Source organism: Rattus rattus, chromosome 5, assembly GCF_011064425.1.
Source record: "Rattus rattus isolate New Zealand chromosome 5, Rrattus_CSIRO_v1, whole genome shotgun sequence".
Taxonomy (NCBI): Eukaryota; Metazoa; Chordata; class Mammalia; order Rodentia; family Muridae; genus Rattus; species Rattus rattus.
Genome location: NC_046158.1, coordinates 112,051,728 through 112,123,816, shown reverse-complemented (window position 1 = coordinate 112,123,816; position 72,089 = coordinate 112,051,728). Strand labels below are relative to the sequence as shown.

The 72,089-nt window shown below is 43.1% G+C and overlaps 1 protein-coding gene across 2 annotated transcripts; it reads left to right on the top strand.

The window, feature by feature from the left end:
• Positions 1–32,608: 32,608 nt before the first annotated feature.
• On the top strand, positions 32,609–44,585 carry Prokr2 (prokineticin receptor 2). Of its 2 annotated transcripts, XM_032902357.1 has the most exons (4): positions 32,609–32,794; positions 35,669–35,848; positions 36,029–36,607; positions 43,569–44,585. In XM_032902357.1, the coding sequence occupies exons 3-4, from the start codon at positions 36,036–36,038 to the stop codon at positions 44,263–44,265; spliced, it is 1,269 nt and encodes a 422-aa protein (XP_032758248.1). In that variant the 5' UTR covers positions 32,609–32,794; positions 35,669–35,848; positions 36,029–36,035; the 3' UTR covers positions 44,266–44,585. The 2 variants fall into 2 exon arrangements, with proteins under 2 accessions (XP_032758248.1, XP_032758249.1); XM_032902358.1 differs by lacking the exon at positions 35,669–35,848.
• Positions 44,586–72,089: the final 27,504 nt, after the last annotated feature.

Below are 72,089 nucleotides of genomic sequence, written 5' to 3'. Positions count from 1 at the left end.
TACGTAAATTGATAAATTTGCATTGATAAATGTAATCCATCACATAAATAAAAGGTAAAAAATACATGATCATCTCATTAGATGCAGAAAAAAAACCTTTGGCAAAATCTAACATCCCTTCATGATGAAAGCCCATAAGAGACTAAGGATGTATAGAACATACCTCAACATAATTGCCTTAGTTACTTGTTACTTTTCAATTGCTGTGAAGAGACATCATGCCCAGGTTCTTATAAAAGAAAGCATTTAATTGAGGGCTTGTTTACAGCCTCAGAGAATGAGTCCATGCCCATAATGGCAGAGAGGGGAACATGGCAGCAGGCGGGCAAACACAGCACTGGAAGAAGTAGTAGTTAAGAGCTTACATGTTGAGACAACAGCCACAAAGCAGAGAAAGGGGAGAGAGCCAGAGAGAAAAGCTCACTAGGAACGACTCTGGTTCCAGGAAACCTCAAAGTCCACCCCTAGTGACACACCGTCTCCAACAAGGTACACTTCCTGACAAACATTCAAATGCACAAGCCTGCGGGGGTCAGTCTCATTCAGGCCACAATAATAAAGACAATTCACAGCAAACCCACAGCCAGCATCAAGTTAAAAAGAGAAACTCAAAAGCATTTCCATTGAAATCAAGAACAAGACAAGGATGTCCACTCGTGCCATACTTATTTAATACAGCGCTTTAAGGCTTAGCTAGAGCAAAAAGACAACTTGAGGATATGAGAGGGAGAAGCCGAAGTATCTTTATATGCAGATGATATAATTTTATACATAAAATATCCTTAAAACTTCTCCAAGAAACGTTTATAGCTGATAAGCACTTTCAGCAAGGTAGCATGATATAAAGTTGACACGTACAATTGTGTATACAACTCTATACAACTGACGAATGAACTGGGAGAGAATTCAGAGAAGCAATACCTTTCACAATAGCTTCAAAAGTCATATTTGATTTTTTCCCTAGGCCCATGACCTATCTAGCCTCAGATTCTTGACCATTTTAGTAATGTCAGGTGTAAGTCTCGTCTCATAGAATAGACCTTACAGTCAGTCAGAGAGTGGTTGGTTAATCCCATAACATTTGTGTCACTATTGTCCCAGTATATCTTGCAGGCAGGTACTGTAGTAGGTTGAAGGGATTGTACTTGGGAGATGTGGTCTTTCTTCTCCAGAAGCATGCAGAGTACCTTCCAGGGCCACAAATGCTAGTCAGTAGGGATGAAGTTTCTAGTTATATTCCAGCTCTGTACCGTTTTTCATTGGGTTATTTGTTTTCTTGATGCTCAGGTTGCTAAGATTTTGAGTATTTTAGATACTAACCATCTGTCCAATGTAGAATTGGTAGAGATCTTTTCCCCCTCCATAGGCTGTTGCTTTGCCCCAGTGCTGGTGTCCTTTGCTTTGCATACATTTTCAGCGTCGTGAGGTCCCACTTACTGTGGTACTGGTGTCCTGTTCAGAAAGTCGTTTTCTGTGTCAATGAGTTCAAGCACATTCCCCACTTTCTAGTTTATGATGCTTGAGTTATCTGATCTTATGTTGATGTCCTTGGTCTATTTGTAGTTGAGTTTCATGCCGTGATAAATATATATCTATTTTCATTCTTCTACATGCAGATTGGCAGTTTGACCAGCACCTTTTGTTGAGGATTCTGTCTTTTTTGGGGGGGGTTGTATAGTTTTGACTTCCTTGTTAAAAATCAAATGTCCATTGGTGAGGGGAACCTGTGCAGCCTCAACCCTACACAAAGAACTCCCAGTGACCGAGGAATGCTGAGAGTGGGTTAGACAAAATCTAATACGATTGTTCTGCTAAAGGAATAAAGCAATAAAATGGCTCCTAACAGCAGACAGAGACACCTGCGGACCAATGCCTTACTCAGCCCTCATTGGACAAGCTGCTTCCTGCAGTAGATGGAAAAAACAGGGACCCACAACTGGACAGTGTGCAGAGAGTGAGAGGCTTTAGGGCACCCAGTTCTAAACAGGATGTCTTCATCCCCTGGAACCGCAGTTACAACTTGTTATAAGCTATCTTGTCAGAGGCTGGGAATTGAACCCAGGCCCTCGGGGAGAACAGCTAGTACTCTTAACCATTTAGTCATCTCTCCAGTCCCTCCATAATATCTAACTTTTTTTGAGGCAGTCTTCCTATGTAGCTCTGGATGACCAGGAAATCACAGACATCCTTCTGTCTCAGCCTCTTAAGTGCTGGGATTACAGGTATTAGCTATCACACCTGGTTTGTTTTGTTTTGTTTTAACTTAAAGGAATCACAGATAGAACACCTGAAAGGTATAGAATATATATAAAAAGATGATAGAAATCATAGTAGAGTTGATACTTAACAGCAAGTGGCACTGTCATTTTATGTCGTGATTTTCCCTTTAAAGGTCAAATTTTCCATTATTCATGTGTTTGGCAGAGACTGGAACATTTGGATTAAATATGACGATGTAGTTGTTCTCATATATGTATATATTAGTTTCCAAAGCACATCAAATTCCATTTGATATTGACCCACGATTGCTTTAACTTTGGGAAATCAGGAAACCCAAGGCACTGCATATCTCGGAGTCTTTCTTATGAAGGCTAATAATCCCTGCTTTACAGGATAGAGAAGTGTTTGTTCAGAGAAGCACAATAGCAGAGAAATGAATTTCTATTGTGCTCAGAATGGAGGCTGGGAAAGACTGGAAGAAACAACAAAAGGCATCCAAACCACTACAGAAGCATTTCCACCAAAGCAAGGAGAGCAGTGCAGAATTCTGAAGTGCACTGCACCCAGTGGCATTTGGGGGGTTTTGCATTTCCAGCTTTCATGGCTTCACATGCACGGCTACCTCAGTAACAAGTCACTCTGTAGATTTATAGGAAACGGAGAAGTGATGCATGAAGAGATTAATGTCTAGTGACCAAAGACTTATCCAGGGGATCGAGTGCCCTCTTCTGGCCTCTGCAGGTACAGGTAAACACATGACGCACATACACTCATGCAGGCAAAATCACTCACACAGGAAACATAAAATGGAAAAAAGTTAGATATCTATTTATCACGGAAGTAATGAGAGAGACTGTGAGGATAGCTGAGTCTACAGACAATTTGGTAAGTGCTATATTTTATAATTAAATGTGTGGTAAGGAAGGCAGCTTAACCCACCTGTTCCAAAGCCACCACGATGTGTATTCTATGGATTTGGTCCTAAACAGCTTGTACATGGGTCTTGGACAGTTTTATTATAAACTCACTAAAGATTTAAAAAAAAAAACTCTGTATCACTTTGCTTCCATCTAGATGTGTCCTCCAAACTTTATGTCTTGAAATTTTCCCTCAGGTGGGACTAGGTCATACGTATAGCCCATGAGTGAGCTTCGTGCCCTTATGAGGGGGCTCAGGTAGTCCAGTTTGCACATTTTGCCATGAGGATAACAACAGAAAATAGGACTAAGAGAGTGAACACTCACCACACAGAATCTTTAAAAATCTTGGCTTTTAAAAGCTGTTCTTGATGAAATATACAAAAATACCACATAAGAAGTATGTGTGTGTAATAATTATTGCTGTGAGTGAATATGTATAAACTTTTATTGGATATTTTTATTTACATTTCAAATGTAAATAATCCCTTTCCTGGATTCCCAGCCATAAGCTCTCTATCCCCTCCCTCTCCCCTTCTTCTATAAGGGGTTCCCCTCCTCAACTAACCCTCCCCTCCCCAGTTTCCCCTACACTGGGAGGTGCAGCCTTGGCAGGACAAAGGGCTTCTCCCATTGGTGCCCAACAAGGCCATCCTCTGCTACATATGCAACTGGAGCCATGGGTGTGCCCATGTGTAGTTTTTGGGTAGTGGTTTAGTCCCTGGGAGCTCTGGTTGGTTGGCATTGTTGTTCATATGGGGTCTCAAGCCCCTTCAGCTCCTTCAATCCTTTCTCTAATTCCTCCAATGGAGACCCATTCTCAGCTCAATGATTTGCTGCTAGCATTCGCCTCTGTATTTGACATGCTGTGGCTATGCCTCTCATATGTATAAATTTATCTACTCATCATCCAAACCTTATATTTCTAAATGCCTAAAACTAGTAAATTCCCCTTGATTCACATTAAGTAGACACCAATAATCTGTGGCAGGACTTTAGCTGCTTTGTGGATTTTTCTTTTTTCCATCTTTCTTCATCCCTTTTTCTACCTTTTCAAATCCCTAACACTAGAAAAGAGAGAAAAGGGATAGAGAGAAAAGGAAAGAAATCCCTGAATAAAGTCAGGGATTGGAAAGGGGGCAGTGTTATCATTAGACTACTTTCTGCTGATTTGGACATTGACTTTACCTGGGGCAAATTTGATCTTCAAAGTGTCACAATATCTAATATTTATTTTTTCTTCTTGTTTCCTCTTTGCACACGACTACTTAACAAGCCACAAACAACCACAGGCAACAACCCATCCCACCTCTCAGGGCCCTGGCATTTATACACCCTCCGAAAAGTCACCAGAATTCCAAAAGTCACATAATCACAAACGCTATCTGCATCTAGCAAAATCACACCTCCACCAGAGCATGAGGCGAATCACAGTCAGCCGCTGTGGACAACCTGAAGCAGCCCCATATCCCATACCTGGGATTGAAACAAAAACATATTCAAACATAGTCTTAAAATATTTCTGGGCTTTATAAAGAAACCAAAATTCCAAAACTGTCACTACCTCTGTTCACATTGATGGAATCCCTTTGTTTGTGAAGACTTGGACACATTCCTGGACATTTGCTGTTTTGGACATCTACCATTAAAATATTTTGCAATTTTTTGTTTGAATGTCCAGCATTTATTAACCATTTATGGAATTTTCTTTTTAAATATATGTTCTAGACATCAATCCTTTGAAGAACATAAACATTGAAAATATATTTTCATATCTTGCTGGCTGAGTTTTCACTCTTCTGATGCCTTTTTTTCCCATCTTTATTAACTTGGGTATTTCTTATTTACATTTCGATTGTTATTGCCTTTCCCGCTTTCTGGGCCAACATGCCCCTAACCCCTCTCCATCCCCTTCTATATGGGTGTTCCCCTCCCCATCCTCCCCCCATTACCGCCCTCCCCCCAACAATCACATTCACTGGGGGTTCAATCTTGGCAGGACCAAGGACTTCCCCTTCCACTGGTGCTCTTACTAGTCTATTCATTGCTACCTATGCGGTTTGAGCCCAGGGTCAGTCCATGTATAGTCTTTGGGGAGTGGTTTAGTCCCTGGAAGCTCTGGTTGGTTGGCATTGTTGTTCATATGGGGTCTCAAGCCCCTTCAAAGCTCATTCAGTCCTTTCTCTGATTCCTTCAACGGGGGTCCAGTTCACAGATCAGTGGTTTTCTGATGGCATTCACCTATGTATTTGCTGTATTCTGGCTGTGTATCTCAGGAGAGACCTACATCTGGTTCCTGTCAGCCTGCACTTCTTTGCTTCATCCATCTTATCTAGTTTGGTGGCTGTATATGTATGGGCCATATGTGGGGCAGGCTCTGAATGGGTGTTCCTTCTGCCTCTATTCTACACTTTGTCTCCCTATTCCCTCCGAAGAGTATTCTTGTTCCCCTTTTAAAGAAGGAGTGAAGCATCCGCATTTTGGTCATCCTTCTTGAGTTTCATGTGTTCTGTACGTCTAATTCGACCATTTGGGCTAATATCCACTTATCAATGAGTGCATACCATGTGTGTTTTCCTGTCATTGGGTTACCTCACTCAGGATGATATTTTCCAGTTCCATCCATTTGCCTATGAATTTCATGAAGTCATTGTTTTTGATAGCTGAGTAATATACCATTGTGTAGATGTACCACATTTTCTGTATCCACTCCTCTGTTGAAGGGCATCTGGGTTCTTTCCAGCTTCTGGCTATTATAAATAAGGCTGCAATGAACATAGTGGAGCATGTGTCTTTGTTATATGTTGGGGCATCTTTTGGGTATATGCCCAAAGAGGTATAGCTGGATCCTCAGGTAGTTCAATGTCCAATTTCCTGAGGAACCTCCAGACTGATTTCCAGAATGGTTGTACCAATCTGCAATCCCACCAACAATGGAGGAGTGTTCCTCTTTCTCCACATCCTCACCAGCATATGCTGTCACCTGAGTTTTTGATCTTAGCCACTCTCACTGGTGTGAGGTGAAATCTCAGGGTTGTTTTGATTTGCATTTCCCTTATGACTAAAGATGTTGAACATTTCTTTAGGTGTTTCTCAGCCATTCGGCATTCTTCAGCTGTGAATTACTTTTTTTTAGCTCTGAACCCCATTTTTTTTTAATTTTTATTCATTATATATAAGTACACTGTAGCTGTCTTCAGACACACCAGAAGAGGGCATCAGATCTCTTTACAGATGGTTGTGAGCCACCATGTGGTTGCTGGGAATTGAACTCAGGACCTCTGGAAGAGCAGTCAGTGCTCTTAACCGCTGAGCCATCTCTCCAGCCCTGAACCCCATTTTTTAATAGGGTTATTTGTCTCCCTGCAGTCTAACTTCTTGAGTTCTTTGTATATTTTGGATATAAGCCCTCTATCAGTTGTAGGATTGGTAAAGATCTTTTCCCAATCTGTTAGTTGCTGTTTTGTCTTAACTACAGTGTCCTTTGCCTTACAGAAGCTTTGCAGTTTTATGAGATCCCATTTGTCGATTCTTGATCTTACAGCATAAGCCTTTGGTATTTTGTTCAGGAAATTTTCTCCAGTGCCCATGTGTTTGAGATACTTCCCCACTTTTTCTTCTATTAGTTTGAGTGTATCTGGTTTGATGTGGAGGTCCTTGATCCACTTTGATTTAAGCTTGGTACAGGGTGATAAGAATGCATAGATTTGCATTCTTCTACATGCTGACTTCCAGTTGAACCAGCACCATTTGTTGAAAATGCTATCTTTCTTCCATTGGATGGTTTTAGCTCCTTTGTCAAAAATAAGTGATCATAGGTGTATGGGTTCATTTCTGGGTCTTCAAGTCTATTCCACTGGTCTATCTGTCTGTCTCTGTACCAATACCATACAGTTTTTATCACTATTGCTCTGTAATACTGCTTGAGTTCAAGGTTAGTGATTCCCCTAGAAGTCCTTTTATTGTTGAGGATAGTTTTAGATATCCTGGGTTTTTTGTTATTCCAGATGAATTTGCAAATTGTTCTATCTAACTCTCTGAAGAATTGATGGGGATTGCATTGAATCTGTAGCTCGCTTTGGGTAAAATGGCCATTTTTACTATATTAATCCTGCCAATCCATGAGCATGGGAGATCTTTCCATCTTCTGAGGTCTTCTTCAATTTCTTTCTTCAGAGGCTTGAAGTTCTTATCATACAGATCTTTCACTTCCTTGGTTAAAGTCACACCGAGGTATTTTATATTATTTGGGACTCTTATGAAGGGTGTCGTTTCCCAAATTCCTTTCTCGGCTTGTTTCTCTTTTGTGTAGAGGAAGGCTACTGCTTTATTTGAGTTAATTTTATACCCAGCCACTTTGCTGAAGGTGTTTATCAGGTTTAGTAGTTCTCTGGTGGAACTTTTGGGATCACTTAAATGTACTATCATATCATCTGCAAATAGTGATATTTTGACTTCTTCTTTTCTAATCTGTATCCCCTTGACCTTCTTTTGTTGTCTGATTGCTCTGGCTAGAACTTCAAGAACTATATTGAATAAGTAGGGAGAGAGTGGGCAGTCTTGTCTAGTCCCTGATTTTAGTGAGATTGCTTCAAGTTTCTCTCCATTTAGTTTAATGTTAGCTACTGGTTTGCTGTATATGGCTTTTACTATGTTTAGGTATGGTCCTTGAATTCCTATTCTTTCCAGGACTTTTATCATGAAGGGGTGTTGAATTTTGTCAAATGCTTTATCAGCATCTAATGAAATGATCATGTGGTTTTATCTTTCAGTTTGTTTATATAGTGGATTATGTTGCTGGTTTTCCGTATATTAAACCATCCCTGCATGCCTGGGATGAAGCCTACTTGATCATGGTGGATGATTGTTTTGATGTGCTCTTGGATTCGGTTTGCCAGAATTTTATTGAGTATTTTTGCATCAATATTCATAAGGGAAATTGGTCTGAAGTTCTCTTTCTTTGTTGGGTCTTTGTGTGGTTTAAGTAAAGAGTAATTGTGGCTTCATAGAAGGAATTCGGTAGTGCTCCATCTGTTTCAATTTTGTGGAATAGTTTGAATAGTATTGCTATGAGCTCTTCTATGACGGTCTGATAGAATTCTGCTCTGAAACCATATGGACCTGGGCTCTTTTTGGTTGGGAGACTTTTAATGACTGCTTCTATTTCCTTAGGAGTTATGGGGTTGTTTAACTGGTTTATCTGTTCCTGATTTAACTTCGGTACCTGGTATCTGTCTAGGAAATTGTCCATTTCCTGTAGATTTTCAAGTTTTGTTGAATATAGGTTTTTATAGTAAGATCTGATGATTTTTTGAATTTCCTCTGAATCTGTAGTTATGTCTCCCTTTTCATTTCTGATTTTGTTAATTTGGACACACTCTCTGTGTCCTCTCGTTAGTCTGGCTAAGGTTTTATCTATCTTGTTGATTTTCTCAAAGAACCAGCTTTTGGTTCTGTGGATTCTTTGTATAGTCCTTTTTGTTTCTACTTGGTTGATTTCAGCTCTGAGTTTGATTATTTCCTGCCTTCTACTCCTCCTGGGTGTATTTGCTTCTTTTTGTTCTAGAGCTTTTAGGTGTGCTGTCAAGCTGCTGACATATGCTCTTTCCTGTTTCTTTCTGCAGGCACTCAGAACTATGAGTTTTCCTCTTAGCACAGCTTTCATTGTGTCCCATAAGTTTGGGTATGTTGTACCTTCATTTTCATTAAATTCTAAAAAGTTTTTAATTTCTTTCTTTATTTCTTCCTTGACCAGGTTATCGTTGAGTAGAGCATTGTTCAGCTTCCACGTATATGTGGGCATTCTTCCCTTATTGTTATTGAAGACCAGCTTTAGGCCGTGGTGGTCTGATAGCACGCATGGGATTATTTCTATCTTTCTGTATCTGTTGAGGCCTGTTTTTTGACCAATTATATGGTCAATTTTGGAGAAAGTACCATGAGGTGCTGAGAAGAATGTATATCCTTTTGCTTTAGGGTAGAATGTTCTATAAATATCCGTTAAGTCCATTTGGCTCATGACTTCTCTTAGTCTGTCTACGTCTCTGTTTAATTTCTGTTTCCATGATCTGTCCATTGATGAGAGTGGGGTGTTGAAATCTCCCACTATTATTGTGTGAGGTGCAATGTGTGGTTTGAGCTTTAGTAAGGTTTCTTTTATGTATGTAGATGCCCTTGTATTTGGGGCATAGATATTTAGGATTGAGAGTTCATCTTGGTGGATTTTTCCTTTGATGAATATGAAGTGTCCTTCCTTATCTTTTTTGATGACTTTTGGTTGAAAATCGATTTTATTCGATATTAGAATGGCTACTCCAGCTTGCTTCTTCAGACCATTTTCTTGGAAAGTTATTTTCCAACCTTTCACTCTGAGGTAGTGTCTGTCTTTTTCCTGTAAGCAGCAGAATGCAGGGTCCTCATTGCGTACCCAGTTTGTTAATCTGTGTCTTTTTATTGGAGAGTTGAGTCCATTGATGTTGAGAGATATTAAGGAATAGTGATTGTTGCTTCCTGTTGTATTCATATTTGGAATGTGAGGTTATGTTTGTGTGCTTTTCTTCTCTTTGTTTTGTTGCTAAGACAATTAGTTTCTTGCTTTTTCTAGGGTGTAGCTTGCCTCCTTATGTTGGGCTTTACCATTTATTTTCCTTTGTAGGGCTGGATTTGTAGAAAGATATTGTGTAAATTTGGTTTTGTCATGGAATATCTTAGTTTCTCAATCTATGTTAATTGAGAGTTTTGCTGGATACAGTAACCTGGGCTGGCATTTGTGTTCTCTTAGGGTCTGTATGACATCTGTCCAGGATCTTCTGGCTTTCATAGTCTCTGGTGAGAAGTGTGGTGTAATTCTGATAGGTCTGCCTTTATTTGTTACTTGACCTTTTTCCCTTACTGCTTTTAATATTTTTTCTTTGTTTTCTGCATTTGGTATTTTTACTATTATGTGACGGGAGGAGTTTCTTTTCTGGTCCAATCTATTTGGAGTTCTGTAGGCTTCTTGTATGTTTATGGGCATCTCTTTCTTTAGGTTAGGAAAGTTTTCTTCTATGATTTTGTTGAAGATATTTACTGGTCCTTTGAGCTGGGAGTCTTCACTCTCTTCTATACCTATTATCCTTAGGTTTGATCTTCTCATTGAGTCCTGGATTTCCTGTATGTTTTGGGCCAGTAGCTTTTTCCGTTTTACATTATCTTTGACAGTTGTGTCGATGATTTCTATGGAATCTTCTGCTCCTGAGATTCTCTCTTCTATCTCTTGTATTCTGTTGGTGATGCTTGTATCTACGGCTCCTTGTCTCTTCCTTTGGTTTTCTATATCCAGGGTTGCCTCCCTTTGTGCTTTCTTTATTGCTTCTATTTCCATTTTTAATTCCTTCACCTGTTTGATTGTGTTTTCCTGTAATTCTTTCAGGGATTTTTGTGATTCCTCTCTATAGGCTTCTACTTGTTTATTTATGTTTTCCTGCGTTTCTCTAAGGGAGTTCTTTATGTCTTTCTTGAAGTCCTCCATCATCATGATCAAATGTGATTTAAAATCAAGATCTTGCTTTTCTGGTGTGTTTGGATATTCAGTGTTTGCTTTGGTGGGAGAATTGGGCTCCGATGATGCCATGTAGTCTTGGTTTCTGTTGCTTGGGTCCCTGCGCTTGCCTCTGGCCATCAGGTTGTCTCTGGTGTTACCTCGTTCTGCTATTTCTGACAGTGGCTAGACTGTCCTATAGGCCTGTGTGTCAGGAGTGCTGGAGACCTTCTTCCCTGTTCTCTTTCTGCCAGTTATGGGAACAGAGTGGTCTGCTTTCAGGCGTGTAGTCTTTCCTGTCTACTGGTCTTCAGCTGTTCCTGTGGGCATGTGTCCTGAGTCCACCGGCAGGTCTCTTGGAGCAGAAAAGTTGGTCTTACCTCTGGTCCAGGGCCTGAAGTCGCTCCTGGGGAGCTGTGTTTTAGCTCTCGGTGAGGGTGACAACCGGAAGGGCCTGTCCCGCCTTTTCTCTGGCCCCTGTGCACAGGGGTCCCTGATGGTGTTAGGTGTTTTCCTCTAGAGTCAGAAATGTGGGCAGGTGTATGACTTCCCAGGCGTGTCTGCCCCTCTGTAGGCTTAGCTCTCCCTCCCATGGGATTTGGGTGCAGGGATCTGTGACCCTTCAGATCCGGGCGGTGTCTAGTCCACAGGGGACCTGCTGCTTGAGTGCCCCTATCTTCCTGTTCCCAGAGGCCCTATACAGTTTCCTCTTGGGCCAGGGATGTCTTCTGATGCCTTTTGATGTAACTTGATTAAAAGGGTCTTTCTAATCCCAAAAATGTAAAGATATTTTTTGTGTTCTCCTAAAACCTTATTGATTCACCTTTCATATTTAGGTCAACAAATTACCTGAAGCTGATTTTTCATTTGCCATGGGAATCTGAAGTGTATTCACCTTCCATCTCTGTGGGGACAGCCAACCAACACTTCGCTCCTTACTTGCAGTTGACAGCCAGGAAATGGCACAGCACTGAGCTCTTTTGAAGTATGTGTGTTAGTTTCTTCAGAGTCAGAATGAGTCACACACTGTTGGCTTCTTTATGTCTTTCTCGGAGGCTGATGTTTGGATTTTTGTCAGTTCTTAGAAGATAAACAGCATCATGTATAAGGGCAACTGGCTAACGTCAGTCCTTCCTAATGTGTAGGCCTGACTCTGTAGAATATAAGCTTTGCAGTTAATGAGAGCAGTCCACTGTAGAAGACAAATTAATGGCCACCAGCGGCCAGTATAGCAATGGTGACTGAATCTCTACCTGCTATTCATAGGCAGACTGTTAACCTCTCTGAACTTGTCATTTGGACAGTGTCCTCCTTTCTCCTGATGTTGTCTACAGGGTTACACCTCTTGACTACATAGGAGAAACTGTGCACTATATACATTATAACAAGACAAGGGGGCTAATGGAAACATGGAAGCGCTCAGGCTCACAAAGCAAAAGACCCCCAACTCTAGCTCTTCAATCTCCACACAGATCACCAGAGACCATCAGGAGTCCAACTCATATGCAAAAGCAAAGAGTCTTTATTCAAGCTTGAGCTCTGACCCTCCAACTCTTCAGCTCAGTGGAAGGTGTAGAAGGTGCTGAGCTGGCACAAGCCTTGCCTATTTATCATGACTGCAAGGTGAGGGACTTTCCAACTTGGCAGTAACATGATTTGTTGACTTTGGCTTGGCGCACTTCTATTGGCTAGTAATGATTTTAGCTTGGCATGGTTGCTAACTTAATCAATCTACTTTACTCATTAGGTACTTTGCCCTTAAGAACCCATTAATTGTTGTTAGAAGTGGGGTGCCTATTTGCCCAGGGGACTTGTGATTGTTACAGAGAGACATGGCTCCTGGAACATATCGGGTTTTTTCCAGTAGCTGAATTCATTCAAAGGGCAAGTTAATCATAAAATGGAGTCTGAAAGCAAAATGGAGTTTGTAATATTAAGCTGGGCCCTTCATCTGTTACTATCCCAACCTCATTGACTGCCATGGGTCTGTTTGTGTTCTCTATATCATCTCAATTTAACTCTGGTAAGTCATGTGGCCAGGAATTTATCTATTTATTCCATTTTTTCCATTTTTCTAGAATATAGGCTTTTAAATACTCCCAAATGATCCTCTATAGTTCTTTGGAATCCAAGAGAATGTCTATTTGCTCATTTCTAGTTCTATTACTTTGAGTGCTTCTTCCCTTTCTTTTGGGTAGTTTTCTGAGATTGTCAAACTTTAATTTTTCAAAGAAATAACTCTTTCATTGTCTATGTTGTCAGTTTCTGCTCTGAACTTTATCATTTCATGCATCATCTACTGCTGCAGGGTTTGAATTGTTCTTGTTATTCTGGGACTGTAAAGTACAACATTATGGGAGATTGTTCTGTTGTCGAAGTAAGCACTCAGAGCTCTAAAGTTTCCTCTTAGAACTTGCCTTAGTCATGCATTAGTCAGGCATCTCTAAAGGAACAGAAATGATTCTGGAGGTGAGGTGGGTGTGGGTAGGTGGGAGGGCACCCTCTCAGAGGCAAAGAGGAGAGGGGATGAGGTGAAGAACTCTTGAAGGCGGGACCAGGAAGGGGGTCAACATTTGGAATATAAATAAATAAAACATCTTTTATGATTCTATCATTATTTATATGTATATGCTAAAGGGCATTCATTAGTGTAGCTTACAAGTTGTGGTCTGAGTGGTCCAATAATGTCTCTCTCCCAACAGAAAGGCCAAGAACATTGTAGTTGTTCAGTCTGGTCTCAGCAGTCCTGGTCTGTTGCTGGAGTCCCAGGGAATCCCTAGAGAGATGTTGATCTATATGGTGCAATCCCAGAAAAGTAGGTTTTAATACGAGCAAAGAAATGACTCAGTAACATAGTAAAGAAACTTGCCAATGGGAGTGAGGACAAGCAGACAAGAAGAAAAAGCCTCCTTCTATATCCTTCTCTCTCAGCTGCCAGCATGGCAGCCCAGATTTAGGATGGGTTTTCCAATCAAAACTCTCTCACAGGTGTGTGTCCAGCTGCTTGGGTTTCCACTGATTCCAAAAGTTGTTAAGTCAACAACCAAGATCAGCATCACAGCCAAATTCTAAAGCTTCTGGTGAGTTACATTTTCGTTTTCTTTTGAGTCTAGAAACCTTCATCTTTTTTCCCTGATGTTTCAATAACCAAGTGGTCATTCCGGAATGAATTGTTGAGAATCCATGTATCTGTGTAGTTTCTATAATTTTCTTGCTATAGCTTTCTAGTTTTGGAGAGTACAGTCTGATAAGATGCAAGAGACTATTCTGATGGTTTTGTATTTGGTAGGATTTAATTCATAGCCTTGATGGGTTTTAGAGACGATTCCATGGGCTTCTGAGAAGAAGGTGTATTCTATTTCTGTGAGAAGAAATATTCTGTATATATATGTTATATCCATTTGAACTGTGTTTTACCTGAGGTTTCTTTTTTCATTCTTAAGTTGAACAGCCTATCTAGAGATGAGACTGGGATTGTTACTATATTAGGATGTGTTTGGCTTGTATACATAGTCATGTTTGCTTTGTAACATGGAGAATTCCATATTTATTGAATGTATATTTGTAGTTATTAAATATCCTTTGTGACTTACTTTCCCTGTTAATGTGTAGTGGCCTTCTCTATGTTCTCTGACTAGCCTTGGTCTGACATCTAGTCTATCAGATATTAGACTAACAATGACTGCAGTTTTCAGTTGATAGGTTGATCTCTAACCTTTAACTTTCAGTAAATTGGTATCTTTGCCAGTAAAGCATGGTTTTGGGAGAAAATGCATTATTGTATCTATTTTTTAATTCAGCCAGGCAGTTTGTGTCTTCTCATTAGTGAGTTGAAGTCACTTACATTCAAGATTATTATTGAGACATATTTGCTAATTTCTATAATTCTGTCGGTTGTTTTTTTTTGTTTTTTTTTTGTTTTGTTTTGTTTTTTAAGTATCAACCATTTGCTGACCTACTGTGTTGGACATAATGGTTTCCCTTCAGCTTTCTTTGCTTAGCCATTCCTCTTCTGAAACATATTTCTTCCTGAGCCTTTGATACCGCCTTTCTTCTTCCTTGGTGTGTATGATTCCTTTAAGCATCATCTGCAGCACTGGCTTGATAGTCAGGAGCTGCCTTAGCTCAGCTGGAAACACTTCTATTTATTCACCAGCCTTAAAGGCTAATTTTGTTGCATCTGTCACTCTTGTTTGTCAGGGTTCAAAATACAATCACACTCTCCCCAGGTTTTGAGGGTTGCCAATGAGAGATCTATTATTATTCTGTTGTTTCTGTCTTTGTAGGTACATTTGTACTTAATTTCCTTACAGCTTTTTATATTGTTTACACTCTGCATTTTTAGCATTTTGACTGTAATACCATGGAGGCATTCTTCTCTGGTCATACATGTTTGGGATTCTCCTGCATGTATGGCTATTTCTCTCCCTAGATTTGGGACATTATTTTTGCTCTAATTTCATTGAGTATGTTCTCGGCATTTTTGTCATTTACCTCAGCCTCCCTCATACCTTACAGACTTGTGGTCTTTCAGTCATATCTAGAAGTTCTTAGATGCTGTGGCCCTGATCATTTTTTTTCTTTATTGATATTTGAATGCAATGTTGTCAATCTCCTCCTCCAACCCTGACATTGTTCTTTTTGCTTGGTTGCATCTCTGGTGGTACTTTCCACTGTGCTTCTAATTTTTTTTATTCATTGTGTTTTTCATTTCTATTTTGTCTTTATCAAAAATCTCAGTTTCCGTGCTGAATTCTTCTTCTGTGTTGCTGACCTTTTCATCCACACTGATAATTTCCTTGTCCATGTTGCTGACTTTTCTCTCTGTATTGTTGACATTCACCTGCTTGTGTACGTCCTCTTTTGAGTCATTGATCCTTTAGAAAATAACCCTGAAAGCTTCTTCTGGTATCTTACTTGTGTCAACATCTTTGAGTTAAGTTGCTAAGGAGATAAATCTTCTAAAGGAGTGGTGTTGCTTGACCTTTTGGTGTTTCTTAGTTTTTTGTGTGTGGTTTGCACATCTCTTGGTTTAAACATCTCTTCTGGATTTGGAGAGTGGTGTTCTTACTGAGCAGCCTCCAGTCAAAGGCTCAACTCCTAGTACCAGTTAGTGAGGAGGAAACAAACTGCTGTAGCACCATCAGCATCAAACAACACATGACCCAGGCTTATGCATAGATCAGTTACAGCTACCAACACATCATCAATGATATCAAGATTGGAGGTTATGCTATAAATGCAAGTAAAAGACAGAGAAAAAAAGCAGGGAAGAAACAAGGCTTAATAAACAAAAGGCAAGATGATGAATGGATAAGAGCACTTTGAAAGAGAAAGACAAAGAGATTAGGAACAATAAAAAAAGCAAAAACAAAAACCAAAGAAAAATTTCCCAGTGGAGGCGGGCTTTGAGATTTAAAAAACCCCATCCCAAGCCCCTCCCCTCTGACTCTTCCTTCTGCCTGCAGATCCAGATGTAGAGCTCTCAGCTGCTTCTCTAGCAATAGAGCATTAACTAAGACACCAATATTCACACAGGACTGTCAAAGGCCCTGAACAATCAAGACCATCTTTGACAGCAGGAAGGATACTAACAGTATCATAATGCCTGAACTCAAATTGTATTACTCAGCCATGGAAACAAAAACACCATTGTGCTGATACAAAAAACAAAAAAACAAAACAAACGAACAAACAAAAAACAGGTATGTGGACCAAAAATAATTATGAGCACTAAAATGTTTAGCAACCCTTTGAAGATTTTTCTAGTTAGCTTTAACTGTCAACTTGACACAGCCTTAGGGTCACCCCAGTGGAGAGCCTCAAGTTAGGAATGGCCTAGATTGGCTTGTGAGCATATCTGCACAGAACTGTCTTGATTTTAATTGGTGTAGGAAGTAAGAGGACCCTGCCTACCATTGGTGGTACCATGTTTTGGAGAGGTTCCTCTAGGCTGTATAAGAAAGCTAGCTAAGCATGAGCCTGCTCAAGTCATCAACAGCATCCTCCATGATTTCTGATGATGTACTTTCTTGGTTGTGGTTCCTTAGGTACCGTCATGTGGAATAGCAAGCAGGCAGGCCTTTATGTTCCTGCCTTGACTTCCCTCAGTGATGTACTGTTACCTGGAGTTGTAAGCTAGAATAAACCCTTTCTTTCTGTAATGGTCTGAATATGCATGGCCCGGGGATGGCACTATTAGAAGGTGTGGCCTTGTTGGAGGAAGTGTGTCACTATACGGTGGGCTTTGAGATCCTCTTCCTAGTGCTTGGGAGCCAGTCTTCTCCTGTTTTCCTTCAGAATCAGATGCAGAACTCTCAGCTCCATCTCCAGTACCATGCCTGCCTGGACACTGCCAGGCTTCCCACCTTAATGATAACAGATTGAACCTCTGAACCTGTAAGCCAGCCCCAATTAAATAGTATCCTTTATAAGAGTTGCCCTGGTCATGGTAGATCTTCATAGCAATGGAAACCCTAATTAAGACACTTCCCTAAGTTGCTTTTGGTCAGAGTATTTTGTCACAGCAACAGTAGGGAAACAAGAACTTCAGAACCCACTGAAACATCACATATGGTCATTATAAAGGCAATACTGGCTTGAAAAGCCCACTTGGGTGTGCTTGATCCTCTCCCCAAACCCACCTCTATTCACCTGATGTTTAAATCTGTTATGATCCTAAGCTGCTCCAATTCTGCTTTATACTGCGACAGGCAGGGCTTTTCAGAGTCCATGAAGCGATGCCAAGATTCTTTGTGTCTCAAAGGCGCCAAGACACAAATTACTAGACAGTCAGAGTTCTCTTTTGAAGGTTCATAGTACTGTTGATAAAAGAATTTAAAAACAGGCTCAGAAGGAAACTCAAGGACCATTTTAGTTGAGTTTGAGAAAGAAAAAAAAACAACCCTGGGCAGGGCAACCATAAATCCCAGTAGTTGTTGTTTGGAAAAAAGTGAGGGGGAGAGAGTCATGCCTATAAGGTACAGTCATCGATGGAGCTCTGAAAACAACTGTGTAGCCCAAAATAGTTTCAAGCTTGCAATCCTCCTGCCTCAGCTTGAGTACTGGGATTATAGGTTTCGCCACCATCCCTAACTTTTCCATGTGTTCTAAAAGACAACTGGTATGGAGAGTCCCTGAGTGCCAAGGACCAGCCTCAGGGACCTTAGGGGTCCTGAGGAAGGGGCAGATGTTTGGGAGTGATGAAAGAACAACTCAAAGTCAAATCATGGGTACAAGCTGACACCCTTGTGTTCTGCTCCTGCTGGCTCTCCAGACAGCTCTCTGTAGATAGCTCTTGGCTTTGTAGTCTTTTCAAGGTAGCTTTCTGCTCAAGATTGCTCTTTGCTTGAGACAGACCTCTCTGCTTAAGACAACTCTCTCTTGCTGGAAAAAAAATTCTAAAAGCTCTCTGTATAGCTCATGAGTTTTCTGACCAAAGTCAGAAAAGCTGCTAGGAAAAAAATCTAAAAGAGCTGTGTTCATTCTCCAAGCAATTGTCTCTGGGTATTTGCTAGAAAAAATTCTAAAAGGGGTGTGTTAACTCTCCATGGTAGTTTGAATATGCTTGGCCCCCAGGGAGAGGGACTGCTAAGAGGTTGGAGGAAGTGTGTCACCACAGGGGTGGTCTTTGAAGCTCTACGCAGTACTGAAGAGTCAGTCTGCTCCTGGATTCCTTTGGATGAAGATGTAGAACTCTCAGCTCCAGCTCCTGTGCCATGCCTGCCTGGACAATGCCATGCTTCCTGCCTTGATGATAATGGACTGAACGTCTGAACCTGAAAGCTAGTCCCAATTAAATGTTGTCCTTTATAAGAGTTGGCTTGGTAATGATGTCTCTTCACAGCAATGGAAACCCTAACTAAACTCTCCAAGCAGCTCTCTCTGGGTAGCTCCTCAGGAAAGGACAGGAGCTCCTCAGGAAAGGTGGGATCTCACTCTGAGATCACCATTCCCACCGTGCCTGGTCTAAACTCCTCTGTCCCAGGCTGATGTTGAACTAAGGAATCTGCCTGTTTTCATAATCACAAATAATAAACTTATCTGGGTGGGATCTTGCCCTGCAATAAACTACTCCTTAAAGCTCTTTATCTCCTCCCTTAATATCTTTCAGACAAGCTGGCTAATGGTACAACAGCCTCTCTTCTTTTAAGTCTGTGAAGCCCCTCATATAATTCATATTATATCCTTATTTTTTGCATAGTAGAGAAGATATTCTTGAACTCATGTTTTCAGAGTTCTTTCCCACAGCCTTGAGGGCTGTCTTGAAGGTCAGTTTTTTATCATTTACCATTTTGCTGAGACATTAGGCATACCCTTGCATCCCAGACTTGTGCTGTCTCTGAGTATCATGGAGTCATTAACCTTGGCAGAGAGGACATACCCCTAAGAGGAACATAAGGTAAAATATACAAACAAACCCTTTATGCCTAGCAACCATCAATACTCATGGAGCCCATTACCTGCTGGTTATACAGAGGTGGGAACAGTGTCACACTATCCCTTGTGTATGGCTACACAGGACTCAGCCCCTGACTATCCTGGGTTCATAAGGCTATTTTAACAAAATACCTGAAATCTAAAATCAAGGCACTGACTAAGGCCACGCTTCTAGTCTCTAAGGGGAATTTTTTTCATTTCTTCACTTGGCTTCCCTTAATGAAATGCAGTCCTTGATTTCTAGGGTAGGTGGGATGGCTCAGCAGGTAAGGTGCTTGCTGAACAAGCATGAAAATCTGGTCCAGATCCCCAGCACCCACATACAAATCCAGGTGTGGTCTATGACCCTAACACAGTGATGGCAGACTCTTCGATATCACTGACCAGATAGTTGGTGAATGCCAGATTCAGTGAGAGTTCCTACCTTGAAAGGTGAAGAAGACACCCACTGACAACCTCTTCACACCCAATGTAAAGTCACACACACACACACACACACACACACACATTCACACCCATACATACACACACACACACACATACAATCACACACACACACACACACACATACACACACACATTCACACACACACACACACACACATTCACACTCACATTCACACACACACACACACACACACACACACACACAATTTATAAATTAAATTTTCCAGTCCCTTTTTGCCTTTCAAATATAGATACTATTTTTCTTAAAGATCAAAAGTGGAGACTATTTTTCTTAGAGACAGAAGGTCTCTGCCTCATTTTCCTAAAATAAGACCTAAACATGATGTCTCCACCACCAGTCTCTGCCTTGAAGTTAGATGCAGTAGAGGTTACCACCAGGTTCCAGTCACACCCTCCTCCTAACCTTGATTATGTGAAAGTTCTATTTACAGTTAAGATTGCAAAGAACAGCGGGGTGGGTAGCAGCTCAGCTCATCACACTGTCCTGCATGTAGGAGACTTGGAGTGATGACTTAGCATGCTAGAGTGTTCACAATGTGCCATTGTCATGACTGTCACCCTGAACGGCCTTCCCACTTCCCTCCAGATACCTTAACATGAAGCCACTTTGGAAATTGGTGATCTCAGTTTTCCCATTTGACTTTGAGAAAGCCACTTATCTGGCCTCCCTCTAAACTCAGAGTTCAAAGAAGCCAAACTCATAGAGTTGGCATCTACATTGGAAGGTTGTCACCCTCAACACCCTAATTTATCTCAGGATGTATTTACAAACTTACAAAGAGAGGACATTTGGCTACTATTGTGAAATTTTTGCCACATAGTGTGTTCGAACATTCCAACTCTTTGAAATGCCAGAAAAAGTAAAAATGTTCACCAAAGCAAAACATTTATGATCAGATAAATCTGGCCTAGTTTTGGCATTTGTCCTATAAATAATGAGACATTTTGGAAAATGATGGATTTTGGAAGCAATTGTGACTCCTCTCTGAAGTGCAAGCGTGGTCGGAGTCTTTGTTTTTGTTGATGCTTTTTGCACAGCGAACGATTGAAACATTTGTAAATCATCTGAGCAGTACGCAAACATTCCAGAATCCTCCGAGAGCTGCGTAATACTTCAAATGTGAACACATCCAGTACCCACACTTGTAGGGGATCAGCCATGCAAGTAATAACAGAGAGCTCTTCCAATGCCTCTGAATTGGTTTAGAACTGACCACAGAAATCAGCGTTTACAAGAGAAAAGCAAGCTTTAGCTGGAGCACTTGCTTAACAGCACATTCTAAATGTTTAGTGGTTGCTAAGCAACCAAGTCCTTAGGTGTACCACTACTGCCTTTGGGGAGCCTTTTTAATATGGTGGTTACTGAGTGCATCTTGAAGTCAGCCAGACCAGTAAGGCTCAGTTGTCCCCTCCTGAATGCCCTCAGGAACATCACTTGCTTGCTGTCCTGAGTCCCAGTGTCCTGCCACTTCCCTCAAAGCAATGTTCAGAGTATGAACTAAAGTGTTAACACAGGGGCTGTCACACAATAGGCAATAAAGATAAGCTGTCCTTAAGGGTTGAGACTTTACATCAAGATTCATATTTAGAGTTAGTAACAGAGACACACACCTGTAATCTTAGCACCCAGGTCACTTGAGCGAGAGAACTGCCAGTTTTAGGTCAGCGTGTGTGCCAAGGGGGAGGGGGGAGGGATGGCGGGAGAGAGGGAGAGAGCTGTGGTCATAACCATTAGTGCAATGCTGTTAGGTGGAGAACCTCCAAAGACAGAATCCACAGCCTTAGCCTCTGTCTTTTATGTGGGAGCTTGGGATCTGAACTCAGGTCCTCATCCTTGCAAACACTTCACTGACGACCCATCTCCTTGGCCCTAAGTATATATCTCTTAATAGCATTTTCCCACACAACCACAGTGTCATAAATGGAAAAATATTTAAAATGCCAAACACATATTCTACATTTATATGGGCATATTTTCCAACTATCCTTACACTTTGTTTTCAAACTGGAAACCCTTATAATTCACCCAGTACATTTGACTCTCTCTCTCTCTCTCTCTCTCTCTCCCTCCCTCCCCCCCTCTCTCCCCTCCCCCTCCCCTCCTCCCTCTTCCTCCTCCCTCTTCCCTCCCTTCCCCCTCCCCCTCCCTCTCCCTCCCTCTCTCATTCTTTGTCAGATTTTTTGAGACATGGTTTCTCTGTGCTGCCTTTGCTGTCCTGGAACTCTGTGTGTCAACCAGGCTGGCCTAGAACTCAGAGAGATACCTGCCTCTGGCTCCCAAGTGTTAGGATTAAAGGCATGCACCACCACCCAGCCGGCCTTCACATCTCTTTAATCTTGTCTTATCTCAAATAATTCCAATATTTCTTGTCTTGTGACACAAAGTACAAATGAGGAGCAGGGGCAGCCTCTGGGTGTGGTTCTCACAGATCCACAGGACGCCACAGCGGAGATGCAGAAGAGTCTTTGTGTACTGGGTATTTGTGAGTGAGCCCAGGTTAGCCTGTAGCGGATGAGATCACATGACCCCTCGCTGTTACTTCTACAGCTGAGAAGACAAGACACGTAAGCAAGGCCAGCATGGTCTCATCCCACAGCTACTTACACATCGACCTCAGTCATGTGAGAAAGTGCAGCCCAGATCCCCCAAGCCCCTCTTACATCAGCAAACGAGCACAAATCACCCATAGACTGATAAAAAAAAAAAAGGAGTGAAAAGTTACTATTTTAAACCACTAAGTTTAGGGACAATTTGTTATGTATCAAAATCTAACTGAAAAAAAAAAAAAAAACCTATTCTACCTCATCAAATTTCATCCACAACGTAAACCAAAGCCTGTTTTTTTAACCAAATTATAGATTATAACCTTTATAAAAAAGTTTATACTCAGCCCCTTTCAGCATTCACAAACCCCTTATGGTTTTAAATTATTTCAGAAAATTGTCTTCAATTAAATTGAGGATCGATGTCTTCCTACTTTTTCACATGGTGGAATCATGCAGCTGCAGAGTTCCTCAGAGCATTCTAACATGCTTTTGTTGGATGGTTAACACAAACACTGTTCAGTACAAACACCAGCCTTGGTGTCAGCCCAACCTCAAAGCCACTTTGCTTTTAAAGTAGTAAGAAAATCCACGAGGGGGGTGATCGGATTTTTCTGTGTTTTAGGATCATCTGGAAAAGCTTTCAAAACTCCCAAACCCAGGCCCCACTCCAGACCTCTGTGTCTGAACCCGTGAGGTATCATTTTCTTTGTCTTACACGAAGCCAAAGAACCATAGGCACTGTGTGCCTGCTCATGGCTGCACCAGCAAATGGAACAGTTTTGTCTCCTTGGTCAAGGAGAGAACCTAAAATACCATGTGTGACTTTCTCACTGATCTGTACTCTGTAGCATCCCCAAGTGCAGGCAGCACCTCTCTGCACATCCCCAAGCGCAGGCAAACATCTTCATGCACCCCTAGTTTCTACTTGTAACAACTTCATACCCCGCTGAGGACAATGTAAAATGACCTGACGGCTGGACATCACAATCCCCCGATGATGCTGAAAATACGTTTTCTTCTCGTTCTTTTTTTTTTTTTCTTTATGTGTGTGTCTCTAAAATTCTGGAGACTTACCAACACCCCAAAAAGGTTTCCAGCTATTAATCAGAGACATAAATAACACATCATTTTCTCAATAGCCCACTCCACTCAGCCTTTTCCACTCTGTCTCTTCCTGTCTGATGGGAAGCACTTTTAAAACCCTTTGCAAAGATTGCTCTTGGCTTGCTGTTCCGAGTTCCCTAGCCCTACCCCCACCCCCCAGGCCTTTAGTTTTATAGCTCATCAAAGAGATTCCTAACTGCACACAAAATCGTTGTATCTACCATGACTTTCCAGGAGGATCTTTTGGTATCTTAGGATTTTTACCTGTATTTGACAACTTGGCCCCACAAATCCCCACAGTTTCTCTAGCCAAACGATTTCCAAATGAGCAGAACTATTTCTCTTTCTAGATCTTAAACTTTCCAAAATACTACCAAATAGTTGCCTAAATTAACACACACACACACACACACACATTCACACACATTCACACACACACACACATTCACACACATTCACACACACACATACACATACACACATACACATACACACACACATTCACACACACATTCACACACACATACACACACACGTTTACACAAACACACATTCACACACTCACACACATACACACATACACACACACACACACACACACTCCAACACCAACACACATACACAAACAAAGACACAGTAAAGAAACCAGTAATTTCTGAGGGGAATAAAAAGCAAACACCCCAATGTTGGAAGTAGCTAGAAGAATCCAGCCAGCCCTTGCCCCAGAGGAGACTTCAAGTGTTCATGCCCAACTTGTGCACATGTCCACCCGCCCTCTTGCCAAGAATGGCCATTGAATTTGAACCTTGGATTAATAAAGCTGCAATTATTTCATATCAGAATATAGATATTAAAATGTGAAACAGAAAGCCCACCCAATGTCCCCAAAAGTACTCTAAGGTCAATTAAAATCATTTACCTTCAGCTGTGAGGAAAATGTCTTGTCACTTCTAATGGAATGCTAACGGAATGATATTTGAGATGTATGCCCACCTATGTATAAAGTGTTGGAAAGAGCAGTTGAGGGAACTGAGTCAAAGGAACTCTGAGAAGGAAGAGAAGCCAGAGGAACACTGTATGTCAGGTAGGCCTTCCTTGCAGGAAAAGATGGGGTTCCAGGGGGTCCTGGAGTCTCCTCAGAGCAGGAGAGTCAAGGACTAAGGAGAAAAACCAGATGCAGGGGAGACCCGAGGTGCTCCAGAAATGCAGATGGAGTTTATGTCTAACGAGGGAACCAAGTCGACAATTACAAACAGATTTCAGAAAACCACAAACCAGTTTGTAGAGAATGGGTTCGAGTAGAGTTCAAAGAGGAAAAACCACGATTGCCTTTCTGGGCAGACAGAACCCCTGCCAGCCAAATACTTCCAAGTGTCTAAAGTGGAAATTCCACCAGGAGGAACTTTTCCTTCCTTCAGCCATTTAACAAGCCGTCCGTTGCCCTGCGTAAGTCCTCTTAAACTACCATAGTTACCTCTTAGCAGGAAGGCTTCAGTCTGAGCACTGACCTCTATGTTCCTCCGTAGCTATAACACAGTAACACATCTATCAGCTCTGTTCACGGCGCTTGCCAAACTTGCAAACAAGGGCTCCAAGCTTTCTAATTGAATGTGCCCAGGTGGTAGCTTCAGCCCTACTGGTGCATGACTTGCTTGAGAACGATAAGGTAATGGTTCAGGAGAGAGGAGTGCTGTTGCCCCACTCACCTGGAGGTTCACTCTATGTGTCTGACGTCCCAACTCTGGCCACAACTGGCCGGATCAGGGTACACATGGGACAACGTGTATTGCCTGCTTGTGCCATCCCTGCACATGGAGGGAAGTGAATGGATGCCAGTGAAGCCTGGGTCGTACCCTGGCTTTGAGTTACATCTGTCTGGAAGGAAGGTACTTTTCCAACTATCACAGATGCTCACTACAGGCCGGTGGTCATCAGGGAAAATGTTTGGCCCAAGCTGGGCCAGTTAAATTATTTTACTCTCCAAGGTTTATAAGATTTATAGACTTTGAAACTGGAGAGGTCTGACCTAGTTGGAAGACGGCTCTGTATGGAGGAGAGAAGAAGCACAAAAGGGAGCAGGGACGTAGGAAACCAAGTAGAGTCCCAACAGAGTGGCCACCCAGCTGCGGAATGCCTTCTAACTGTGTCTCTGCCCTCTGGAGTCCTGACTTGGGATATGTGAGAGACACCAGGTTATGTCCAGATTCCCTTCCTCTGATTGGCTGATTCAAGCGTGTTCTCACAGTACATGGTTGCAACAAGAGATGTGCTTCTGACTTGTCAAAAGTTGCTCCCCAGGGTTGGGAGAGATAGCTCAGCACATGCCGCCATTACAGAGGAAGAGTTCGGGTCCCAGTACCCACATTGGGCAGCTGTAACTTCATTTTCTGGGGAAATGGACTTTCGGGCCTCTGCAGGCACCTGTGCTTACATGCACATACCTACACACAGATAGACACACGTGCACATAATTTAAAATAATTGTTAAAACTTTTAAAAGTTGCTCCCAGGAGCCTTTAAGGTGGGTTCTCCGAGTGATGTGCCTGGTCAGCCAGAGTAGTTTCCCGTCATGCTCCCTCACTGATGCAGACTCCAGATGTGAGGAAGTTATCAATGTAACTCCTCAAGCAAGCCCTCCAATTAGTTTGATCAGATAGCTTTTAACCAGCAATTTGTTATAGAAAACGTCTGTGGAGGGCTCGGTAGGCAGAATTGCACAGCCTGGTGGAACAACACTCGCCTGATGTGTGGAAAACCCTGGGTTCTACCCTCAGCTCACAGAGAGCAGTGCACAGAAGAAAACTCTGGGACAAAACCATTGTATTGACTTAGTTCATACTCCAATTAGCTTTTCAAACGCATTGAACGTGTCAAAACAAAGTGCTGGTTTTTTCCATGTCGTCAAATATCTACATAACTTTTTGTTTGCATGAGTGTGCCCGTGTTCTTTGTTACACACGTAATCTATGTCTCCTGTGTCAACTTCAAAATACACACACTTATGATTCCTCCACGATGCCAGCACCTGGGGACAATTGCTCCAACACATGGTAATTTCCACTTCCAGTTTTTTTTTTATTCACATGTCCAAAAAATCTGGATGCTAACCAGGTTTTTGTTACAAGAACTGCCTTCGCGCAGAGCCTGCCTGTCTTGATATGCCACTTGTGTTAATAACAGTATTTAAAGAGAGGCTAAAAGCACTTAGAGAGAAACCATAACTTGGGTAATGATTTGAGTGACTGACAGCTGCTAGAAGGCACTGATGTGACCTTGGTGGCAATGGTATGACACACCAGTCTAGTTACCCGTGATCTCCTGGAGTATTAAATTGCTGCTGGCAAAAGAAAAAAGCAGAAAATAGTTATCTCTTTTGGGAGCTCATTCAGCTTCAAGAAAAACAAGCAAGAAGCCTGAGTGTGGTGGTGCATGCCTTTAATCCCAGCATTCAGGAGTCAGAGGCAGAGGCAGGTGGATCTCTGGTAGTTCAAGGCCAGCCTGGTCTACCTAGTAAGTTCCAGAACAGCCAGGGCCATATAGTGAGATCCTGGATCAGATAGATAGATTAGATAGATAGATAGATAGATAGATAGATAGATAGATAGATAGATGATAGATAGATAGATAGATAGATAGATAGATAGATAGATAGATGATAGGTAGATAGATAAGATAGATAAAAAGGGAAGAAAGAAAAGAATTAAACAATAAGAATCACTAAGAGATTAGTACTTTGCCTTGAAACTGGGGACCACCAAATGGCCTCAGACGGATCACAGTGTTAACCACCTTGGGAAGTAAACAGGAGATGCCCACTTCAGAACTCATTGCAACTAAACCGCAAATGCAGATTTGAATTCCCTGGCCTTAAATAGCAAGAAGTTCCTGTTTGAGGGCCAGCTTTGAAGGTTATGAAGCAAAAGGCACTTTATGTAAATGGACACACCATAGGGAAAACTATTAACTCCAAGGAAAACGTTTGCCATTGTGGGTTGGGAGGGCTAGAAAGGCGAGTATGGCACGAGCAGTGAATTAAGACTTCGTTCCTGCCTTACCATGTGCCCAGAAACGTAAGACCAGCAGCTGACTGAGGAAATGAAGTCTCTGAAGCTAGGGCTCAAGGTAAGTCTTCCCTCTTGCAAGTTCTCTCTGTCAGGTGCTTTTATACTAACAAAGACATGGACGCCTGGAGTAGCCGTTTCTGTTCTCTAAACAAAAGATGCTGATCCTCGTGAGCCACTTTGGGACTTGACACCTTTACAGTTCTCAGTCAAGGGCTCAACTTCGCCCTCTGCTGGCAGAGCAGGGAAGTTTTGTTCTGTGCTGTGATTCAGTTTCCCAGGGCACCCGAGCTCTGATTATCTCCTTAACTCTAGCACAAACTTTATCTTTTTCTTGGCCACCTCCCCTTCTCCACCTCATCCCTCCGTTCCCCGAAGCGCCTCCTACAGTCAGTTCCCAGCAAGCACAGTGCACTTAATGCTTTGTCCCAGATGCTTTAAGGAACCCAACCAAAGGCCATCTTTCACTTTAGAAATGCAAACCAAGGTCCTATTCTTCCAAGTTAACCCAGAGCCTTATAACACTCGCCGTGACAATGGCTTGCACTCCCTCCTAAAAATGGGCCCAAATATCCGTATGCTTGGCTTTTTTGCACATATCTAAGAAAGCCCAGGCAGAAGGGGTCAACCTCCAGGGGCCAGAATATGAAATGGGGGCAGAGAGAGAGTTTGGCTTTTCCATATATCCACAGTATAAAGTTTTTCCTCACACTTGTGCACAGCCCCAGAACTCCCGCGATCAGGAAAGAGTGACATGAACTCCTGAACCTGGAGGAGAAAGGCCCAGCTCCAGAGGCACAAAGTGAATCAGTACGGAAGTGCCTCTTTGTAAAGAAAGAAATCTTCCCCCAGCTCAGCCAGCAGGGCTGGAAAGCCTTAGGTGTTTCTTTGTAGCTAGAACACTGTGCTCTCAACCTCTCGTCCCAGCAAAAGAAGGTCCTAACCGTGAAGGAGGTTGTATTAGCTAAACTCTCTCATGGAGTCCAGCCCCCCACGCCCTTTAACTGCTGGACACTAAACTCAGAGCCTTGTGCGTACTAGGAAAGCAGTCTACCACTGAGCTAAGTGCCTAGTACTTTAAAAAAAACAAACAAACAACAACAACAAAACAAAAACAGGCTCTCACTATGTGTCCCAGGCTGGGTTCGAACTCCTGATCTCTGACCTCAACCACCCAGAGTGCTGGGATTACAAGTGAGCACGTGTGTGCCTAGCCAGAGTTTAGCTTTGAGTCAGCCCATCAGTGCCTTACACCGCTGTTCTACAGAACCCTGGAAAAGCGGGTGGGTTGGGTGAAAGGTGAAGGCTGGGACACCTTGACCCTCTACTGAGGAGTCCCTACCTGTCTAACTACAGTAAGAGATAAATGATTAATTCAACAGTCCTACAAAGTTTACCTACCAATGTGTCAATAACAACAGCACAGCCTTAATTTGATTTCTAACTACTTCACAAGAGATGTACAGTCATAGAAAAATGATGGGAGGAACTTGTTTTTTTAAGAACAGAGCCCACTCCCTCCCATACTTTGAAAGACTGAAGGGACACCATGTCTGCAGGACTGAGGGCAGGAAGCATTGGTGAGAAATCTTGCTCTGGAATACTGCTTCCCCATCTCAACAAACGTGGGTTCTTCAGTCGAGTGTGTGGCCTTGACCTCTGCCGAACAGACAGCTCAATAGAGCCCAGGGGAGCTCTTTGTGACAGGATCCACCACAAAGCCTCGTGCAATGCTTTTATGCTTTGACTCAGCAAGACCACTTCTGGGAATGTCATACAAACAGCCTTGCACGTGCACCGAAAGGTGCTCCGAGCGCTTGTCACTGATGGACTGCAATGCGCAGGCCATTCAATACCACAGCACTGTGCTGTTAAACCAACATATCCAGCAATGTGGGTTTTAAAAGGTAGCAAGAGTATATCCCCACAATAGACTATGTTACAGTAGAAAGGGAAGAAGCCGTGTGTGTGTGTGTGTGTGTGTGTGTGTGTGTGTGTGTGTGTTGCGGTATAATTAATAAAGGCGCATGACCGGTTCCCATGAGTTCCCACTCTGTGCCAATCTTCTCACTCTCGCTGTTTCTGTCAGCCACTTTCACACACTCTGTCCCCTTGGCGGGTTGTTACCACGCCCAACACACATGTCCCGTTCTGCAGACCGTGCTACGCCCCACGCCACCCTATCCCTAAGCATTCTATAATCTAGCCCGGCTCTCTGTCACGGACTCTGCTCCCACTCCCAACAACCCAGTGAAAACACGACTCAACAGACTGTAGCCCAACAACCAGATTTATGTTAAATGCTCAATATACAATACGGCCACACAATTAACTCGCAACCAATTGATAAGGATATAGACCGCCCACCTAGATAAGATAAATTTGCCTATAGAAATCCATCCCTTAAGAAATATTCATAACAACTTATATCTATGTAGAGATGCATGGCGAGGATTGCTTACGTCTGCCTCCATGTTGCTTCTCCCTTTCTGCTCCTCCCTCTCCTTCTAAAACCTCTATTCCCGCCTCCCTTTCTTCTTGTCCAATGGCAGGCCTCATTTTATCTTGTGTCCGCCTTCACCTGCATAATGGCACCAATCTAAACACACACACACACACACACACACACACACACACACACACACACACATTAAAAGAATGCAAAGATACCCCCCTAGGAAAAACAAGGGTGTACAAGGAAGATGGGGAGAAATGCTAGTTTACATGATATCATTTTATGTGCTTTAATTTTTTAGTTGTGTTGAGTTTGCTATTGACTGAGAAACTGTCTTGCAGTATGACGCTTCATAAGGACATTGGTACCACAATCAAGCTGTGTGTCCCAGTACCTCATAGCCAGTAACTTTGTAGTGAAATCTTTACCTCTGCCATCTATGGTTTCTAGGAGATGCGGTGGTAGGAAACCTGATTCCAGAAAAGAATCACTGTCGAGATGAAAAGTAACTTAAAAGAAGTTATTGGCCTATGGCTGTGTCTCTGAGAGATTGTCTTAAATAATGATTGCTGTGGGAGGGCCCAGCCCACTGTGGGAGGCACCATCCCTAGGAAGGTGGGCCTAGGCTACACAGGAAAGCAAGCTGAGTGAGCTGAAGCCTATGAATGAGCCAGGAAGCAGTGTTCCCCTGTGGCTTCTGGTTCAAGCTTCTGCCTTGAGCTCCTGCTCTACCTTCTCTCAAAGATAAACTGTAACTAGGAAACCTTAGCCAAATTAACCCTTTCCTCCCCAGTTTGCTTTGGTCAGAGTGTTTTTTCACAGCAACAGAGTAAACTAGGACAGGCTCTATGCTTTTTCTCCTCAGCACACACTAACCAATATTCAAGTACTGTGGTGGTAGTCTTGCCCCACACATAAGCAGCCACATGTTCCCCTGCACCTGACCCCATCCATGCTGTAACTCTCGGCAGCTGACACCTCCCACCCAAGTCTTGAAGTTCTCTCCTTTTCAGCCTTATTTGGGCTTTCTCCATTGCACTAAGAGTTCCATGACTGCGATGGAAGGGCAACTATCACTCTCAAGAAAACAGTCCTGAAAGGAAGTGAAGGGGAGAGGAGGAAGGGGAGAGAAGAGGGGAGAGGAGGAAGGAGAGGGGAGGGGAGAGGGGAAGGGAAGGGGAGGGGAGGGGAGGGGAGGGAAGGGAAGGGAAGGGAGGAAAAGAAAAGGAAAAAGAAAGGGAAGGGAAGGGAGGGGAGGGGAGGGAAGGGAAGGGAAGGGAAGGGAAGGAAATTGTGCATAAGTGCTGGTAGTTTGGGGCAATGGTTGCGTGTTCTAGTTGCCCCATGCTGCCACAGACAGCATGCTGTCTCCATGCTTTTGCAGATGATGTGAGTTCCCACTGGCCACAGCATGGCTTCCCACAATGTATTGGCTCTCCCCACTCTACTCTTACTTTCCATAAACTGCCTGCACGGAAATCTGTTTGGGGGGTCTTCTTGAGGATCCTGAATTAGGACAACTACTTCAACACTCTAAGGCGCAGTCCTCATCGTCTCCTCGGGACTGTGTACTAGTCCTCTGATGAATCTATTATGTTGAGGTCAGGACATCAAGTGCTAGGATGACATCTATGGGTTTCTTGATCTGTGTGAATGAGACCTTGACCTAAATCTACCTTGGAGAGTGCTGTGAGTACACCAGAGGGCCCTAAGGGTCTGTTTTTCCCATCTAAGGGGTGAGCTGGTGGACATGGGCCAGAAGAGTTGAAGCAAGAGCTTAGTGAAAGAATGACCTAAGGAGCATGTTCAGGTCTGGCTAAACCATCAGTCTACAAAAGCAAAGCAGAACAGCAAAGCCTTTCCTCCACTCTGGAAGCTGTACTTAACAGCCACAGTGCCAGCCAAACCACAGCTTCTCCCTGGGAGGAAAGAAGCTAGGTCTCCTGTCTTTTTTTTTTTTTTTTTTTTTTTTCCCCGAGCTGGGGACTGAACCCAGGGCCTTGTGCTTGCTAGGCAAGTGCTCTACCATCTGAGCTAAATCCCCAACCCCTAGGTCTCCTGTCTTGATCCTAGCAGTGAAGAGGACAGGAGGGCAGGACAGTGGGTTAGTGTCACACAATGCAGGACAGGCAGAACCACAGAATGCCCAATTCCAAACACTTTTCCAAGTCCTCTGTATGAGAAGCTTAAATTGTCAGCTTATTGGCCAGGCCCCATCTAGAAAATGTTCTCCTTGGCCAACATACACAGTTCCTGCTTTAGTGGGGGTAATTTATAAAGCTTTCCGTTTCCAGGAGAAGTAAAATAACTCCTCTGGAAACAAAGCAGGGGCCCTGGGGTCTCCTCAGATAGGCTGGAAGTTAGACTCAGATTGTCTTTGAATAGCCAAGGATAGTACAAGAAAGATCATCCCAGTTTGGACCAGAACCTCAGAATTGAAGTTTTGTGCAGGGCAAGCCACGCCACGACCATAATTTCCAGCTTTGTCTCTTAAGGTCTGAATTGGAGTATGGGGGACCTCTCTGGCATCATCTCTAAGGGAAGATTCGGCTTTAAGGCTTTACCCCTTACTTACTGTTCTCTCTCTCTCTCTCTCTCTCTCTCTCTCTCTCTCTCTCTCTCTCTCTAACTCTGCACACCAGTGGAAGCCACGGTTGCTTGCAAAAGACAGTACTCCGTCTCGGAGATACCGAGGATGGCCAGCTACTGAGGTCTCATAGGGTTCAAGAGCTTACAAAGCCCATGGAAGGACCTCCCGGAAGTCTGAGACCTTAATTCAGCGGAGCTGGGAGGCTGGCAGGTCCCGGGGGCGGAGTCGGGTGCTGAGAGGGGCGGGACACCTGGGCTGGGTCCCAGGCTGTGGGATGAGCTGCAGAGCGAAGCAGCAACTCCAGAAAGACTGATGCGCCTTAGAAGCGCCCAGAGGAGAGCAGGAGAGAGTGACACCCGCCCGTCAAGCGCGCAAGCCTCCGCCAGCGCTAGCTAGTGTCCCCAGAGCTCGGGCGGCGCCCACCTACGACGGAGCCGCGGGCCAGGGGGTGCGCCCCTGGAGGCACCAAGGCAAGTGAGTGCGGGGTGGCGGCGGGCGGACTTGGGGCACGGCGCGTCTGTTCCACGAGATCCCCCTCCTGCCTCCGGACACTGGGATTGAGGACTGAGGTTCTGGGGTACAACTCGGAAACCTCGGGCGCGGTAGAAAGCGTGCGGACAAGGGAGGGGGGTGTCGGAGCGGTTCCCGCGCCCTGCAGGCAGCTTCGGTGCCCGGCTTTGTTTCTTGGGTTTGAATTCCCCACTAGATACCTAATCCCGGGCCAGTGTCGCGCTGAGAGAGACGCGGGGACCTGCAAACGGGCTCCCTCTTCCCACAGTCTATGGGCTGGTGCTGAGAAACTGGCTGGAACTCCCGCTCATTTGTTCCCGGTGGCGATCTTTGGGAGACTAATAGACGCCCCAGAGGGAGGACACTGGGGTCCAGACTCCACTGGAACCCCGCGTGTCAGGTAGGGTGGAGCACGCAGCTGATTCATGAGTAGCAAGTCCGGGTTTCACTAACGCCTTGACTGCAGTTCCTGGCTAAAGTGGCGATTCCGGTCCCTGGCGGATCTCGCTATCCAGTTTGATAGCTTCTTGCTACCCCTACTAGTAGCTCCCGCAGGGTCAGGTGTGCTGAGGTAGGACGGGAAGGCAGTTCATAGAGAAAACCAACTCAGGTTGGAGTCTTCTCCCCAGCCACTCGCTTGCCCTATAGCACCTACCTCCTGGGAGCTAACATTTTGGAGACTCTTTCCTCTCCCCACTGTGGACATCTCGAGTTACCAAGAATATAAAGGAGTTCTCAAGCAATGGACAGCCCCTAGACTCCCTGGTCATCCCCACCCACTCTTACGAGGCTAGTATCAATTCAGTCTGTCTCAAGCAGCCACTACTTCAGAAGACACAGACCTTGACAAGGCTCAGTTCCTCCTTAGTCGGGGTTGGCTGTGGTTGGGAATATGGGAACCTAGGGAAGGGGTCCGGGAGCTGATCCAGAGTCTCCTGGGGTCAACCTGAGGAGAAAGGATACATCCTAGAGCAGGACTTCTTAAATCTTTCCATTCAGAAGGACCTCATTCACCAGAGAATTTCTTACATGTTTCTGTGTTTGGAAATGTATAAAATAGGAATATAATTCAAATATCAACTAATAATAAACCATTGATGTATTTTAAAAAATTCCTTGATATGCATATAATTTTACCATTTATGAATGAGGAAAGCAAATTTGCATGGAAAAAATGGACTGCGATTTTTACACAGAGAATTAAATCTTGGCTGAATATTTGAAGCAGCATCTAGAATATTTTTCGGAGTTGAATGATACTTTGATTTCATTGTCAATGCTGGGAATGCCTCTTCATATAAACACACGGTACAAATGACAAGCCTGCTTCAGGGCCGTTTTAAACACTGTTGGAAATTCTGTCCTAATTCTAAAACAAATTTCATTTAATGATTTTTTTTAAATGAAACACCAGTCAACTGCCCAAACAGCAATTTTTAAATTGTTTTGCAAGTCTATGTGTGTCTGTGTGCATCGTGTGTTGACGTGTGTGTATGTGCATGTTTGTGTGAGGTGAGGGGGACGGTACTGTCTGAGGCCAGAAAAGGGTATCAGTTCCCCCAGAACTTGGAATTACAGGCAGCTATGAGCAACCCAGTGTTGGTGCTGAGAAGGGAATTCTGAACTCTGGTCTTATTTAAGAGAGCCCCCTACAAGCACGGCAAGCCCCTGTGACCACTAAGCCATCTCTCAGTCCTTCAAATAGAAGTTTTTATTTTTTTCTCCATTAATTTATTTATTCGCTTTACATCCCGATCGCTGCTCCCCCTCCTCCGGGTTCCCCCTTCACGCATTCCCTCCTGCATCCACCTCCTCTTCTCTGAAAAAAGGACCATCCCCCCACCTAGCAATCAAGTCTCTAGACGCTAGGCGCATCCTCTCCCACTGAGGCCAGACAGGACAGCCCAGTTAGAGGAACGAATTCACAGACAGGCGACAGCTTTGGGGCAGCCCCTGCTCCAGTTGTTCAGGACCCACATGGTGACCAAGCCACACATCTGCTACATGTGTGGGTGGGTGAGGGTGAGGTCTAGCCTGTGTATGTTCTTTGGTTGGTGGTTCACTCTCTGAGAGCCAGCAAGGATTCAGGTTAGTTGACTCTGTTGGTGTTCCTGTAGAGTTCCTATCCCTTTGGGGGCTCTCAGTCCTTCCTCCAGCTCTTCCAGAAGAGCCCCCAAGCTCCATCCAATGTTTGGCTGGGGGTCTCTGCATCTGTTTCAGTCAGCTGCTGGGTGGAGCCTCTAAGAGGACAGTTACGCTAGGCTCCCATCTGCAAGCATAACAAAGTATCATTAATAGTGTCAGGATTGGTGTTTGCCACAGTATTCTGAATTCTGGTCTTATTGGAGAGGGCCCCCTCTAAGAGCAGTGAGCCCCTGTGACCATTAAGTCATCTCTCAGCTCATCAAACAGAAATTTTTAAATCAAAATCTTTTAGCACAATAAATCCCAGGGCACACCAGTTTGTAGCTGAATGCAGCAATGTATTCAGTGCATCCCGTGTGTAGTCTTTGTTTTCCATAGTTAAACTGTTACGTTTTTATGAGAGCAGAAAGCTTTGTGTGTACAGTAATTGTACGTGTGCAGTTCAGAGCGCAGGCTTCTGAGGAAAGGCGTTTCAGGCCCTGTTCATGGGCACTGCAAAGCACATTAGCACACAGGGCAAAGTGCACATGCATGTGCAGAAACAAGGCTACAACAAAGCGTCCTGATGCAACTTGGTTGAAGGACGCCGGAAGCAGCCTGGATTCATTATGTGTCTGATTTTGTTTTTTGAATTGATTTTTGTTCATTCAGAAACCATTTACGCTCACTTTTTTCTTCCAATACCACATTCAGTTATGCAAACCCCATAGAGCAAGAGACTGGCTTCTAGCGTTCCTTGGCAAAGAACAGGAGAGTAGCAGGAAAACCACTCCCAGCCACCAATATATTCCTGTCCCGCCCCTGCCCTGTACCATTGTCTGAGACGCCGTTGAGAGTAACAACAGTCCAACCAGCACTGTGGCTAGAAGAAGGGAAAGGGTACACATTCTTCTTGGTTTTCCATGGAGATTTCAGTTCATCCTGGGGCCAGCAAGCTGATGGCCTCCCAACTCCTTGGCCCTGGGTGGGTCTGGTTGGACTGTACCTAGGTGACTCTTGGGGGAATAGTACCAGATCTGATGTTTGCTGACCACTGGTTGTATCTCCCCCCAGATCCTGGATGGTATCAGTTCTGTCCAACAGGGACCTCCACACACTGGCCCCAACTGAAGTGCTGAACTCCACGTGGGCGTATCTCCCTGACATATACCAGCGTACCTGCCACATCATCAACATGGGAGACCAGAACGGAAACACAAGCTTTGCCCCAGACTTGAACCCACCCCAAGACCACGTCTCCTTGCTCCCCTTAAACTACAGTTATAGTGATTATGACGTCCCCCTGGATGACGATGAGGATGTGACCAAGACACAGACCTTCTTTGCAGCCAAAATCGTCATTGGCGTAGCCCTGGCAGGCATCATGCTAGTCTGCGGCGTTGGCAACTTTGTCTTCATTGCTGCCCTCGCCCGCTACAAGAAGCTGCGCAACCTTACCAACCTCCTCATCGCTAACCTGGCCATCTCTGACTTCCTGGTGGCGATCGTCTGCTGCCCCTTTGAGATGGACTACTACGTAGTACGTCAGCTTTCCTGGGAGCATGGTCACGTGCTTTGTGCCTCCGTCAACTACCTTCGTACCGTCTCCCTGTACGTCTCCACCAATGCTCTGCTGGCCATCGCTATTGACAGGTGAGGTCCAACTTCAGTTCTCACGGACTGGCGTGGCTCCAGAAGTGACAGCTCAGCGATTTGTCCAGGGGCTAGAGGAGACGGTCTCCAGATGTGTTCTGCTCCCCAACACTTGAGGAAGTTGGAACCTTCTGAGTCTCCTAGTTCCGGTCACGCCCTGAGATACTGTCTCTGCTGTAGATATAGGTAGCGCATGCCCTACGACATGAAGACAAAAAGCAGGAAATTCAGGCAGCAGCTAAAGCCATAAGATAGTTAGCCAGAGCAGCTTCTAGTCAACACCACGGGTACCAAGTTCTTAATTGTAGCCAGACCCAGATACAATATGTTCCATTGCTTAGGAAGCTTTCTGTTCCCCTGATGATTTCCTCTGCCAGTCTTAGTAATCACTCTCTGTCACTGCAATTCAGTTCTGTCCTTTAATCACTTCATTAGAATCATGGAGCATGGAGCATCCCTTCTGGTGGTTTTGTTGCAGAGCTGATTTGAAAATAAGATGGCAGAACAGAATTTGCTTACGGGAAAGAGAGAAGGACATGTTTGCTTTTGCTGTTTTGCATGTATCTGCGTGCTCATTTGCATATATTTGCATGAGATGTCCCAGAAGTCCTTGCTCTGCTATAAATTTGTGGGTACAAACTGTAACAGCAGCAAATGAGAAATCCTGTATGTTTCACTTGTGTGCATAGTTCCAGAGATCAGCATTGTCACCAGCGGTGGGTGGGGGATGGGAGAGAAGATCTTTGATGCTGCTTTTGAGCTGCTCTGAGATGCATTCTGAAGATGGGCTCCCTGTCCTTTCCTTTTGTCTCCTTCAGCTCTTCCATTTCTCCCTTGTTCTGGGTGCTGTTTAGTGCCGTTTAATATACCAGTTAGCTATTTTTCAGTTATATTAGTAAAGGATGCGGGAACAAGATACCTCTTCCTTTGGATAGCAGGATGCCCATGGGGAAAGCACCTTTATTTACATCCCAGAGGCTCTGCAGCTCAGAAACCGGCTTATGATATGCCTACTTGCCCGCCAACTGCACGAAACTCCTCAGGAAAGTCACACAGACTATCACTTGCTATAGTGATGGAGTCTGCTTCCTGAGCCCCACCCACCCCAGCTCCCTGAATGGAATCCCCTGAGCTGGGAGTTGCAAAAATCTGTGTTTCTATTCACTTTCCTGAGTAACTAAGGCTTGCTGAAATGTGAGCGATTGCTGTCCTCACGCCTTCATCCCCTTGTAAGCTGTGTCTGTGACGTCAATCTTGCTTTGTTTTGTGGTTTGTGACACTAGGGCTGCTTAGGAAGCAGTCACCCTGGCACAGTCAGCAAAGCCTCCATCTCATGCCAGCCAACTCTTCCCCTTCACACCCCACCAGCCATGCCGCGTCCCCACCACCCTGCTCCCAGTGACCCAAACAGGAACGTGTCCATCATCCCCTGCCTTTCTTCCTGTCCCTTAAGTTCAGCTCTAACTAAATCCAGTGCCTGTCCCTTCAAGCTTTGCCTTGGCAACTCATGGTGGACACTCTGATGCTCTGTTGGCCTGTCTCTTGCTCCCCGGAATCTTCTAACTGCACTCTAAAATCCGTCGTTCATCCATATGAAGCATCTGAGAATCAATCACTCCTGCTGGCTTTCCCTAAGATATTCCTTTGCTTATGAAATCTCCAGAAGTCCCAGTGTCCCAGGATATAAATCCTAAGTCTAGCATTGTGGTCTATGCCAGCATGACCCTCCAATTCATATTGTGTATGGAGATATAGAAGTCCCCAGCTGTGTGTTTTAAAACAATTATCATGTCTTTGGTCTTTCTGCCTCTACACTAAGACACCTATATCTTAGTTTGTGTTTTTCCCCCAAACCCTCTGACATGTGCAGGAAGTACACCAGGAAGTACTGAGAAGTGAGGGCAGTAAATTCATTTTTAAAGCCTCTGTGGATAATTGCTGCTAAGAAACCCTTGGAGTAGGTGTGGATCACAGCTCAGAGTTCTCTCGGGCACAGGAGGAGGGAGCTGAGTTGTGTGTATATGGTTCTTACAAGTCATTGCAGAGGGCTTCTCCGAAATACCGCACAGGTAGCCACAGGGACCCTGAAAGCCGGAGGAAATCCTCAGACAAACAGACCGAAAGGCAGGGATTGCTGTGTTAGAATACACACACATATGCTGAAGCCACAAAACAGAGAGGCGTGAGGGCGTATATACCAAAGTGTGAGAGCAGAGGGCATGGGAGAGCATAGGCTGAATGGTAAAGGCGGGTGTGTGTGTGTGTGTGTGTGTGTGTGTGTGTGTGTGTGTGTGTGTGTGTGTGTGTGTGTGTGTGCTATAGGGGAGAATATACTGGAGGATAAGAGAGAGGGGGGAGGAGGAGGCAGATCTGCCATGACCGCCCCAGGTTTGTGGCTAAGCTGTCCCCAGGTTATGAAACAGTAGAAGATGTAGTTTTTTAACTCAAGAAGTTTTTTTTTCCATGTAAAAACTAGGAATTATCAAACACTGAGAATAATAAAATTACAATGATTTACAAACGTTAGTTCTTTCAACAGAGGCAAGGATCTCTCCTGTGTAGTTTAGAAAGATGTTGAACTCTGATTCTCCTGCCTTGGGCTACTGGGCACTGGAATAGCAGGCACACACCCTTAAATCTAGACTTGGCTCCCTCAGAAAGCTTATATCGCCATGGCTGGTAGAGGAGGTAGATGTGGGGGAGGGGAGGAGCTTCTCAGGCTTCCCAGAGTGTCCCCGTGGAGCATATCTGACAAGCACAGAGAGCTCCTGGGTAGGTACTGGGGGGTTCTGTGAGGCTCACAGATGAAAGCAGCACTTGGAACCTCGGGCCTTGGAGCAGCCCTAATAAGTACCACCTTCTGCCTTCATTGGGCTCTAAAATAATCAGAAAGATGGATCAGACACCCCTACCCTTCCCTGCCGATGCTGATTTTAGAAAACAGGTCTTTTTATCTGCGACATGTTGGGTGGTGTTTCCTAGGAGCCTATTTTTATTTACCTCGGATAGAGAAACAGTTAGAGTTTCTTGTGAGTTAAGAGACTCCTTAGCCACTGCCATCCCCATACACAGATTCTCCCCTAAGAGCCTCCAAAAGGAATACCAACTGCCCGCCCCACCTTGTCAGACTTCTGACCTCCCTCACTGCACTATCACAATGCGCATCATTTCAAGCTAGGGCCACAGGAAACAACGACCCAGTGGGGCTTAAGCACCAGTCCATGCTCAGCCTGGGCTCCTGCAGAAGCACCAGTCTCCCTGTGCATTTCCATCCACTATTTCTTCAACCGTGCCTGTTCTGCTGTGCAGAAACTCCAGAAGGGCCACTGCACGCTGTCTTCGGAAGCTGAGCCCAGAGACTGTGTTCATGCAGAGGAACTGCTATTTCTAGCTGCAGAGAGTTGAAGGAACCCATTGACCTCCAAAGCATACACACACTCTCAAGCAGACAGTTGGCAACGGAGACCTTGCAGATGTCTCTCTTGCCAACAGATGAATCATGGGAAATGATCAGCATACGCAAAGCACTATAACCCCATCATACATTATGGATGTATACTTTCTTGGAAGCTGACACAAGTGCCGACAGATTGTCAATTATGTCACTATTATCCCCACTTCACAGATGCAGAGACTAAGTCTCATGAGCGTAGGTTATTTACCCAAGCCCACAGTTTGGAAACAGACCTGCCTAATACCTTCCAAGTCAGTGCTCTTGTTACTTGACATTAACAGTGAGTTCTGGAATATCCCTCTGAGTAAGAAAAATGTGTTGGATGACAAAGTGAGTGTAAGAGTTAAGGATAGCCACGTGAATTATCAACGTGTGTGTGTGTGTGTGTGTGTGTGTGTGTGTGTGTGTGTGTGTGCTTTTGAGGCTAGCCTGATCTACAATTAAGTTCCAGACCACCCAGGAAAAGGGGGCTGGGAGTGGGGAATAGGAAATGACAACAAAATAAGCAGAAATGTGAAGATTTTGTATTAGTTATTGATAAATTGTGTTATTGATACACTGTGAGTTATTGATATACTCTGAGTTATTGATATTCTCTGAGTTATTGGTATACTGTGAGTTATTGGTACACTGAGAGTTATTGATATATATGAGTATTAGTTATATATGTGAGTTATTGGTACACTGTAAGTTATTGATACACTGAGAATGAGTGATGCACTGTGAGTTATTGGTATATGGTGAGTTATTGATACACTGTGAGTGAGTAATACACTGTGAGTTATTGATATTCTCTGAGTTATTGGTATACTGTGAGTTATTGATACCCTCTGAGTATTAGTTTTTGGTACACTGTGAGTTATTAGCATACTGTGAGTTATTGGAATACTGCAAGTGATGACAGGACCAGATTGAGATCAGTTTTAAGTTCTAAATTTGTTTTATAGTCTCTAAAGACTTTTTAAATTAATTTTTATTTTATGAGTTACTGTGTAGCTGTCTTAGACATACCAGAAGAGGGAATCAGATCTGGAACAGATGGTGACAGCCACCAGTGATTGAATTGAACAGGACCTCTAAGTCCAGTCAGTTTTTAACCGCTGAGCCATCTCTCTCCAGCCCCTTTGACTTTAGTACAGTATACAGAGTAATAAATGCTTGACAAAGATATCTGTATCCAAGTCCCCCAAACCCATGACTGTGCTATCCTGCCTGCTAAGGAGGGGCAAGGTAACTCAAGGAGCTATGGTTGCTGATCTTTTCAAATAGAGACCATACTCAGTAAGACAGCTAATGAAGGCACAGGGTCTTACCTGAAGGAGGTGGGCAGATTATCATAATAGGCCTACATGAGAAAGACTCCACTGGCCATTGCTGCCTTAGAAGGAAGGAGAGGCTATGAACCAAGAAATATAGGCAATTCCTGAAAAGTTAGAGACGCAAACAACAAAACCCAACAAAAGCCCCCTCAGGTTTTCCTGAGAACCCTAAACAGTGCCACCTGCTGGCACCCAACATTACCACCCAGTGAAACCATGTCAGACTTCTGACCCCCAACACTGTACTGGCACAGTGATGCCATTTCAAGCATCACTTTTATTATAAAGGCAACCGGAAACAGTTTGTCCGGTTTCACAGAGCGACAGCGACTGTGAGATGTCTCGATCAAGTGGGGAGGGGGCCTATCTTTTCACCTCTCCAGCCCTGTAACACTTGTCACACAGATAGGTGGAAGGCTCCAGAAGTTGCTGTGGTTACACCCAGCAAGGAGCCCACATGGTTGGGATAGATCCAGCTTTTTCCTCCATATCCAGAACGGAATCCATTCGAGAGTCACCAGGAGGCAGGTACAGGTGGGACGAGATAACAGAAATACTGCAAGGGACAGAGATTAGTAACACAGCAGAGAGATTCTAAGTCACGCCAGGGTTTTGGAAAGGTGATCGAAGAGTTTGGTTAGAAAAACAAGTCGGACAGAATTTGTACTGCCTCTGGCACACACAGTTGTGGGCATTAAACATAGCTAGGTGTATTGTGTGAGCATCTTTCAGTAGATACTTCCTGCTCTTGGACCACACGCTCAGGACGATTTGTCTCTTATCTACCTCTCATGCCTCTTCTCTTCCTCCACCCTCCCCTACCACCCTTCCTGCCCCCTCCCCCCACCCCCTGTAATATACAGAAATTACTCCAGGACCCAAATATCTAAACAGCTATCATTCCATCTCTCTGGAAGCAACCCACACAAGTGAGCTCATTTCCACGAAGGCTTCATCTGTCTTGAGCAGTATGACTCCTTAGAAAGAACAGGAGTAACAATTTAAGGTACTACAGTGAGATGCCTCTGTCACGCACTCTCTTCAGTGTGAAATAGCACGGGGAGGTGGATGTGAGCGCTCTGTATCAGGAGGCTCTGGTCTGGTACCTGCTGGCTACGATGGGCATGTTGCTTATATCTTACCCGAGTCCTGAATCCCACTTAAGCCCACTGCCTCCATAGTGCAGGCTGATGTGTAGCAGGAGGGGGAGGAAACCCGAGCAGTGTCCACAACTCTCTCTGAGCTACACAGCTCTTCTTTCACTTTAAATCAGGAAGGATTTGGAATAAGAACTTTAAGAGTACCATGTCCGTGGGCAGGATGGCAAGATTGAAAACTCAAAAGGTATAATGGTATCCTGAACTGATGAGCGTGTGTATCTACTGAGAAATACTCACACGAGGACATCCTTACCATGGTTAATGTTCACAAACTGTTAGGGTTTGGTCTATAGCTATGTATTACAATGCTAAATTCTGTACCTGAAGGTCTAGGCCTATGAGTGAATTCTCATTTACCAGCTTTTGTTGGGCAAACCTTGCTCCTTAATTGAAAACTATTGGTTAAAAAAAATGGCTACAGCCAGTTACTGGAGGGATTAGAGATAGGCCCACTGAGTTGCCTGGTGAGCAGTGGGACGGGAGGAGATAGAGAAGGATTCAGGAGGAGGAAGCCACATGAGAGGAGATGGACCAGGAGCACACGGCCAGGAGAAACAGCAAGTATTTGGGGCACGCTGCTGGGGAAGTAGCCAGGTCAGCGATTGGAAAAGTAGATTAGGGGTTACTCCCAGCACTGTCAAAGCCAAATAAAATAACCATAGTCTGAGTCTTATTCATTTGTAAGATAGACGGGATAGGCTTAAATTGGCTGTACTATAACAAACACCCTGCAAGGTAAAAATACCATTTGTCTTGGGTCTTTGTAGTTAGGGAAATAAATCTCAGAGAGAAAGATAATTCCCTGATTCCTGTGCCAGGCAAGGGAGAAAAGCCAGGTTACTTTAACCCATTAGCTGTTTCCATTAAATCCCTGCTCTAAAAGCCAAGTGGGGCTGTTAATGAGCTAATTCTGCTTAAACCTGGGTCGGAGGCACCTGGGGATTCATTGTGCCGTTCCAAGCTCTCTGGGCTGGTTAAAAATCGCGCTTGAAGTATAACCATCATTTCTGGCTTCCCTCTCCCTTCAGATATCTCGCTATTGTCCACCCCTTGAAACCACGGATGAATTACCAGACCGCCTCCTTCCTGATCGCTTTGGTCTGGATGGTCTCCATCCTCATCGCCATCCCATCTGCCTACTTCACCACAGAAACCATCCTCGTTATCGTCAAGAATCAGGAAAAGCTCTTCTGTGGTCAGATCTGGCCCGTGGACCAGCAGCTCTACTACAAATCCTACTTCCTCTTCGTCTTCGGGCTTGAGTTCGTGGGTCCCGTTGTCACTATGACCCTGTGCTATGCCAGGATCTCCCAGGAGCTCTGGTTCAAGGCTGTACCTGGCTTCCAGACGGAGCAGATCCGCAAGCGGCTGCGCTGCCGCCGGAAGACAGTGCTATTGCTCATGGGTATCCTCACAGCCTACGTGCTGTGCTGGGCGCCTTTCTATGGCTTTACCATAGTGCGAGACTTCTTTCCCACGCTGATTGTGAAGGAGAAGCACTACCTCACCGCCTTCTATGTCGTCGAGTGCATTGCCATGAGCAACAGCATGATCAATACTATATGCTTCGTGACAGTCAAGAACAACACCATGAAATACTTCAAGAAGATGCTGCTGCTGCACTGGCGGCCCTCTCACTACGGGAGTAAGTCCAGCGCGGACCTCGACCTCAAAACCAGTGGGGTTCCTGCCACCGAAGAGGTGGACTGTATCAGGCTAAAGTAGCCTGCAGGTGTTGCCCAAGGAAAAACTTAACATTCGATACTCAGTATATCGCACTCCATCAACCACTCACAAGCTGCATGGAAAGATACAGCCGTATTCAGGCTTTCCTGCTCTAAGGTACCTGGATGCTTCTATGTCATGACATACAGCACAACTGTTGTCTGCATAAACACCTTAAGAGACTACACACAAATAGTAACGAGTGGCGTGGACTGAATGCTTCTGTCTGCAAACCACACCAACAGATTATTCAAGGATGAGAGCTGACATTTGAGGGTTACCTGCTATGAAACAGTTACCAAAAAAAATGGTAGAAGCTATTTGGAGTTAAGCTCTATCTATCTATCCATCCATCCATCCATCCATCCATCCATCCATCCAGGTCACTAGAAAGAGATTGCAGATGGTTAGACAGAATCACGCTCCATATTCTTTCATTCTGTGTCTTTTGTGCACAGACATGTCAAAGGCAATAGAATAAAGCACTTAGACATACTAGAAATATGTGGATAACTTCACAATATCAAATCTCATCAGCCTATAAGGTGACGATGGGAGTGCCTGCGACAAGAAATGTATACAGTTCTGGATATTTAATGCTAAGAATTTCAGAGTTCTGGGGTCATGGAGGAAGAGGACACAGAAAGAGCAGAGGTTTCCAGTGGCAACGAGTATAATCTAAACATTTGCTATGATTTGGACAATTTTCTAGAACATACTCTGACTTACAAAAGGAGCTCTGTTTGAGATCCAAAGATCTGGGTAAAAGTTCTAACTCCAGGACTCGCCTCTGTGTGTCTCCACTTTAATGAAATGGGAATAATGAAAACGGATCGTTAGGAACACCAGCCTGCTGATGTGATGGATGTGATTTTCACCTCTTCCCTTGTTAAGACTGATACTGAGCAGCTCGTTAGAGGGTGTTCGGAACTGAGAAACTGTGCCACGATGTCCATCCTTCTTCTTTGGATCAGAGACCACTGAACTCATTTTGAAGGAGCATATCTGTAGTGGGGCATAAGGGCCTCCCCGTCACAGTATGCAATTAAGAAGATACAGTCAATGCCCGTAATCTCAGCATCCCTGTGTCCCATGGGTATTTCCTTCCTCCTTCATAGCTCCTATGTATCCCTCCCTTTAACGCACACTCAGTTACCAATGAAGACCTTCTTAATCAAGGAGGACCATCATTCTGTCCAGGACACCAGTGTCATGTTTCCCTGATACACCTCCAATAACCTCTCCAGTAGACACTGTACCCTTCGTGTGTCAACAGAATTTGCCTCCTTCTTGTATTTGAATATATCATCCTCCTTTCATTTAGATTTAACTAGAAAGCATTCCTGTAAATATCAAGTCTCTGTGCTATCCCAGTGGAAAAAAGTGTATGCTGTTACAAGATGGAATAATTAACATACAGAATTGTAACCACAGAGCCCAGAGGGTTCCCTACCAATGTCTTATGCTATGTTTATGTGTTTGATGTAAATGAAGTTGTGTAGCTGTCTAAACAGCTCAACTCTGAAATAAGGGAATTTCCAAAGGTGTTTGTTCTTAGAGCAGGGCCATCTCATGCTAGCAGCTGGCCTCATGTCTGTGCTCTCTCGGGAGTGTGTTCTTGAATGTGAATTAGCAGGAAACCATTATCCTATTGCCCTCTTGTTTATAAATGATTTTTAAAATACAGGCTTCTTTTCACTTAGAGAATACTTATGAGTCTGGTTAGAACTAAGGTTATAAGTTAATTACATTTGTGTTCAGTCTTCCCAAGACTAATTAAAGGCAAGCTTAAGACACTTTTAACATGTCAAGATAAGTACACACTTATGCCTACTACTTCATGTAGAAAGCTAATCTCATTTAGCAAAGCCAGATCTGTTTTCTTGGCCACAGTACGAGAAAAGACGGTTATACAATGAAGCTGTTACAGATTTTTGTTAAGCATCCAACATTTAAAATAAGTTACTTCTAAATTTGGAGAAATCAAAAAATGCTTCAGGCCCTCAGGCATGACAAACAACTCCAGACTTCACAAGGAACAATGTGACATGTGGGAGGTAATTAGACATCTCAACACGAGTTCTGTTTCTACTTAAAAATGGTGGCTCCAAAACCCATCTTTGCATAGGACCATATACTCCCTTGGTCATAAGAACACACACACACACACACACACACACACACACACACACACGCACACACGCACACACACACACATACACACATACACACACACCACAACACACATAACACAACACACAACACACACACACACACACACACACACACACACACACACACACACACACACACCACATCACTGGGGCACCAGACCAAGAAATGCCTTGAGAACATAACATTCAGCTCCTTTCTTTGCTAGGTCTGAATTCCAAAGAAGGAATGACCTATGAAGGGTACACAGTTAATTCTTATTAGAGCAAAAGTCTTGCCCTAAGATTTTTATCTCCAGGACAATGAGCAGCTTTCAGTGACTGCCTACACTTGAGTCCAAAGGACCTGGCACACTTTGGCATGCCACAGAATATGTAGAATCTTAAGTCTCTAGGTTGCTTTGCTTGTTCATTAAAAAGAAGTTAAATCCCCATTCTGGATGCCTTGTGGTATAAGCTAAGATCAAGAGGCAAAGTGTGGGTTGTACATAGAGATTCCTTATAGACAGCTGTTGGAAGTTCATGGTACCCAACTCTATCCAGAAGATGTTCAAAAAATAACATCCAGTTTTGGAAAATGAGCATTTCTCTAAAGGGTTTTTCCACAGTGCATTTTAATTAATATTAATGTTAATATATACTCTCTTTTCTACATACAGTTGAAAATATTAAGAATGTGTATCCTCATGGGTTGTCACGATATATATGTATATGCATAGTCTCATTGTAGGATTGCATGTTTATAAATTTGTTTACAAACTAAAATGTATTTGTAATCCCCAAATCAGTACTTGTGATGCTTTTATTGACATCTGTATAGGCACACAAAATAGTGACTTCTGACTGACCCAATGCACACATTTCCAGTAGAGGCTGAACAAGCTGAGACTCTGCCTTCGTATTTCACCTGTAAATAACTATTTGGTAGAGGACAAGAAGAACTTTCCACAGTGCAAATGTCCCACTGATACTTCATACTGTATAAAGAAGGGCATGCACACACACACACTGCTAACTGTTTGTCTGTTCTGAGCTAAACTGTAGCCTATGTGTGATCTAAATGGTGGCCCAGGAAAAATAGGAGACCCATCCACCAAGACACCCCTTTCTCCACTCCCCCTCCCAATCTCCAACCCTTGCCTATAGAGAAAAAGTACAGGAGGAAACAAGGAGAGAGCCACCAACACTTAGGGTCTCAGAAACTAGGCTGACCACCACATGGCCAGAGGGGCAACTCAAATGTGGGAATTATTGGTGGCCTTTGTGCTGGTTAACTATAAAATTATGCTACCTAGGGGTGGACCAAAGCAGTCCTCTCTCTCTCTCTCTCTCTCTCTCTCTCTCTCTCTCTCTCTCTCTCTCTTTCTCTTGCTTCTCAGAAGCTAGCTTTCTGGATACAACAGTCTGTAGATTCTGTTCCTGTCCTGTTACATATGCTTTCAACGTACATTTAAGTCATGTCTTGCATTTGAGGGCCCTTTCTCGTTTGTTTCATTGTTTATAGGGCCCCAAAATGGTGCTTAAGTGATCTCTGGTGTTTCCAAGTACAAAACGGCTGACATATCTTACCTAGAAAATAGATATGCTAGAGACTCTTCATTTTAGTGCCATCAGTCATGAACTCAATGGCAAGGAGGCAAGGAGGTGTTAAACAAAGTTGTATTTAAATGGAAGAATGCATTTAAAAGATCATATGGTGATCAGTTGATGAAATGTGACCAGTGGCCTCAGGGATGCGAGCCCAAGCTGTCCTCATGAGCAACTGATCAGTGTTTTCTAATTCTTTTATATATAGAATATTTTCTAATTTTATGTTTAACTAATTTATTGGATATTCTTGTGAAGAATAAGGATTAAGTCCTCTCTCTTGCATTCAAACCTTCTTTATCATAACACATAACTTGGGACTAAATGAACCCTAAAGGTCTAAGATTTTAATTAACCAAACTGTCATTTTCTCACAGCATCCCTGCCACCACCTCCTTCCAAGTCTGTCACCTCCATGCAAACTGAAGCCCTTGAAGAGGGAGCTCTGTAATGGAAATGTACATACACTTACCCAAGCCACAGCCCACACTTTCTGCAGGCCACAGGTCTCAAGAACAAAGATTTCTCTCCATTCAAAATCTGAGAACTAAAGGCTGGCGGTTCTGTTGTGCTGTTACAGACAGGGAAGAAAGCAACCACACACACACACACACACACACACACACACACACACACACACACACCATGCATGCATGCAGACACACACAACTTCATCCCACAGGGGAAAGGAGGATAATGCTGTCAAAGACTTTAACTGTGTGTTTATGTAGCATTTCAAAAGAAAGAGGTTGATATTTGCAAAGCCATGGTGAGGGACTATTGTTATTAGGCAATGCTGTTTCTTTTCTGTTCTTTTTGTTGTTTGGGTTTTTTTTTTTTTGTTCTGATTTGTTGTTGCTGTTGTTGTTGTTGTTTTTGACACAGGATATTTCTATGTAGTGTGGCTGTCCTGGATCTTCCTAGGTAGACCAGGTTGGCCTCTAACTCACAGAGATCCATCTATCTCCATCTCCTGAGCTGAAAGCATGTGACACTACACTTGGCTTCAATGCTATTTCTTCCAACAGAACCAGGAACACTATATGTAGACATCTGAGATGAAAGAAAGAATCCCTTCAACACAAATGATGTCTAGCTCCATCTAGAAGATGTGGTCTCAAAGATCATGGTACAAATTATGAAAGGAAACCTACCTCTGTGTGTCTCAGTGTGTCTCTGTCACTGTCCTTGAATAGAGGGATATCGAAGTCACATGGCCTCCCACCCAATTCAACATCCCTCCCTGAGAAATATAAAGGAGGAAGAGGCTTGCCTGCAAATACACAGATATCCAGACCTTGAAGAAAGAGCCTGTGGAACTGAGAATGGCAAAAGGCTGCCTCTTAACTGCTGGAAGCACTTTAAAGAAAACTGTGTACCTTCCTACTTATACTCCTGCAGGGGCGCTGAAAGAGATAAGGTATAACAGGTAAAGAAACATGGGCCTGCCTCACTCCAACCCAGTAACAAACACCGGAGATGGGCAATAATGCTCAGGGAATGGAGAGTTGGATACAGGTAGCTCTAGATCACCAGCAGCAAAAAGAACACAGAAGTGATCTAGGAGCCATGATACCCTGGCTCCTGACTCATTCACAGACAGGAAGTTCTGAAAGATCAGAAATGCCAATTAGACTATTATACCTTGCAAAACTATCAATTACAAAAGGAAAAAATTTTCATGATAAAAGCAGAATAAAAGAATTTATGATGCCCAAACCAGCTATACAGAGATTACTGGCAGAAACAATTTGAACTAAACAGAAGGATATAAACATATCCAAAAAGGTATAGGGAATAAAATAGCATTGGGACAGCTATTAAGCAAAGGGGGAACTAAGGAAAAAACAAAAACAAAACAACAAAATCGACAAAATGACAGGAATTAATATACACCTTTCAGTACTAAACCACAATATCAATGGTCCCAATTCCCCAATCAAAAGACACAGGATAACAGGTTGGATTAGAAAACAGAATCCATCTACAAGAAATATTTCACCTTCAAAGACACAAAAAGTTATTCCAAGAAAATAGAACCAGAAGACACACAAACATCATCAATTCTTCAAACCAACACTAATCAAAAGACATAAAGAAGGTAGCTTCATACATATCAAAGAAGCAATCAGTAGCACATTACCATTCTAGACACATATGCACCAAACTAAGGTGCACCCAATTTCATAAAACAAAAAGACATAATGCAAGCTTAATCCCAATGTATTAAAAGTAGATTACTTCAATACCCCACTCTCACCAATGGACAACTTATCTGACCAAAAAAAATAGATGAGAAGTATTGGAGTTAAGTAACATCAAAGATCAGATAGTCCTAACAGTCATTTAAAACATATTTTAACTGGAAAGAGAGAGACACTCAAGCACCTGCCTTGGGGTCCCATGGTGGGCGCCACTACAATGAATGAATATGTGATGGAGTGATGGGGAATAAGGAGTACATGGTGGAAAGGGATGGAAATGAAGACATAAGGGCAGTGAGGAAGGCAGATATGAGGAACCTGTGAACAACCTGGGGTCATGGTAAGGTTCACCCAAGCTGCCACCAAGGGCCATGTCTGGATCCACCATCCTGCTATAGCCAGGGTCTGTGCTGATGTCTGCAACCCATGATGCCACCAAAGGCCATCTGGATGTCAGTGGTCTGGGCTGCTGCCTGAGACCATGTTGATGTCAGGTACCATACTTATGCAGGTGGAGGTAAACTGATCTGAGAGGGCTGTGCTGCCACCTGGGGCTGTGCTGTCATCCTGGTTCAGGCTACTCCTAAGGACCATGTCTGGGTCCAAGGTCCTGCTACAGCTGAGGTCTGTGTCAGTGTCCATAGCCCAAGTTACCACCAAAATCCATGTGGATGTCAATGGTCGAAACTGCCACCTGAGACCACATTATTGTGTGAGGGCCACAATGCCATTGGGGGACATACTGATCTGAGTGGCCTGCTCTACCCCCTGAGCCCATAGTGACATCTGTGCCCATGTTGCCGCTAGGGGGGCCATGTCTGAATCTGTAGTCCTATAGCAGCAGGGTCTGTGTTGATGTCCAAGGCCCATGTTACCACCAAAGACCATGCAGATATACCTGGTCTGGGATGCTGCCTAAGGCTATGTTGATGTTTGAGCACCCCTTGCCAACAGCAGGAGTGCTGGCCCACCCCTTGCCTGGGCAACATGGGAGAGCTGGCTTTAGTGGCATTGATGCAGGAGAGCTGGCTCCCCATGGAATGAGTGTGGGAGAGCTGGTCCCACACCTTGCCAGCTGTAGCACTCAGGAGAACTGTTCCTGTCCCTTACTGGCTGCAGCATCGGGAGACCAGGCCCTGCACCTTGCCTGTGCAGCACAGTAGAGTTGGACCTGGTGGTGTGGGCATAGAAGACCTGGCCCTGGGAGCAGGAGAGGGGTTAGGCTGGCCTGCCCCCCGCCTGGGCAATGTGGGAGAGCTGGGCCTGGTGGCATGGGTCCAGGAGAGCTGGTGGGCTAAGAAACTCCATCTAGCACCTATCCAGGGCTCTGAGTTGGCCCACCAAAACATCTGCCCTATCTATGGACTGCCTTAGTGCATGAAGGGGCCAGTCCTGCAGATCCGAAGCTGCAAGGTCTCCATTATACCCAGCAACAATAAGATATCCTAGAGGAGTTCCACGGGGGATCCAGCATTGATAATATAGCAGAAGTCAGAGGCCTCAAACCAGACCAACAACTCATTGCAATGAACATTTTCAAGTAAAGCTGCTTGGGCGAAAAGGTATACTGTGTGACACACTGAGACACACTGCAACTTCCACAGTGAGATTTTTTTTTCTTTTCTTTTTTTTTGGCAGGGGTGGAGCGGTTACAGGGCAGAGGACAGATATGAAGGGATGGGGAGATGAATAGGTTCAGGTGGTTGATGTGAAATTCACAAAAAAATCATAAAAAGTTTTTTTAAAAAAATATTTCATCCAAACACACATTCTTTTTAGTATCCCATAAACCATTCTTAAAAATAAATCACATATTGAAACACAAAGCAAGTCTTCACAAATATAGAAAAATTGAAATATATTATTGTACCCTATCTAACTACAATCAAATAAAGCTAGAAACCAAGAACAAGAGAAATTATAGAAAATACACAAAATTATGGAGTTAAGCAACACACTATTGAATGATGAATGGGTCACTGAAGAAGTCAAGAAAGAAATTTTAAAAATTCCTAGAATGGAATGTAAATGAAACACAATGTATCAGAATCTATGGGAATTAAGGAAGTCCCGAGAGAAGTTTATAGCTATAAGTATCCACATTAAAAAGTCAGAAAGGTCAGGAATGGTGGCACACACCTTTAATTCCATTACTCATAAGGCAGAGGCAAGTGGATCTCTGTGAGTTCAAGGCCAATCTGGTCTGAATAACAAGTTTCAGGCTTAAACTGAAATAGTGAGTCCCTGTCTCAAAACAAAATGGAAAGAGGAGAGAGAGAGAGAGAGAGAGAGAGAGAGAGAGAGAGAGAGAGAGAGAGATTACAAAAATCCTAATGTTATACTTAATGAAAAGTTTGAAAAGACAAGAACAAACTAAACCCAAATTATTTATTTAGGCAGGAATAAATAATTAAGAATGGGACAGAAAGTAATGAAATGGAAACCAAAAAGAATATAATGACTCAGTGAAACAAAGAATTCATTCTTTGATAGGATAAGTAAGATGGGCAAACTCCTAAACAAGTTAATAAAAACAAACAGAAAAATACGTAAATTAACAAAATTAAAAGGGAAAAAGGAAACTTTGCAACAGGTTACAATGAAATTCAGAAAATCCTAAGAATATACTTTTTAAACTCATATTTCACTGAGTCATAAAACCTAAAAGAAGTGGATGACTTTCTTAATTTCTCTGATCTACCAAAGTTAAGCCAAGTTGAGATCAATATTATAAATAGACCTATAAGAATGAAAGAGAGACAGTAATTTTAAAAAAAAAAAAAGGCTTCAAAGCCAAGTTGGACTCACCAGTGAGTATTTTTCAATCTTCAAAGAACTAAGCCAATGTTTCTTGAGTTAGTCCATCAAGTAAAAAACAAACATTTTTCAATAAAGCCAATGTTGCTCCACAACTAAATCTATATAAAGATGCAACAGAAAACTTGATGAATATCTCCAATGAACATATACACAAACATTCTCAACTAAATACCTGGAAGCTGACTATAGAAACACATTCATTACTATGATCAAGTTTGCTTTAGTCCAAGGATTCAGCTATGATTCAACACTGGCAAAGAGATAATATAATACATCAAATAAATGGACACAGGGTTGGGATTTAGCTCAGTGGTAGAGCTATTGCCTAACATCCGCATGAGGCCCTGGGTAGGATCAGGTATCCCCAGCTCCAGAAAAAAAGAAAAAAAAAAAAACAAATAAATGGACACAAAGAAAAACATCATGTGATCATCTCTAGAAATGTAGGATTGAACTATTGGCAAAATACAACATCCCTTCATGACAAAAGCTCTGGGAAGAATAGGGATACAGGGAACATATTTGAGTTGTTATTTTGGGAATAATAATAGTTATATATAACAAACCTATAGTCAACACCAAAATAAATGGACAAATATTGATGTATTCCACTAAAATCAAAATCAAACTAGTGTCTCCAATCTCTATACTCCTGTTCGCATGCTAAAAAGTCTTATCTAAAGTAATTTTTCTAAAGATGGGGAAATAAAAGGAAATAGGAAAGGAAGAAGTCAAAGTATCTGCATTTACAGATATGGTTCTAAAAAGAGATCCTAAAGACAACACCAGAAAAGTCCCATAACTGATGGACACTTTCAACAAAGTGGAAGGATACAAAATTAATACACAAAAACCATAACCTTTCCATATACCAATGACAAATATACTGAGAAAAATCAGAGAAATAACCCCTAAACAATAGTCTAAAAAAATCCTGGAATAAACCTAAGCAGGGACATGAAAGATCTCTATAATGAAAACCTTAAAATACTGAAGAAAGAAATCAAGAAAGACAGTAGAAAATTGAAAGACACTGCCGTGCTCATGGATTAGAAGAATTAATATTTTGAAAATGAACATCTGACCAAAATTAGTCTACAGATTCAGTACAACTCCATTCAAAATCTTTGTGCTAATGCTTACAGAAATAGAAAAAAAAACTTAAATTCACATGAAAACATGAAAGACCTAAATAGTCAAAAAGAACAATGCTGGGGATATTGCCATGCAAGTATAATTTCACATTATACTACAGAAACATAGTAACAAAGATAGTGTGGTGCTGTCACAAGACAGATGGGTAGATCAATTAAACAGAACAGAAAATCCAGATATAAGCCCGTGTAACTAGAGTGACCTGATTTTTCACAAAGATGTCAAAAGTAGACGGTTGAGATAAACATCACTAACAAACGGTGCTGGGAGAGCCCGATGTCTCCCTGTAGAAAGATGAAAACAGAGCCCTTTACCTGCCACCCTGCATAAAAATCAACTCCAAAATGGGTCAAGCATCTCAAGACCTCAAATTCTGAGTCTGTTGATTTTATTAATTTGCTACATTGTAATTTACTAAATAGACTAAATGTATAGGCATAGGTGGGGCTTAAGGGACAGCTTGGTGGTTAAAAGCACTTACTGCTCTTCCAGAGGACCCAAGTTCAGTTGTTAGCACCCACTCACAGCTCACACTGGCCTGTAGCTCCATCTCCAGAGACCTGAGTGTCCATGTTTATGGCTGCTGTGTTCTCGGTAACTAGGAAACGGAAACACCCCAGGTGTCCATCACCCGATGAATAGATGATGAAAATAGGGCATATGTATACAATTGAATTCTACTCAGCTCTGAGCTAAAAGAAAATTCTGAAGTTTTTGTGGAAATGGGTGGAATTGGAAAATTTTATACTGAATAAGGTACTCTGAAGGTACTATGAAAACAAATACTTTCTGTCCCCTCCTATGTGGATCTTAAACACAAATGTTTAGATTTCTGTGTTTAAGTAAGGGAGTCCATAGAGGAGCCATTGAAAGTGGGGGAATTAAAGGGTCTGACGAGGGGATAATACACACATTTAATATGATTGTAGAAAGGAATGCTAGAGTAGGGAATGATGATAAGATGTTGTTGTTGTTGATGATGATGATGATGACAACGACGACAACGATGATATAGGATTGTTTTGTGTAACCATGGTAGACCAGAAACTCAAAGAGATCTCCTGTTTCTGCATCCCGAATGCTGGGATTAAAGGTACACATTACTATGACTTTAGAGTTGGGAATGTTTAAACATGGTTGGGGACTGAGAAGTAGAGGAAAGATAGGAAAGGAGAATGGTTTAATCAAACCCATGTGTGAAAAACCCATACAGAGCCTAGTCCTTTATAAACCAACTAAAATGCATGACATTTGTTTTGTTTTGCTTTGGTTTTGAGAGGGTCTCCCTATGTATCCCTGGCTGGCCTGGACTTACTGTGTAGACCTCTAATTCACAAATCCTCCTCCTTCTGCCTCCTGAGTGCTGGGATCAAAGGCATTAGCCACCACACCTGGAATAGCATAATCTCTTGAAGGAGCTTTAGTGGTGGTACTCTACCACTAAATGGTACTCTACCACAATCCTGCTCACATAAGTCAAATTTCTAACCAACATCCCAGTCCCATGTGCATGATTCTTCCCCATGAGTCTTGGCCAAGGAAGTACCAGAGGCTCCAATACAATGCAAGCTCTTCTGCATCTCTTTATTGCCTATCATAAGTAGACACCATGACTTAATGCTGACGGAACCACTAAATTTGGAATCAAGACACAAGAGAAGTCAGGCTGTAGCGGAGCTGGCTGGTGTTCAAAGTGCCAAAGAGTGCTATGTAGGCAGTTAGGAGAGAAATTTCAACAACACTCCCACCTAGATGTGGTCCCTGTGTGCTAAGATACCGAAGTGCCTGGCAAGACACGCCAACCAACACAGCCATGGCATAAATGTTCCAGAAATATCCAACAGTTTCTTGGTTACATCTCAAGCTTGCTGCGTAGGAAGAAAACATGGCTGAGACCTGATCTAAAGGCTACAGCTAGTCATAGGGAGCTCACAGGCCGCGCAGGGAAATATCCTACTTGTGTTTCTCTAAATGGACATACAGTAGACTACCTTCTGAATATTGATGTTTAAATCCATAGACGAGTGCTGCTCTCAACCTTGGTTGGAAAGTCTATGTCTGGCAAAGGGTAATTGTCAAAGTAGGGATTCACAACTGAGCAAAGTCCTGGGAATAGGTGACCATAGAGCCCTTGTCCCCAAAGAAGACATCTATGCAACCCCCTCTGAAATCCTGGGAATATCTAGAGTAGGGCACAGAAGGACGTGGAGGCTGGAGGATGAGGAAGAGTGCCTTAGGGCTGTTTTCTGGGTATAGTATGGCCATTACTGTCATAACACAGCAGTTATGACCACTTGCACCACATAGGAAAGAAAAAAGGGCAGGAAGGAGGAGAAAAGGAAGGGAGGGAGGGGAGAGGGAGGGAGAGAGAAAAGATGGAAGGAACTGGGAGGGGAGTGGTTAGGAATGGAGGGCGATGGGAGGGGAGTGGAGAGTGCACGGTAAACAACATGAAACTCAAAAAGTAAACGATTGCAGTGCATTTTGAAATATATATTTATTGGCCATTTCTACTTCTTCTTCTGAGAACTGTTCGGTTCACGGACCTATTTACTGACTGGCGCTTTGATTTTAATTTGGTGCTCACCTTTTACAGGCTGCCGAATATCACAGATATTGACCTCTTTGATGAAGCCTGGCAGCTGGCAAAGGATCCTCCCACTCTAGTCAGACATCTGATTAACTGTTTCCTTTCCTGAATGGAAGTTTTTTTAATTTCCCGTAATCCTGTTTGCTGATTCTTGGTGCTATCTCTTGTGTAACTGGGGTTTATTCCAATTCTTGGTCTCTGCCAATTGCTGATCACTGCTGTTGCTTCTCACCAGACTTACACGGTAAGACCCTATTGCTCAAGACTGATGGAAGAATGGCAGGTCTGCTATGGAGTAACCAGTGCCCTCTGGCTGCATTTGTTATGGGATAACCAGTGACTTCCTTTCACAAAAAGGAACCTGTGCCTGGTACCATAAATCTTCTCAACGGGGGAGCTCATAGACCCTAGTGTGGAAACTATTTCTGTTGTTTTGCTAAATACAACTGCATTCAAACTGCTTTCTAAATAGCTCTCTTTATTCCTGTGGGTTATTGCTATTGACAGCTTTGGCTAGAGAAGCCTCCATATGCAGTAGTCATCAGCTATGACCACAAAGGCTCAACAACTGATCTGAGTACAGAGAGCGGGTGACTGTTGAATGCTCAGCCAAGCCATAAAGGGAACATTTATATGTCACCCACCCCGAGGCTCCTGGAACATCACAGAAGAACAGAGAGAGTAGAAGAGCCAGAGGAAGGCAGGGAACGTTGTAGGACACTGACTTCTGGGAATGGCGTGCCTCTTTAGCTCTTAGACCCACAGCAGCTATGATTCCTGCATCTACAGACTTGTCTGTCAATATCCAGTCATCAACTGGGCGGGGTGGGGGGACTTACTCCAACCCTCTCTGAATACTTATACACCACTAATGGTTGTTAGGGGAGAGAAAAAGACATTTTATTCAGTGGTATAGCTGCTGTTAAAGGTGTCCATGCTCCTGTGAGTAACCCTAGTGAAATGAATTCAGTAATAGATGGGATGGATGGATGGATGGATGGATGGATGGATGGATGGATGGATGGATGGATGGACTGATGAACAGACAGACAGGCAGGCAGGCAGGCAGACAGACAGATAGACAGACAGACACATAGACACATAGACATATAGACACATAGACACATAGACACATAGATGTGGAAGAGGGACCAGCTGGGAAACGGAGGGATAAATAAGAGCAGAAAGGCAACAAGAGAGGATAGCAAGCAGTGAAGATGATTTAAATACATTATATACATTTATGGAACTGTCATAGTCACGTGAACAAAATTAGCATATGCTAATAAAATCAGGTGAGAAAAAGAAGACCCTTGCCTATCTATGCCTCTATCCGGAAGCGCTTTCTTTTGACAGCCTCATTGTTTCTGGTTCTAAGTTGAGGTCTTTGGTCCATTTTGAACTGAGGGTTGAAAAGCCTTTTTCCATGTAAGATTATTACATGCGTGGATTTCTGGTTTGCTTCAGTTCTGTGACTTTAAAGGTCCATGTAACCACTTCCACGTGCAAACATGTTATTCAGATAATCTGAGCCCGTGTTCCTGGGACATGGCCACCCAAATTTGGTTCAGACTACCTTACTTTATTCCCTTTGAAATGAAAGCTATGTTTTTGTCAACAGTTTTAGGGTCTGAAGTTTGGCCCCAAGGACCATCCACTCACACCAGTTGAGTCACGCAAGGTGACACTGTGTGTCAATGTGGGCCTTTTATACCCTACTGTCTGTGTTGCTAACTCAGGTAGAAGTTGGTGAGTTCTTTCTGAAGCCTGGACCATCTTTTCATTTGGTCAATATCCGTTGGTTTATTTTGAGTTATTGGAAATTCTCTCTTTCTCTCTTTCTCTTCCTCTTCCTCTTCCTCTTCCTCTTCCTCCCTCTCCCTCCCTTTTTTCCCTCCCTCCCTCTCCCCCTCTCTGTATTACATGCATATTTATTTGCTAGTATTTGGCTATTTTTCCCTGCCACTCCGTCAGGATCTAATTGTGCATTTCTGTCTAAGTCCTCTCCTGTTTATTGAAAGTTGATTGTTTTGGTCCAGAAATGCTGAAAGTGTCTACTCATAAGTATGCTGAAGAAGCATTGATTCCTTTCAGCCCAACAGGTTGGGGTATCAGAAGGGACCTCCCAGAATATGCAAGGGCCTCAAGGGAAAGCCCAAAGCAGCATACCTAGACTACAAAGAATCTTATTGGCTCAGCCAGATAGATACACATAGGAGGTGGTTGCTAAAACCTCTCACATGCATTCCCACAAACATACAGGATAAACCAGGGATGCTGTGAGAGGAAGCAACTTGGAGTCAAGAGCTAACACACACACACACACACACACACACACACACACACACACACACACACACACACACACACACACACCAGCTCTCATACACAGCACCTGAATCTGATCCAAGCAAATTCCTCCAGCTGACAGAGGGAGGCTGCAACTTCCAGGGGAAAGGAAAGACAGTAAATGGGAAACAGAACAAATAAAGAGATGCTGGGAAAACAGCCCACACTTGACTCCAGCTTATGCTGTGTTTGATAATTATGATCGTTTAACTTGCAGATACCTTGAAATGAGCAATATCCCCAAACTGGTTTTGTTTCATATTTTACACATCAAAATAAAATCCCAGGCAATGGAACTGAAGATCATAAGTGGGGATACTATCTTTAATTGGAATTTTAAGTATTTAAAAGAAGGATAATAAAATTGTTAATTTACTTTTTAAGAAGAATTAAGAGTTTCGAAAACTGGAGAGAAGAGCAGGAGAGAGAGATTGAGATTAAAGGATGGGAAATTAATAAGGATTTTTATAGGTGCATCAGAGCTAAAAATAAGTTATTCCTGGGATTCTAACTTCTCAGTTCAACACTCCTCTGCTCCTCTGCTTCTTTGACATTCTCTCTCTCTCTCTCTCTCTCTCTCTCTCTCTCTCTCTCCCTCTCTCTCTCTCTCCCTCTTCTCTTCTCTAGGAACCTTTAAGCAGAACATGTTTCTGTACTTGTAGAAAAGATTGACTTCCTATAGAATTTCAGGCCTTTTTTTTTTACTACAAAACAGGACTTTCCAACTTGGATTAGGATGTCATGCTGATGACTAGCTCCTAAAACAGAAAAACTAATTAGAATATTAGCCAAAATTTGCATAAGAAGCTTCATCCTTCAGTCCTTTGCCAGCTACTGTTATAGCTTAGAGACAGATACTCGGTTTTGGCCTTGGTTTTATGTGGTTCCATTTTTGCCTCTCCTCTTGGTGTCCAGATGGCACCAGTATATGCCCTCCTGGCCTAGAGAGAGGACTCTGTAAAGTCCAAAACAGTGGGGTGTACAGTCTGCCTCCTCCCCTCAGGTGTCAGATTCTGTTGCACACCAGGCGGGAAGGGCTAAGAAGAGTCTGTGATGAGTACTTAGCTGTAGTCTATTCAGGGTGAGTTTAAACATATCCACTTTATTTGGAGTGAACCAAGTATTACATAGTTTTGTGGAAGGATGTGGGAATTCCAGGGAGGAAAAAGGTCATTGGCTGAAAGCTAAGGTACTGAGATGCCCCATTAGCATGGGGAGACCTTCCAGGTGCTGGGTTACCTGACCCACTTGGTGACCACCAAGTTGAGGGTCACCTGGTGGCTCGCTCAGAGGCAGAGAAAGAAATAGTCCCACTCCTGCTGGTCTCAAGTTTTGAGATTTCCAGGGTGTGAACATGCTCTACCTCTCAGGTCACATTCTAGTTCTTCCTGTGCCACAGTCCTCGTGCCCCACCATTTTACTGAGACTGGACTCTGACTAGTGGAATCTTTAATTCTTCAGTTTGCATTCATCAGAATAGTTGATTGCACAAATTCTTCGTGTAGTGTTGTCTGTTAGTCTGTTAGTCTATAACCATGATTTGATATTCTTCTTTGGGGCTATAATATAAAGGTTTTTACCAAACTACAAGTGAGAAATTTGTAAGTTTGACCAAATTAGCAGGTCATCTTTATTTAACAATGTATCTTGTGACTAAATATTAATATGAAAGTTATTTCATCTTGGTATATCAGTGTGCATGTATACTACTGTGAGATATGTCTGGGGTATGCTTACATAGTAAGACTTCCTATCCCCAAATGTCTGTGTACATGCCTGCTATTGTGAGAAATATGTTCTGTGGTATTCTTACATAGCAAAGCCTTCCGCCCTGTGTGTCAGTATACATGTCTGTGACATACTCACATAGTAAAGCTTCCTACCATGTATGTCTGTGTACATCCCTGCTACTGTGAGACATATGTTCTGTGCTATGCTTTCATAGTAAAGCCTCCCACTCAAATGATTTACTAAAACTGACTAATAAGTAAGAACTCGTGTAAAGTTTGTTCAACCCCTTTTTGTTCATAATATAAAAGGAATTTGAGGACAAAGTTCTCAGCTCTAGCAGTCTCCAAAAAACTAAGTTTGATATCTGTCTCAATCAAAAAGACAAGAAACAGCAAGAAATAAAGAGAATAAATTTGACTGATGTGGCCATATCAGAAAAGGGCCCAGAGACCCAAAGTCTGCCCTTAGAATATGACATAACTTTCTATTTAAAAGGAACTGTGTCTGTCTAAGAGAAGTCATGAACCAAATGGACTTAACAGATATTTATAGAACATTCTATCCTAAAACAAAAGAATATATCTTCGTCTCACCACCTCATGGTACTTTCTCCAAAATTGACCATATACTCGGTCATAAAACAGGCCTCAACAGATACAGAAAGATAGAAATAATCCCATGCATCCTATCAGACCACCACCGGCTAAAGCTGGTCTTCAATAACAATAAGGAAATAACATCCACATATACATGGAAGTTGAACAATGCTCTACTCAATGATAAGCTGGTCAAGGAAGAAATAAAGAAAGAAATTAAAGACTTCTTAGAATTTAATGAAAATGAAGGTACAACATACCCAAACTTATGGGACACAATGAAAGCTGTGCTAAGAGGAAAACTCATAGCTCTGAGTGCCTACAGAAAGAAACAGGAGAGAGCATGTATCAGCAGCTTGACAGCACACCTAAAAGCTCTAGAACAAAAAGAAGCAAATACACCCAGGAGGAGTAGAAGGCAGGAAATAATCAAACTCAGAGCTGAAATCAACCAAGTAGAAACAAAAAGGACCATAGAAAGAATCAACAGAACCAAAAGCTGGTTCTTTGAGAAAATCAACAAGATAGATAAACCCTTAGCCAGACTAACCAGAGGACTCAGAGAGTGTGTTGAAATTAACAAAATCAGAAATGAAAAGGGAAACATAACTACAGAATCAGAGGAAATTCAAAAAATCATCAGATCCTACTACAAAAGCCTATATTCAACAAAACTTGAAAATCTGCAGGAAATGGACAATTTCCTAGACAGATACCAGGTACCAAAGTTAAATCAGGAACAGATAAACCAGTTAAACAACCCCATAACTCCTAAAGAAACAGAAGCAGTCATTAAAAGTCTCCCAACCAAAAAGAGCCCAGGTTCATATGGTTTTAGTACAGAATTCTATCAGACCTTCATAGAAGACCTCATACCAATACTATCCAAACTATTCCACAAAATTGAAACAGATGGAGCGCTATCAAATTCCTTCTATGAAGACACAATTACTCTTATACCTAAACCACACAAAGACCCAACAAAGAAAGAGAACTTCAGACCAATTTCCCTTATGAACATTGACGCAAAAATACTCAACAAAATTCTGGCAAACCGAATCCAAGAGCACATCAAAACAATCATCCACCATGATCAAGTAGGCTTCATCCCAGGCATGCAGGGATGGTTTAATATACGGGAAACCATCAACGTAATCCACTATATAAACAAACTGGAAAATAAAAACCACATGATCATTTCATTAGTTGCTGAGAAAGCATTTGACAAAATTCAACACCCCTTCATGATAAAAGTCCTGGAAAGAACAGGAATTCAAGGCCCATACCTAAACATAGTAAAAGCCATATACAGGAAACCAGTAGCTAACATTAAACTGAATGGAGAGAAACTTAAAGCAATCCCACTAGAATCAGGGACTAGACAAGGCTGCCCACTCTCTCTACTTATTCAATATAGTTCTTGAAGTTCTAGCCAGAGCAATCAGACAACAAAAGGAGATCAAGGGGATACAGATTGGAAAAGAAGAAGTCAAAATATCACTATTTGCAGATGATATGATAGTACATTTAAGTGATCCCAAAAGTTGCACCAGAGAACAACTAAACCTGATAAAAACCTTCATCAAAGTAGCTGGGTATAAAATTAACTCAAATAAATCAGTAGCCTTCCTCTACACAAAAGAGAATCAAGCCGAGAAAGAAATTAGGGAAATGACACCCTTCATAATAGTCCCAAATAATATAAAACACCTCGGTGTGACTTTAACCAAGCAAGTGAAAGATCTGTATAAGAACTTCAAGCCTCTGAAGAAAGAAATTGAAAAAGACCTCAGAAGATGGAAAGATCTCCCATGCTCATGGATTGGCAGGATTAATGTAGTAAAAAATGGCCATTTTACTAAAAGCAATCTACAGATTCAATGCAATCCCCATCAAAATTCCAATCCAATTCTTCATAGAGTTAGACAAAACAATTTGCAAATCTGGAATAAAACCCAAGATAGCTAAAACTATCCTCAACAATAAAAGAACTTCCGGGGGGAAATCACTATCCTTGAACTCAAGCAGTGTTACAGAGCAATAGTGATAAAAACTGTATGGTATTGGTTCAGAGACAGACAGATAGATCAGTGAAATAGAATTGAAGACCCAGAAATTAATCCACACACCTATGGTCACTTGATTTTTTACAAAGGAGCCAAACCATACAATGGAAAAAAGATAGCATTTTCAGCAAATGGTGCTGGTTCAACTGGAGGTCAGATGTAGAAGAATGCAGATCGATCCATTCTTATCACCCTGTACAAAGCTTAAGTGCAAGTGGATCAAGGACCTCCACATCAAACCAGATACACTCAAACTAATAGAAGAAAAAGTGGGGAAGAATCTTGAACACATGGGCACTGGAGAAAACTTTCTGAATAAAACACCAATGGCTTATGCTCTAAGATCAAGAATCAACAAATGGGATCTCATAAAACTACAAAGCTTCTGTAAAGCAAAGGACACTGTGGTTAGGATAAAACGACAACCAATAGATTGGGAAAAGATCTTTACCAATCCTACAACTGATAGAGTGCAGGGAGACAAATAACCCTATTAAAACATGGGGTTCAGAGCTAAACAAAGAATTCACAGCTGAGAAATGCTGAATGGCTGAGAAGCACCTAAAGAAATGTTCAACATCTTTAGTCATAAGGGAAATGCAAATCAAAACAACCCTGAGATTCTACCTCACACTAGTCAGAATGGCTAAGATCAAAAACTCCAGTGACAGCAGATGCTGGCGAGGATGTGGAACACTCCTCCATTGTTAATGGGATTGCAGACTAGTACAACCATTCTGGAAATCAGTCCGGAGGTTCCTCAGAAAATTGGACATTGAACTACCTGAGGACACAGCTATACCTCTCTTGGGCATATACCCAAAAGATGCCCCAATATATAACAAAGACACATGCTCCACTATGTTCATAGCAGCCTTATTTATAATAGCCAGAAGCTGGAAAGAACCCAGATGCCCTTCAAGAGAAGAATGGATATAGAAAATGTGGTACATCTACACAATGGAATACTACTCAGCTATCAAAAACAATGACTCTATGAAATTCATAGGCAAATGAATGGAATTGGAAGATATCATCCTGAGTGAGGTAACCTAATCACAGAAAAACACACATGGTATGCACTCACTGATAAGTGGATATTAGCCCAAATGCTCAAATTACCCTGAATACACAGAACACATGAAACTCAAGAAGGATGACCAAAATGCGAATGCTTCACTCCTTCTTTAAAAAGGGAACAAGAATACCCTTGGGAGGGGATAGGGAGGCAAGGTTAGAACAGAGGCTGAAGGAATGCCCATTCAGAGCCTGCCCCACATGTGGTCCATACATATACAGACACCAAATTAGATAAGATGGATGAAGCAAAGAAGTGAAGGCTGACAGGAACCAGATGTAGATCTCTCCTGAGAGACACAGCCAGAATAAGACAAATACATAGGCGAATGCCAGCAGCAAACCACAGAACTGAGAATGGGACCCCCATTGAAGGATTCAGAGAAAGGACTGAAAGAGCTTGAAGGGGCTTGAGACCCCATATGAACAACAATGCCAACCAACCAGAGCTTCCAGGGACTAAGCCATTCCCCAAAGACTACACAGGGACTGACCCAAGGCTTCAACCTCATAGGTAGCAATGAATAGCCTAGTAAGGGCACCAGTGGAATGGAAAGCCCTTGGTCCTGCCAAGACTGAACCGCCAGTGAACGTGATTATTTGGAGGAGGGCGGTAATGGGGGGAGGATGGGGAGGGGAACACCCATATAGAAGGGAAGGGGGAAGGTTTAGGGGGATGTTGGCCTGGAAACCGGGAAAGGGAATAACAATTGAAATGTAAATAACAAATACCCAATTTAATAAAGATGGAGAAAAAAAAGAAAATGAAAACATTAACATGATAAATAGAAAAATTAAAAAAAATAAAAGGAACTGTTACAAGGGGTGAGCACTACAAATGATTAATTATGCAAGTATGGTCAGGGTGTGGTCTGTTGGTCATTTTCTGAGTTTTGGTTCTGTAAGGTGATCCAGAGAAGTCCTTATTGCTTGTGAGGATGATCGCTGCTGCCTGGGATTGGCCATGATGGAAAATTGCTCACCTATGGATGATGGTTTCCTAGTGTGCTGTCTATTGTTGTGAGAAACACCATGACCAAAAGCAACTTGGGTAGGAAAATGTTTCATCTTATATGTTACTGCCCATCATCAAAGGAAGCAAAACCACAACAGAGGACTGCTTACTGGCTTATTTCCCCTGACTTGATCAGGTACCTTATACAACCAAGACCCACCACCTAGGGGATGGCACCACCCACAGTGGCTGGGCCTTCCTCCATCAATTAGCAGTCAAGAAATGGCACCACAGGCCTATGTCATGGATGCAATTCCTTAATTGAGATCCCTTCTTCTTAGGTATGTCTACATTTGTGTCAAGTTGACAAAAATCAACAGACAAAGGTCTGTCCTGGAGGCTTTGCCAGTCCTGGAATCCAAAGTGACATCAGCTCAACAGTTTACCACTTGTCCTCATCTTTGAAAGGGATAAAATGTCTTGAACAGACATTGCTTAAATGACAAATGCATCCATAGAAAATCAAGCAGGCGCTTGGCCCTAAGCAATGGAAACAGGAAAGGCAGCAGGCACAGGAGAGAGGCTGAGGAGCCCTTTGTTGTCTTGTGGGTCAGCCCATTCAGAAGGCGGTGCTTTTTAGACAGGGTAATTGCTTAGCACCCATTATGATGTGACCTACAATTTAACACTAGCTAATTTAAATTTGATAGTGAGAGGAAATGGACTTGCCTCTGGGACAGCTAACGTATTCTGCATATATTTCAAATACAGTTCCCTGGGGTTTCACTGAGAAACAGGATTATTAAGAAAGAAAATTTGTAAAAAAAAAAAAAAATTATTAAGACAGAAAAAGCCTTTCAAGTATGAAAAGAGACATAAAAGTATATAGGTATGGAAATACATTTCTGGCAAAATGGAAATATTTTGAGGTGAGAAAAAATTTTGTAGAGGAAAATACAGTTTGGAGCTAAAAGATGAGAGATTGTCTCCCAACCTATAAGGATGCTGTGAGCAGGGTAACCGTGTGCCTGAGTTAACCACGTAACCTGCATGCTAGCTCAATTGGTTCTTCCTCTTAGGGAAAGCTAATCCCAGGGTTCACACCCTCCCCACCATGTTCCCTGATTAAAGGAGGCTGCCAGATACTCTGCCATCAAACTCGCAGCTTTGGAAAGTTGCTCATACTATCCTAGCAGCATCTTTTGAACTTTGCTAGACAGTGATTCACTAGGATTTGATTTCCCCTTTAAATTGCCAATTAGATGACGATTTCCTTGCATTCTTTTACAGAGCTTCCAGGTGCTTGTTCCTTATGCAGGCGTCCGGTATAAACAAACAGCTCTGGTTACCTTCCTTCTACAGAACTCTGGTCATGGTCCAGCCCGTTGTACAACAGCATTTACCTCAAAAGACCCCTGGAGCGGGGAGACCCTCACTCAAGTCTCGGGATGACACAACACTCCCCCCCCCAAGAACTCATGTAAGACCATCCTTGCTGTAATTTACACAAGGTTTATTGATAGGAACCAGTGCACTGGGGTCGAGATTCGTATCCCACACAGGGGCAGTGGAGTTCGACCACCAATAGCTAAGAGAAGGGGAATTTAAAGGAAGAAACCAAAACCCAAGGGGGTAGGGAGGGCATCATTGGAAAATGTCGAGAATACCAGTGAAAAATCACAAGGAGGAGCTTCCTGTTTCTCAAGATTGTTTAACTTTATGGTCCGTCAGTACCTGGGAGAAGCTTCCTGTTTCTCAAGATTGTTCTCTAAGATTTTAATCTAACTTTATGGTCAGCTAGTTCCTGGGAGAGAGTTGCTGAACCGGCCGATGTAATTACCCATTCTATGGTCCTAGGAGAAGCTTCCTGGAACATACAATTCCAGGGCCTAACCGGTTTTTTTTTTTCTTCTACTCTGAACCTTTGTCTGGAGGAGGGAAGGCAACCTTAAAACTTCTACCTTTCAACCTTTATGTTAACTTGATATTTAACCTTGTATTAACTTGTGTTAATCTTAATTTTAAAATCTCATTCACTTGGTGCCTTACAGTTCGGCACAAGGTTGTACAGTTAGCACCTCTGACTTACGTTCTGGATCTCTGCCATCTTTTAAATTTTATTGAGCCCCTTGACTGGAGCCTCCTCTGAGGCTCTCAACTGCTGTTTCTTCTACATGGCCTGTTTGGTCAGATGGAAACAGTTGAAGAGAGACCAGCACCCCCAAGCCCCTGAAAGCAGTTCGAGTGACCTCTGAAAGGGGGACTAATGGGCCACGGGCCATCCACCTCACCCATTTTTTGCCACTCTAGGTGTGGTTTTCAGGACTAAGAACTAAAACGAGAGACTGCATCAGCTAACCTCTCTGTCTCATCAGTTCTCGAAGAAACATTAGAGAGATCTCAGGCCAGTTTACCATCCTACAGGATGGCCGCTGCAGTATTCCAAACCTGGGTCTGACTGCTGCTGAGGATGGGGTTTGTGCCTTTCTCCACAGGTGACACAGCTTCCCCACCAGAAGTCTAACTGATCTGAGGTGAGCCCAAAGACCCCAGAACCAGACACAAAATTTAACCACAGCCTCCTCCATTGTATGGGACCCAAGTCCCTTCCCACTCTGGTTCCTCCCCTTGATCACCTCCTTCCTCCTTATTATCCCCATGTTAATGTTTTTACCCTGTCTTTTAAACATCTTACTTACGGAACTTCTCCCTACACCCAAACAAACTGTTCCCCCGACATCTCCCAGTGGCTCACGGGACAGCAGCTCGCTTTGCTCCAGTTGTTCCCGATACATCTGCAGCGCTGCGGATGGGAGGGCCCTGGCACGAGGGACCGTCATCCCTTTCATCCCAGACCAGATAGATTCTTACATTAGTCCTGTGTTTTCTCCTGTTGCCTTCCTTCACTGCTCTGCGGCTCCCTGAGGCTTCTGCTAGCTGGTTCTGGTGCAGCACTCCTGGCAATGGGACTAGTGACCGTCACCCCAAATCAACTCTAGACTCCAGTCCTCTCATTGGCTCACTCTCTCACAGTTCTACTCCTCCACCCCCATCCCCGTTCCATCCAACTTCCTGGACAAGCCCTCAGTTTTATTATAGCCAAATCATCTGCTTACACTCCTGAAAAAAATTATTTCTCAAGTGTCACTCCAGGGATGCATGGTGGCGATCACATGACCCATCACAATTGATCAAGTTCAAACTCTCCTGCTGTCACCAGGGGACCTCCTCTTCAAGGATCTGGGGCTACTCCCCTCCAACAATGACCCTCCTCATCAGGAAACATCTAAGAAAGCATCTACACCCCACCCCGCATTTTCTGTGCCCCTTCAGCCTGTCTCACCTTGGTTAGGCAACTCCAGAAAATGGGGACTGCAAGAGGAGACGTGTACTGCAAACATCTCCATCCTTATAAAGGCTCGCAGCCACCTTTGTTCTCTGGCAGACCACTCAGGTGAGAGAGAGAGAGAGAGAGAGAAAGAGAGAGAAAGAGAGAGAGAGAGGCTGTCCCTCAGTGTGTGTGCCAAACAACAGTTCTGCCCGCTGAAACGTTAGATCCCTGCATCTCTCTCCTCCCCTCTCCTTAAGCTGCCTCAGAACTCTAACACCTACACCCTCCCTCACACGCAGACACACACGCAAGAAGAGAAAACACTCAAAATACATATAGGGTTTACTAATTAAAACGTAAACACTAAAAATTAAAAATGTGGGAAATTAAAAATTTACTAAATGTGCCGTCCCGATGGAAACATTCATTTTCCATTTCTCCCACCACTAGTTACGGAAAATTTCTTGGTGGAATTTGTCAACTCGGGTTCCTTGTTTCAGACTAGTCAGGATGGTTTATACATCAGCGTCTCAGTGCGAAATCCACTGAGCACTTCATGTGGGAGCTTTGAAAACAGATCAATAATTCTCTGTCCCCCAAGTGCTTTCTTCCCATGGTGTTTTGGTTCGGAGTTTTGGTTTTTATTTTATTTTATTTTATTTTATTTTATTTTATTTGGGTGAGGCCTTGGGGGTAGTTTTTTAAAAAATAAATCACATTACATAAAATAGATCATCTTTATTATTTTGAAATTGAGGTTCAGTAGTACTAAGTATATTCGTGTTGTCAGACAGACTTATGGACATTTACATCTATCTTATAAAGATAGACCTCCATACTTATTAAACACCAGCTCCCTTGCCTTCCCCACTCCAGCCCCTGGCAAGCATCTAGTTCTACGGATGTGACACCCAGGTGAATGCAATGACATTGTGCTGTGTTTGTCTTTATGTGACTGGCTTTTTGTACCTGGCATGAGGTACCTCATCATCCTGTCATATTTTCAATGCACGAAAGTTTGATGTGATCTCATTCAGCTATTCTTGTCTTTATCTTCTTGGGGGGTGGGGTTAGTAAAAAGAGCAAGGAGTCAAGCGAATCCTCCTTCTTCCACTTTCCTGTTAGATTCCAAATGTGCTCTACAATATCTGGTTTATATTTAACTATTAGACTTTCCTCTCCAGATTTTCAAAAGTATAGCAAGGGGCAGGAGAGATGATTAAGTGGTTAGTGCACGTACTTCTCTTCCAGAGGACCCGAGTTCGCTTAGCAGCACCCATGTCAGGCAGCCTTCTGCACACACAGAGATACATTCATTTGCACATAATTTAAAAATAAAATAAGTATAAAAATAAAAGAGTTAGGCCAGATGTGGTGACACATGCCTCTAATCCCAGCACTTAGGAGACAGAGGTAGGTAGATCTCTGTGAGTTCAAGGCCAGCCTGGTCTACCAATGCAAGTCCAGAACAGCCAGGGCTTGTTACACAGAGAAACAATGTCTCAAAAAAGAAAACAAAACAAGTAAACAAAAACCAAAGAATGGAGCTCGAGAGAAGTCTCTGTGGTTGAGAACACTGGCTGCTCTTCCAAAGACCTGGGCTCCATTTCCGGCATCCACATAGCAGCTCACAACTATCTAATAACTCCTGTTCCAAGAGATTCAATACCGTCATACAGACTTACACAAAACAATGTATGTAAAATATAAATTATTTTTTAAAAAAGAAGAGAGTTGACAGGTTTCCCACTTGTATTTCAATTTCATTCCGTAAATTTCATTCTAAAAGACATTTACTTTCTATCTTAATGCTGAAATATTTGCATCTGGATTCAAACTGCTCTTGTTAATTTATGATTTACTATAAAAGAATCTGCTATAAGCATTTTCAAGAGTACAGAAAAGTCTGGCCTTGGATTCCAGCTCAGTGGTGGAGGACGTACATGCCTGGTACTACAAAAGACATACATACAGTCAGACAGACAGATGTTGAGACTCACCCCTGTGATCACAACGTTCAGCAGGCTGAGACATAAGCACTGAGACAAAATTTAGAATGCTTTTGGCCAAACCCTGTTACTCCAGGGAGGCAGAGGGCACAGAGAAGGCTGTGTTCATACCCAGGCACTCTGGGGCCTCTAAACTCCAGAGGGACAGGTATTCCTGACTCCTTGGAGCTAGAGAGACAGTAAAGTTTCAGGAGGTCAGAAGGCATTCCTATAAATCAAATATTATCATCTGATACTTCACAGATTTGCACAATTTCATACAGATGTGTGGTCCAGGTATTGTTCTGCCTCGGCAGTGAACTCTAACTGTACCAACCTTCCCACCCATGATGAAAATGAACCCTGGGGCTGGGCTGGGGGAAAAGCTTGGAAGTAGAGCATTTGCCTAGCCTAGCATGCTGAAGGCCTTGTGCTTTATCCTCGGTACTGAGAAGGAAAAAGCAACTACAGTGAGCCTTGTTAACCTGCCTTTGTTGGTTTGCCTGGACCAGTAAAAACCCTTGTCACGGGTCAGACCTACTGAGAACGTTGGAGTTGCTTCCCAGAAAATGTCTCCAGACTGCATGGTTTATTTTGTTATAAATGCAAGCTACGTCAGTCTTCCCTGAGTTAGAAGCACCTTGGAGAGCTTTTCCACAGGATCGTCAGTGAGCTCTCCTGCACATCCTTATTCAGTGTCCACACAAAGCAAGGCTCTCTACTCACTGGGATGTCCTGTCTGCCACATGCCGGGTGTATGAAACAGTGTAAGTGCACTTTGGGGCCATACTCAGTGTTCTGCTCCCTCCTCCCAAGTCAAAGCCAAAGATTCTCGTTAACCATGGGAAATTTCGCTTTTTATTTTTTATCAGACACTGGTTTTGTTCCAAAACACGACTGCTATTGAGAGTTTATCTTGCTCGGGCTGTCTTTCCCTCATGACTGATGAAACCGCCTGTTCCTTCACTTTAATCCTGACACAGCATCCAGCAAACTGTTACCCAAGATGTTACCAGCATCCTTTGGCAAACCACCTGTGTACTTTCCAGAGTTTTCCAATCTCCAATGTAGCTGCCAATGTAAAGTGCACGTGCTCGCCCAGCAAGGACAGCTTTTTTAGTTTTGCTTCCTGCTAGGCTTTGATTACTTTTATCCCATCAGAGTGAGAAAAGCGTTGTGTAGGTTTCTACCATCTTAAGTAAGA

Coding starts and splice junctions, on each gene's coding strand:
- Prokr2 (XM_032902358.1), top strand. CDS start 36,036: ATGGTATCAGTTCTGTCCAACAGGGACCTCCACACACTGGCCCCAACT. Junction 36,608..43,568: donor CTGGCCATCGCTATTGACAG/GTGAGGTCCAAC, acceptor CTCTCCCTTCAG/ATATCTCGCTATTGTCCACC.